The sequence below is a fragment of the Cicer arietinum genome, chromosome 7, assembly GCF_000331145.2.
Source record: "Cicer arietinum cultivar CDC Frontier isolate Library 1 chromosome 7, Cicar.CDCFrontier_v2.0, whole genome shotgun sequence".
NCBI lineage: Eukaryota > Viridiplantae > Streptophyta > Magnoliopsida > Fabales > Fabaceae > Cicer > Cicer arietinum.
Window position 1 is genome coordinate 35,876,691 of NC_021166.2, and position 72,089 is coordinate 35,948,779.

A 72,089-nucleotide genomic window follows, 5' to 3' on the forward strand; every position below is an offset into this window, starting at 1 on the left:
CACTATTAATTTTCATAACTATTATGCTCTTTAGCCATAAACTATTATATATTATTTGACCCCTAGTTTATTGGCTAATTATATAATGACCCTAACACACTTTATTAATTAATTACATATGTGACCCATAAATCTTACACATCAAACCAAAGCTAAACATATAGAAGAATAACACAAAACCTATAAATGTAAAAACTTATAATTTAAAAGAAAAAAAAACATAAACCGATAAATTGTATAACAAAAACATATGCATAATGCATGCTCCTAAAACTATATGATCCGGATATAAATATGTCACTAAGGCAACTTCCACACACAAAAAAGCACTCATACCAATGGAGAAGATAAACATGCCACTAAGGCAACTTCCACGAAGATGCATATGCTATGACATGATGATATATTATCAAAGAAGAATATTCCCACACAGTCCACTAAGAATCATATCATATACATTCAAACAATCACTTTTTAAAATCATCATTTTATTCACATATCACTAAGATTATATACCACCCATCCTTATCATGAAAATTATATATTCATAGACAAATAATCATAAATATTTATAACTTCCACCACATACATATAAAAAAATCGGAACTTAATTTCATATACACCATAACAATTAAAACATTAACATATATAACAAAAAATTTCGAACTCCAACTCCTATACATCATCAAAGTTTAAACGTTATCACATATAACATAAAAATTCAAACTTCATTTCATATTAATCATAAAAATTAAAATTTTAATACATATAACATAAGAATTCATACTTTACTTTATATTCATCATAAAAATTAAAATCTTATCACCTATAACATAAAAATTCAATCTTTATTTCATATTCATCATTAAAATTAAAACTTTATAACATATAACATAAAAACTCATACTTTAGTTCATATTTATCATAAAAATTAAATCTTTATCACATATAACATAAAAATGTATACTTTACTTCATATTCGTCATAAAAATTAAAATTTTATCATATATAACATAAAAATTCATATTTTACTTCGTATTCATCATAAAATTTAAAATTTTAACACGTAAAACATAAAAATTCATACTTTACTTCATATTCGTCATAGAAATTAAAACTTTATCATATATAACATAAAAATTCATATTTTACTTTATATTCATCATAAAAATTAAAACTTTATCTCATATAATATAAAATTCATACTTTACTTCTTAAAATCGTATATTACATATCGAACTCAATGTAAAGGATTGGGGTGTTATTATTTTAATTAATTAGTCTACATTTATTCCTTTTAAAAAGCAAACAATCAAAAATATTAATTTTATGTCATCCAACCAACGGTCTAAATATAAATTGTGTGGGAAAAACCCTTACCTTGGTCGTTGTTCTTCCTAGCACAAAACTCTAAATTTTTTATGAAAGATGAGGTGTGAAGGTGATGGTGGCTAGAGTTTCAGTATTCCTTTTTGTTTACAGACTCTTGTCTGTAAAGGGTTTGTGAGTTAGGGTTTTTTGTTTTTTGTTTTTACTGAGTATGGAAAAAATTGTTGACTTGAAGGATAATTTGAATTGGAGATTATTGGATAGATAGTGTTGGGCCGGAATGAAGGATATGAAGGAGAAAATATCAATTTTTTTTTGTTAACCTTGATCATAGTTAAAACCAAAGTACAAACTCCTAACCCAAATTTCTACTCATTCATATGGGTTGGGTCACTCCAAGCCACAAGCCCTTACCCCAAATTCTTCTTGCACTAAAGATAAAAAAATAAATAAAAATAAATAAAAAAACCATATATATATATATATATATATCAAGCTCCTCAATTGATTAAATAATTCTTACTAATGACTTTTATCAACTACAATAAGTCAAACAAGACAAATAATAATCACACATAAATTCATATTAAAAAAAAATATTTATAGGTCCTCATTATTTTAAATAATAAATTTAGAGGATGTTACAAGATAGTTGAATTTCATATTCCTTACAAGACAAATACAATTCCACATCTCTCGTGTTTATTGAAAAGACAACATGTGTGTTGATAGACTTACTAATGATTCTTTTACACTCGTTCTTTTAGTTGGTGAGATTTGCCGCTACGTTTATCGCAATCGGCATAGTGTAGTGTGTCACTTAGGGAATGTGAATCATATTAACTTATGGTTCAACCAAAGGATACCTAGTGGGACTTCTCTCATTATGGTATCTACCCACGATATTATTGATACTACTCTCTCGGGGATGGATGTTCTCTCTCCCTTGGGAAAATAGGATTCAAATTTTCTTACAATTAATTTGCCTAATGGAATTGCTCAACATATTCTACCTCTCCCTACGTCCATTGAAACTAATTGTCTTGACGCTATCGGGTGGGGAGGCACTAATACTCGCCACTTCACGGTGAATAGCGCTTATACTATGTAGAAGATTAACCTCTAATCTATTGATTGACAATATATAGGGGGATTTGTGGGTGTGGAAGGGCCTTATTGAATTCAAACTTTTATGTGGATGGAAGCCCATGAGAGACTTCTTACTAATCATCGAATAAGTAAATGGGTGTTGGCGTAAATACGTTGTGTAATAGATGCAAAATTGGTGATGAAACGGTTATTCATGTTCTTAAGGACTGCCCAACAGCAACTCAAATTTGGCTCAGGTTAGTCCCAACTAGTCAGTTTACTAATTTCTTATCTTAAATTTGTAGGAAGTGGATCTTCAAAAACATCACCATCAAACATCAGGGAGCTCAAATGGACAATTGAACTTCTATTTTCATGGTGGCATGCTGGAACTTGTGGAAATGGAAAACCAAGTCTTTCTTTGAAGAGAACTTCTGAAGATTAGAGGATCCTTTCTTTGTGGTTGTCAAGATGGAAACAAACATTGTCAATAATAATCTCCATAATTGGGGTATCCACCAGAGCAACATTGTGTTTATTGGTTGGGAGTGGCCCCAAGAATGATGGCTTAAGTTTAATTGTGATTGAGCACACCGATCATAGATTGATGTCTTAGGATTTTTTATTTTTTTTTTCCCTTAAGTCACAAACATTAAACATTTTAGTTATTTAAATTTTTTTCATTTCATTTTAGTTTCTCAAGTTAGAAATATCATAAATGTATTCTTTAAAATTATATACTTTGGATATGTTTGCCCTTTAAGTTATAAACGTTAAACACAAATATATCAAACCAAATTGGCTATCGTTTATAGTTTAAAGGACCAAAGTGTTTAATGTTTGTAATTTAAGGGCCTAATAGGTTTAATGTTTCTATTTTAAAGGACTAAAATAAAATAAAAATAACTTAAGGGGCAAAAGTATGTGATTTTATAACTTAAGAGATCAAAATAAAACAACAACAAAATTAAGGGACCAAAGTGAAATCGAAAAATAAGATTGTTTAATATGGTCCTCTTCCAAAACTAGACCCCACTATTTTTAATAAATTTTTATAAAATACTACTCCGTCCCAAAATATAAGCATAAAATGGGTAAAAAAAGTGGATTATTTTTGTCCAAATTTTGAACAAAATAGGTAGACTTTCTTTGACTAGTTTTTGTTTATATTTTGTGACAAAGAGAGTATTATATTTGGTCTCTATCTTTTATTATCATAAAATTCTTTTTTTTTCTTCTTTTCTTATGTACATAAGAAAAGTCAGCACTTATACTATTTTTTAGAGGTCCATATTATATACATTCATCTAAAAATAAATATAAGGGACCCTAAATATTATTGCATCCATAATAAGAGCATATTTGACACTTTGTACTACAAAATATTTACAATTTTTTTTAAACTTTTTGAAATTTACATTTTGTTTATTTAATCTTTATTAAGTTGATTGTTATATCTTATTGTACATTATTTGATTTTCAAACAACAAAATATGTTTTAAATAAGCATTTGACCGTGCATAGATTACAAAAATATGTATTATATGTGTATGAGCGTATGATCATATATATATTGCCCAAGTGATACAAACAATATTAGTCACTACTCTTAAGCTCCATCGGAGGATGTAAAAGTTTCATTTGTAGAATAGGTGTTAGGAACATTTGAAGTTGTTGCACCGTCTAGAATGTCTCTTTCTACATAGAATGCTGGTCTTCTTGGTAAAGTAAAATGTGCACTTTTGTTTGTTAACATAGTTACAACATCAGACATGGGAGGTCGGTCATTTGCATATTGTTCAACACATAAGAGACCAACATGAATGCACCTTTGCACTTCATCAGAAATAAATGTGTCACTTAATGACGAATCCATTAACTTTAGACATTGACCATCATTCCATAGCTCCCATGCCTGAAAGTAATTTAACAAAATTAGACACAAAGGAATTATATTTGGTGAAAGAACGCAATAAGACTAATTTTACAGACATATCCTATAAGATTTAGTGGGCGGTCAGCATCATAGAAGCTATTGTTTCTTCTTCCACAAATAATTTCAAGTAACAACACTCCAAAGCTATATACATCTGACTTTGTAGAACAAATTCCTTCCATAACATATTCAGGTGACATGTATCCACTGCATAAAAAATATGTGCTAAGAAATTTAATCCCATATATAAAATGATAGTCACTTTTAATTTTAATTACTATATGAGATATATATTTGTAGTCCTTAACTAGAGATGGATGAGAACTAAAAATACACTATGTGTTGTTAATGTGGAAAATGAGTTAAAACATTTTAAGCATGAAAAATATTTTTTTCTCTTGTTTTATGTAGCTCTAAATTAATTTTAATTGTAAATATAATTTATATATTCATCAACATTACTATTGGAAGTGAAATAGTTTAGAAAACTTACCACGTCCCAACAATTCTGTTGGTGTTTGCAGTTGATTCATATTCTGCAAACATTCTAGCCATACCAAAATCAGAAATTTTTGGATTCATATTTTCATCAAGAAGTATGTTGCTAGCCTTCAAGTCTCTGTGAATGATTTTGAGTCTTGAGTACTTATGAAGATAGAGTAATCCTTGAGAAATTCCTTCTATTATGTGGAAGCACTTTTTCCAATCTAAGAGCATCCTTCTTGTGTAATCTTTTCAATGGAAACATAATAGTTTGTATTAAAATTTAAACTACACAACAAAAGTACATGATTTCCTATTTTCAATGGCTAATGAGTTACATAAATCATTTTATATTTCTTAGTTACAGGAAAATGCAAGTAATTTTATCAATGATCCAATACAATTACCGAAAAAGTTAGTTGGCAAAACTAATTTTATTCATATGCGCTCAAATGGTTGCATAAAATTGTAAAAAAAAAAAAATGCATTTCTAATTTAATAAATGCTAACATATGTCTCACCAAAGAGATAGAAATCCAAGCTTTTATTTGACATATATTCATAAATTAGAATCCTCTCGTCTTCATGAATGCAACAACCAAGTAGTTGTACAAGATTCTTGTGCTGAAGTTCACTTATCAATTTTAGTTCATTTTTGAATTCCACAATTCCTTTTCAACGTGTGGACTATAACAACAAGATTTTAAATACTCCATCTAATCTCAAATACAAGTAACTTACTCTACAACATTTAATGTTATTATTCCTACTCTTTCAAGATTTAATTTTTCAATAACTCTTTTTTTTTTTTTGCTACTTTCAACAAATTAATTGAGTTCAACTAATATTTGTAATAGGTGTGAAGTAAATTTTTTTTCTCCTTATTTATGAGATTGGAGGGAGTATTTTTGCAATCATCACAATATTACTGCATTAGCAATGTTGTGTAATATAAAAAATGATATGATAATTGTAAATACTTTCATTAAAACAAACTCATTAAGTAATGAGTAAATTTTGATGGCTTCAACAAGTCACCTTATAAACAGGTCCATAGCCACCTTCTCCTAACTTGTTTTCAGGTGTAAAGTTCATCATTGCTGCTAAAACCGATGAGTAGTTGAATACTTTTATATCATGTTCCTTTAAATCATCTTCAAGATCTTTAATAGCATATGATTCATTAGTAGCTTCCATTCTTTTTCTGTTCTTCTCTGTTTAGATAAAAAAGAAAGATAAATATAGAAAATCAAGTGATTGTGTTTAGTATTATAGTTACTACATTTTAAAAATGTTCTAATACCTTTAAGCCTGTATTTTTTTGTCGTTATGGCTAAAAATAAAATGGATAGGAAAGTCACAAGTAAAGTTGCTGCTATTATTGCACATATCCATACCCACTTTATTTTACCTGCATAAAATTCAAAAATTTGATTATGAATAGCAATTTTGCAATTTGTTACAACAATTTACCTCTTTAAATTTGAAAGTTTATAAACATTAACAAGTATTCTCTATATTGTATAAGTAACATTCTCAAATGTAAATATTTAAATTAAAAGAATTTTTGTATAATACTTCAATCCATGAAAGAAAATTTTAATGATAATGTAAGTAAAGTGTTCTCGAACTTTCAGTTTTTTTTTAAATATCAAAATTTTATTTGATTGGAGTAGAAAAAGTTTAAGTGATTTTTCACAGTAAAAAATATAGCTGAACAAAATATAATCATTGCATATATAAAGGACTAATGGTTGGATGTCATAATATTTTAGTAGAATGATTACAAATTTTTATATTTTAAAGACTAAATTAGAGAGGAGTTTGATATGCCTTCCCTATGTTTTTCACGTTGTCAAATTTTTTAATTTTCTAATACTAGATTTTTTTTTCCTTCAGAATAGATTATAAATTTTATCATAATAATTCACACAATTATGAGTTTTTTATTCAAACTCGAGACAAAACGTTTAATTTAATAATATCGACATTTGTCAGTATATGATTCGAAAATTATTTATATGATATTTATGGGTAGTTAATTGTTAAAAATAACATCAAATGTTGGGTTTTCGTTCATTTTGAATTTTTTTGAATCTGAAAATTCTGTTTAATATTTTAGGGTTTAAATTTCATAAAAGTTTTTAAAATTATAAAGGAAATGTATTTATTTTTCTTTATGATTATGAGTTTAAATCTTGATTTCTAGTGTTATAAAGGCTAAAAAAATACAATTTTCTAATGTCGTGTGGGTTTTCAACTCAGTCGGATCGACCCATCTTGAGGAAGAAGAAACCAAACTTTGACAAACATAGGTAGGTATATGTTTAGCAACTCCAGACTTCTAAAGTTCTTGTGGAGTGAAGCTCTAAAGACAACAATGTAAATATTGAATCGTGTTCCAACCAATGTTGTTCCAAAGATGCCTTTCGAGTTATTCAAAATTTGGAAACCAAGTTTGTGTCATGCATGCATTTGGAGATGCTTGTCTAAAATAAGTGTTTACAACCCACATAAAAAAGAAACTATTGTCCATCTCATAGCCATAGGATTGTAGAATCAAGAAATGCAGAGTTTTTTAAAAATTGATTTTGCAATTTTATTTTTTAAATTACTTAGTAGAGGCCATCAATTTAAGGATATTGTTTCTAATTAAAATCATATGGATACTCAACCTTCCACATCAAGTAGCAAATTGATTGTCACTCAAATAATCGCTAAACTTCAAACAGGTATTAGACAATCAATCATTGAAGTTCTACAAACAACAGATGATAATCTTATAGATGATGTTCAAAAAAGTATAGAAACTATTGAACAACATGATCCTCTAGAAAATGTTGAGTCAACATTAAAGAGAAAAGTACTAGAGCAAGAAAATCACCTATACCTAATAATTATATGGTATATTTACCAAAAGCAAACGATAACATTGGTGCTGAAAATGATCATGAAATGTTTTCCCAAGCTATGAATTATAGGGAGTCAAATTTATAGCATTTTATGGAGTTTGGAATTTTGTTATGTTGCCTAGTCCTTTAAAAGTCATCGATTGTAAACGAGTTTTTAACACAAAGAATGACTTGTCAGGAAATATTGAAAGATATAAAGTTAGACTTATTGCTAAATGATTCACTTAAAGGAAAGGAATCGATTACAAGGAGACTTTCGCTCCTATATTTAAGAATGATTCTTTTCGTGTCATTTTTAACATTAGTTGTGTATTTTGACTTAAAACTACATCCAATGGGGGTGAAACATGCATTTTTAAATAAACATTTTGAAGAAAAGGTTTATATGGAACAACCAAAAGGATCTTCTTCAAGTGGTGATGAACATTTCGTATGCAAACTTAAGAAATTCATATATGGACTCAAACAAACTCAGGTAAATAATACTTGAAATTTCATAATGTATTCTCTTCTTTTGAATTCATGGAGAACATTATGAAGCAATGTATATCCTAAAAAGTTAGTCGGAGTAAAATTTTACTTAGTACCAACAAATATTTACTATATATATATGAGGTGAAACAATTTCTCTAACAATTTTGGATAGGGGTGATGAATCTTATATGATTGGTATTACGATTCAAAAAGATATAATTCCAGAAATTATGGTTTTCTTGGACTACTTTGCATACAAACCAAAGAAAAAGACGAAAAAACGTCAAAACCACTCTGCATACAACGCGCGGTTGACACAGTTCACGGGGTTGGACTATTGGGAGTACTGCGAAAGCTCAAAGTAGCTAGTGGAGTACTGCGCTTAAACTTTTGAGGATACCCATATACGTTTATAGCCTTTTACACATATACTAATCTTAAAAATTAAATATACTTTTACTTATTCTATGTTTAGTACGAGAATATATTTTCTTGGTAGCAAAATAGATTACAAATTAACTCTCTCGCGAAAAATATATTATATTTATATGTTAACTTAAGAGTAATGATACAGAGATTAAATTATTATTTTGTATTTATATTTACTATATTAAAAAAAAATTACACATATTTGGTATTGTATGGTCTGGTTGAACTTTTGAACTTTAAGTTGTCACTTTTGTTGGTTGAATGTCTAGTCAGGTTTTGATTATCTTGGTAGTTATTCATTAAGTACATATTGTAGTAAATGTGCATTAGGCAGATTAAGATATCCACATTCCAACATACTACATTAGTAATTGTCCACTCTACAGTGAGCTATTTTTTGTGATGAACAAAATCTATAAATAGAGTGTAGTATATATATTTTGGTTTCCTAAATTTGTAATCTCATTTATAAATATTATACCATCAAAATGAGATATAAAAGGTTTAGAAGAGTTTCAACATCTTCAAATAATTAACAATGACTAGAGGTATACACTAATTCATTTATCGCTCATGATATCTTAACATAATTTCATTTTAATTTTAAGAAATTCTAACAAAAGATGCATTTTTGAAGAAAAAGAAAAAAGGATAATCAGGATGATAAAAGAAACTGTGGACCAAAGATATAACAAGATATATGTTGTGGTAAAAATAAAAGTAGACATACCATGGGGGGCTATCTTTGCACGATCCAAGATGTAAAAGTGATCATCATCCTCTAAATTAACGTCAAGTGTCGAATTTCCAAAATAGAATTGACATCGAGTGTTATTGATATAAAATTCTCGAAATCCAGTGCAAGTACAATTTCTCCAACAAATAGTTCTGCAATTATTGTACTCATAACTAACATTCTCCTCATATGTTGTATTTACATAACGAGGACTACCACTTTTTTTCTGAAACACTTCACCAGGTACCCTACAAGTGTGTATATCCTCCCATTTTTGACACCCTTTATCACTATTATATACATAGCACATATGATCATAATGAATAGTATATGATCATCAACACAACTTTTTTCTCAATTTTAAAGCAAATCATTAGGGATGTTGTATATTGAAGAGTAATTCACATGCAAGAGAGAGGGGTTTTCACTTTGCACAAGAGATGAATTGTCTATCTATTACAAAATCGAACATTAACCTTTTAAAAATGAGACATACAATGAATTGAATTAGTTAGAAAAAAAAAATACTTACCAAATTTGAAGAAGGGCCGTTTCAGAACTTACAGTAACCTACAAGACATTGCACATCTTTGAACTTCATCTATAGGTAGGAAATTTGCTAACAAAGTAATTAATTGGAAGACATCATACTAGAGTTGATGTGTTCCACTATAAAAATATCTTTATTTTTCCACTATAAAATCTTGCATTGGATTACCTTTCTCCAAAACAACTACTTTTTTGCTTCTTATCAACAAAAGCAAAAGATCACTTTACTTTGACTCAATAATTGAAGGATGAGTAATGATAAGCTGATAACATCGCTGTGTACATTATTGATTCACACTTATTCCAATAATAAAGATGTAAAAACTTTATACGGGAATCAAGTATCTCTAACGAAGGCTTGTTGGAATCTTTGTAATAGATACCATAAGATTTTTAAAACTCCGATAGATGATTGGTGATTTACTGCGGCATTGGTCAAACTAGTGAGTCACTAATTAAATTGTACGGTTATTACTTCGATTTATATTAAAAAGTTAAATATTTGGGACATTAATTTAATAGTTGAAATTACTTTATATATATATATATATATATATATATATATATATATATATATATATATATATTAAACTCTCTCTATATATGTATATATTAAGTTGTAAGTTTTTAAATTATTTGAGATATTTTAGATAGATAATTATACCTTTTTATTATAATTTCATTAATGACAATGTATCATACTGAATTATTTATTTGTTATTTTTTTATATATATATATATATATATATATATATATATATATATATATATATATATTAAACTCTCTCTATATATGTATATATTAAGTTGTAAGTTTTTAAATTATTTGAGATATTTTAGATAGATAATTATACCTTTTTATTATAATTTCATTAATGACAATGTATCATACTGACCTAATTACAAAAAATATATTAGTTTAAGAAATATATTATAATTTTGTTAGTTTAAAAACTTATTTTTAAATCGTTAAGAAATATGCAGAATAATTAAACCTTTATTTTATTTTTTTTACAACTCTTGTAAAAATATTAAGATATCACAAATTTATTTTTTAAATGTTTATTGTTTTTTTGACGTCAGGTTTAATGTTAGTATTAATAGCCTATCATATTATCTGTATTATTCTTTATTTACAATTTGTATTTGAAATAGAAATTAAACGTAAAAGTAAATTGCTTGTATCCAATTTAATGTGAAAACCAAATACATTTCTTACTTTCAAATAAAAGCATTCAAGTGTCAATATGATAAAGATAAAATATCTCTTATCATCCTTTAACTTAATTTTACGTAACAATTCAATAAAAAAATTTTAAAATTAATTATTTACTTAATTTTAAATAACAATTTGATCATTTATGTCTTAAAATATCAACAATATTAATATAGTCATTTGCTACATAAACACATGAAATTCATAATATTAATTATCATCCTCAACAAAATCTAGATTTTCATCAAATTTATAACTCAAATATTCAAATAAATCTATATTTCCATCTCCACAAAAAACAACTACATCAAATAAAGAACTCACATTTTGATGTTGGTGAATGATAGAAAGAAGAAAAAGATATTCTCTTTGTGATTTGGAGGATCAAATCTTAAAGTGTGAGTTTTTTATTTGATGAAATTGATATTGTTCTTGTCGTTATTGGAGATGAATATATTAATTTATTTAAAGATTTCAGTTATGAATTTGTTGAATATATGAATTTTCTTCAAATTGATATTGAATTTTTTATGTTTTGTTTGAAGATGATGATGAATTTTCTGGATTTCTTTAAAAATGAAAATTATTGTTAATATTTTAAGATATAAATGATCAAATCATTATTTAAAATTAATTAGGAAAAAAAGAACATACAAGACAAAATTATTACCTAAAATTAAAGTTGAAAATCTCGGATGATATTTTGTCTATGACATATATGGTCGAATAGTAAATCATTTACCCTTATCAGTTTTGGTTTGGGAATTTGACTCTACTGGCATCTATGATGTATTTTTCGAAAATGAATAGCCTAACTAATTGAAGTATTGGGTTCTACCGGATCACATGTCTGACCACTAATCCAGTCAGATCTTACTAGTCTGCAGCGAGTCAATTACATTTATGGTCCCATATATATCTCAACCGGACTGCTCCCTCATCGAGTTCCAATCCGACCATGTTTGAAAACTTTGGATACAATGATATGTGGGTAAATATTATTGGTGCTAAGTGTGGTTATACTACAATAGTGATGAAAAGTGGCATCAATTCTATCGTCGGGGAAGCTAGTTGCAATCGTTGGGTGTTAGAATTTCACTTAAACATAAACAAAATTCTAAAACTACCGCTTAAGCAAAAAATAATTAGAGTGTGTACCTCTAACCATTTCTAATTACTTAAAGATGTTAAGCTCTTCTACACTTTCTAAGTCTCAATTTGATGGTGTAAATTTTACTAAATAAGATTATAGGCTTAGGGAACTACAACAACTAGACTACCACTATTAGAAAAATTGATTAGCGTTGGCAAGCCCACACTAATGAATTAATTTTTTCTTTCTTTTTTCCTTGCGTCAGTTAGTCCGACGCTATATAAAAATATGGCAAACACCTAATTATTTTTATATTTTTCACACTTGTAGTGTTAGTTGATCCGACACTATATTTTCTAATTTGTAAAATTAAATATTTTACTGTTTCTTTTTTTCAATAAAATGTCTTTATTTTTATTTTTACCTACTCTTTTGCCTCTCAATTCACATAACCCTTTAATTTTTTCCCTCAAACCTCACACCTTATTATGAATCATTTTCATTAGTTCAAAGCCCTATAATTGAAATGAAATGAAGCAATGGCCCATGGCCTCCGCTACAAAGAGAAAAAACATTTCTCTCTTCTCTCTTCTCTCTTCGCGCAACAATTTTCTATTATTTGATCTTCTCTATTCACGTTTCTGCGCCTTTCGTCGCCCTCTGTCGTCTACTGTATCCTCTCATGTATTCATCCACCTCCGTTTTCGCCGCTTCACCATTTTGGTTCATCTTCATTATTTTGCTTGTTTGATACCCTTTTGAGACGAGTTCATGCTTTTACCATCCAAAACTTTTGAAATGAAAAACTAGTTATGTGTTGAAAATTCGAGTTCATGCATTTTATTCTTATCATGATTGGTACTCTACTACTTTGATTGTTTTGCTGTATTTTTTGAAATTTTGTGTAATTTGACTTTGTTTATCTATGTATTTTTAAACTTATTAATTGATAATTGCTTAAACTTTTGTATTCATGCTTGCTGAGTTTTTTCTCTGTATTTGTATTCATGCTTCCTTATTTTGTTTCTCTATATTTGTGTAACCAGTAGCATTGATTTTGTTCTGCTATGAGTTAGGAATAGGTTCTTTGCAATACATTTGTACATTTTGTATTAAATCAAAGTAGGATACAAGGGCATATGCCATTTGCAGGAAACTCTACTGCTAGCTGCTTGTAACTTATGCTAATTGGTCAAATTTCAAAATTAACATGAATTGAACTGACAAGTTCAAGTGCAGCAACCTAAAATTGAATGATTTGTTTGTAGCTAATGATTGTAGTTAAATTGGTTAGCCATTTGAAAACCTCAACTAATAATTTCTCCCTTTACTTTTTTCTATTAGACTTTGATATTCATTTTATTATTGTGTGAAGAAAATCTATTAATATATACTTTATAACTATCATATCAATTTGGATATGATTGCAGGTTTTAACTTTTACATGATAATTATCAGTCATATGTATACAATTTTATTGCATCTAACTCATCAATTCTTATAACCATATTTAAAAAAAAAAAATTAAACTTAAATAATGTAAAATTAACTTACTGAGGGTTTATTTTGCGTTGCTCTACCTTTGTTCTCTTCTAGTGTTGTGACTAATTTTTTTTTAAGTAGTCAATTGTTTCAATGACTTGCTACAAATTGATGCCATGATATAAATTGGAACTTTTGTTCTCATTGTTACTAGGTAGAAAGTAATCAATATAAAGTTGAATGAGTTTGGAATTTATTCTATATGACTAAGATATATAGGATAAAATTGGTAGGCACACTTTTTTGAAAATGTTGTTAGTTTACTTGTTTCTTTCAAATCAATGTACAATTTGTTAATTTTGATTTATTTTCCTTTGGTAGTTGATTGTGTTTAATCTTTGGTTGTTTTTCGAAAAAAATCTAACAAAGTCACATACAAGATATGATTTTTGTTGTTGTGGTTGTTATGGGTTTGTGCATGATTAAACTTGACAAAGTCACACAAATTGAGTTTTTAGATTTTCATAATCTATGTTTCTAAGAAAGATTAATTATGTAACAAAAAATAATTTATATTAAGTTAAGTTTGTTAAAAATAAAAGAAAATAATTAAAAGAATAATAAATTAATAATGCTTATTGAGTTCTGTTGTTTAAAAATAAAGGGGTGATGTATTGTATTGTAGTAGCAATGATGTTAAAATAAAAGTGATGGGAATAATATAGAAAAGAGTTATTGTGGAATATACAGGTGAATATAGAAAATGGACCGTTCTTAATACATTCTATTATCTCTATATTTTTCAAACTTATTTAGTGGTTGACAAGTTAAGTGTTTTTATTATAATAAATGGATCTTGTAAGACCCATAATTTTAAAGTATACTTTATGTATTTTTGTGTATTTTGGATTTTGGGTCGGAGGCTTTTTAGCCAAAGTTAATAATATTTTGGAGTTTATATGATCAAAAAGATATTTTGATGCCGTCTAGAATTACTCGTCGATAAATAAATTAAATTAATTGCGGTGAATCTTTTACGAAGAATTTAATGCGTTATGGGTGAAATGGTAATTTTAATAAATATCTAGATATTTGGAGATATTTGTTAAAAGTAATTAATATATATAAATATATATATATAGAAAGAAAAGGAAAGGAAGGAAAAAGGAAAGAAATAGAAAGGAAGGAAAAAGGAAGAAAGGAAAATTGAAAGAAAACATAGAACATTTTCCTTCTTCTTCCTTTGCTCGCGTGACCTCCATCTCCCTCTTTTTTCTTCTTCTTGGTTTTGCTTTCTTTTCTTCCTTTGGCTTCAAAATAGAAACCCAAGGATTAGTGGGTAAGAAAGCAAGGATTTCTCAACTTCATACTTCCTCGTTGATTCGAAAACGAAGAAAAACGGTGTTAGGGATTTCAAAACCGTTAAACACAAACCTCCCCGTTTCATCTAGATCTAAGCTTCATTTCGCGAAGAGATAGAAGGGAAAGTTGTTCACCACCAACTAACGTTGGAAGCGACGTCGCGAGCGGAGATTTTACCGGATTTACTCGCGGTACCGGAAACGCACGTTAAAGCTAACGTTAATGTAAGGGCTCCTTCCAAACTTTTAGTTTGCATTTAGGGACTTATCTGTGGTTGTGTGGAAAAGAATTTTGTTAGGGTTTGAGTATTGATTTGGGGGAAAATGAATCTAAGGCTTTATGGGTAAAATCTTAGAGTTAGGTTTTGGTTATATTGATGAATATTTCGTGGAAAATGAATTTAAACTCATTATGTATGATTTTGAGTAAATAAAACTTGTTGTGTTTGAGTGGTGGATTGTGTTGATTTGTGTTCGTCGTATTTGACGTGTTCTTAATTAATACTGATGAAATTTGTTGTGTGTATGGTTGGATTATGTGGAGAAATGATTTGATGTGTTTTGGTATGAGTTGTGGATTGGATCTGATAATAGGTTCGAGTTGTTTTGTGTGGAATTTGAAAACCATTAGAGTTAAACGAGTATTAAGAATGGGGAATCTCTTAATGTCTACGTTTACTTAATGTTGGCGTGAAAACCATTAGAGTTAAACGATTATTAAAAATGGGAAATCTTTTAACATCTCGGTTTACTTAATGTGTGTTTGAGAAAATCGTTTAAGTTAAACGAGTATTAAGAATGGGGAATCTCTTAATATTTCTGTTTGCTTAATGTTTGTCGTGAAAAATCGTTTAAGTTAAATGAGTGTTAAAAACGAGGAATCTTTTAATATCTGCCTTTACTAAATTGTGTTTGTCCGTGAGAGACTGCACTGGTGTTTGTCCGTGAAAGACGGCCCTTCGAGGAGGGTTTTGGTTTGGAATTCCGAGACCATGCATTTTGGCATATACGCATTGCATTAGGGTGCTTGGCACGCGAGTCGTGTTTGATTCAAGTTTATGATTGAGTGTTCTGAATTTGAGTTGTCGTGGTAATTGTGTTGAAATTGCTAAGTGATATGAATTGTTTATTGTGTGTAAGTGTGATGGGTTGTAAAGCTATTTCGAAACTCCATTTGTCGTGGTAATCGTGTGGGATTTGCTAAGTGTTAAGATGTGGAATTATGTGTGAATGTGATTGAGTTAGTTTATGTATTTTTGGAAGAATAAGCAGGGAAATCAATTTCCCAATCGATTGGAAGAGTTACAGGGACTTTCCTAAATTGACATAATCGATTTGCCAATCGATTGTATAAATATGTTTTTCAAAACCTTTTAGGAAATCGATTGGCAGAAAGACAGGAACTCAGCAAAACTGACAAAATCGATTTGGCAATCGATTTGGCCACACAGGAACTCAACAGAACTCACAAAATCGATTTGGCAATCGATTGGCTTAGTAGGAATTCTTATTTTGAGTTAGATAACAAATTGTTCATTGATTTATCAATGTCTTGGTTAGTTATGTATTACTTGATGGATTGAGAACTTTATTTTGATTTCATTTTTAATTGACAAGTATGATATAAACTTTTAGCATATGGAAAATCCTTTTAAGGTGCATGCTAGGTTGAAAGGTTATCTTGTGCAATTGAAAACTTAAATGTTATGTGGTAACTGTTAATTTCGGTTGGTGACCCTTTACAACTATTGTGGAAATCTGGGCTTTGCCCTCAGATGAGAGCCAGGACGATCCTACTGGTTCGTACCCTACGGATGGGAATGTAGATGGGAATGCTTGACTGGAGCTATGTAGGAGGATCTCACGGGGCGCGTGGAGATCACTCAGGGTGTATAGTTTTTTGGTAGAATGATCAGATTAGGTTGATGTATAGGGGCTAGACGTCTTTCTTTTTGGGTTGCGTTTATTTTAATTTGGAAAACTGTACCTATACTAATATTGTCTGTTTGACATTTTATTATGATGGGGTCCATGTACCACTCTTTGAAGTGTAAATACTTTGGATTCGTATTTCAAAAACTATTCCGCTGCTTGTAAATTCTGTTGACTTATTTGTCGTTGTGTTACGACTTCAATATTTATCCAAAAGTATTTTCTTCTTTATTTCTCTGTTTTTATGAATTTGTTTTAAAAAAAATATATACCCTCGTATTGAAAATCGGGGTGTTACAGATCTTACTTGGATGTACAATAGGGTAGATGCAAATAGACGCGAATTGAAAAATGAGTATGTTAGTGGTGTTTAATATTTTGAAAATGGAGTATGTTAGTGGTGTTAAATATTTTGTAATGTGCATCATGAAGACCAATCTAATGCAATGGATCAAATGGTATTTGATGCTTTTAGGCCTTATTGAGATGTCCTTGATATGAATACTAACATGGGAAATAAGGCATTTTTTGAGGATGAGTTGCCTAACCAAGATGCAAAACGGTTTTATGACAAGTTGATATCCACCAACAAGCCCATCTATGAGGGGGCTACCCAATCAATATTATCAATATATGTTCAACTTCTGGAAATTAGGTCTAATTGGCATGTTCCACATAAAGGTATAGATTTTGTTGCACAAATGCTTAAAATTGTATGTCTAGTGCAAAAATTCTTGTCCGATAACTATTATCAAGCAACACAATTGGTGTCGAAGTTAGGGCTGAAGGTTGAAAAGATTGATTGTTGTAAGAAATGATGTATGTTATATTACAAGGATGATAGCAAGTTATCCGAGTGAAAATTGTCATTCTCCTAGGTTCATTCCACATAGGACTGGTATGGGAAAGTACAAAGATATTCCAACAACAAAAAATGTTGTATTTCCCTATCATTCCTAGATTACAAAGTTTGTATGCATCAACTGAGTCTGCAGCTGAAATGGGATGGCATCATGAGAATAAAGAGAGTTCAAACGTCTTTCGCCATCGTCTAATGGAAAATGGTGGAAACACTTCGATGATGTATATCCTGACTTTGCTAGTGACCCCAAAAATGTAATGTTGGGTCTATGTGCAGATGGATTTACTCCTTACATTCAAGCGTTTGCTTCTCTATACTCATGTTGGCCAGTTATAGTCACACCATACAATCTTCTCCTTGAAATGTGCATGATCAAACCATACTTATTTTTGACTTGTCTCATACCTGGAAATTCTAATCCCAAACAAAATATAGATGTCTACTTGCAACCATTGATTGATGATCTGCAATGATTGTGGTCCAATGATATTTTGTCCTATGATATATCCACAAAACAAAACTTCATCATGAAAGCATGCTTGATGTGGACAACTAATAATTTTCCAGCCTATGGTATGTTATTTGGATGGGGAACACAAGTTAAGTTGACATGTCCTCATTGTATGGAAGACACAAAAGCTTTCAACTTGAAATATCACGAGAATAATTTTTGGTTTGATTGTCATCGTCAATTCTTGCCAGTTGATCACTCTTTCAGAAGAAGTAAAAGAAGATTTAAAAAATAGGGATGAGAAACTACCTAGTGCAGTTACAAACATTAGAGGGTAAGAATGGAAGACAATATAAGGCAGTTACCATTACAATATAGTAGTGGATAATAACCACCATTTTCCAAATTGTTCACACGAGAGAAAAAATCGCCAACATTCTCCCACATGGTCTATACATTCTATCACTCACAATAATAAGAAACAAACCACATGGATTGTAGAGATATGTCTTCTATTACTGAATAGTATCTTCTATGTATTGCAATATACCATACATCTAAAACAAACATAAAGCTTAATGAATAAGCTTATAACATCTATGTTTATTCAAGTTCCAAACTTATAAGATATTTATCAATAATCAAATGTATACACAAAAGTAAATCAACATATAATAAAATATCATACATAGAGTTATTTAAACTGAACTTGATCTCTGAACGAAAATCAGATAGAGGAACCAAGTCATATCATATCTACATGATCCTTAAATTTTCACGGAGGCATGTCTTTAGTTAATAGATCAACAATCATTAATTTAGTGCAAATATGCTCAATAAAAATCGTTTAATCTTTGACACGCTCTCTCATGGCTAAGTACTTAATGTTTATATGCTTGCTCCAACTTCCACTTTTATTTTTCCTTAGTCATAAATGTTGTACCTAAACTGTCACAATACATCTTTAGTGGTCTTGAATTGAATTCACAGTTTTCAACCCATAAATGAAACTTTTCATCCTTACACCATGTGATATAGCCTCAAAACAAGATATAAACTCAACTTCCATTGTGGAAGTAGCGATCAAGGTTTGCTTTGGATTTTCCGAAGAAACAGCTCTACCGACTAACATGAAAAATGTAACTGAAATGTTAATTTTCTTGAATCAATGCAACCAGCAAAGTCTGAATCAGATAAACCATTGACCTCCAAATTTTTAGCTCGTCTATACATAAGCTTGTAATATTTGGTTCCTTATAGGTACCTTATCACTTTATTTGCAATATTCCAGTGTTCTACACCTGAATTACTTTGAATTCTACCTTGGATCCCAATTGCAAATGCAAAGTCTAGTCTTGTGCATACTTGAGCATACACTAGGCTTCCAACAATAAAATCATATGGAATGTAAAACATTTGTTCCCTTTCAAAAACATTCTTTGGGTATTGGTTCAAATTGAACATATCACCCTTCACAATGGGTGCTACACTTGGTGAACAATTTTTCATTCGAAACCTTTCTAAGACAATTTTTCATCTGAAATCTTTCTAAGACAAACCCCTTATTTATTATTATTCTAGTGAAACCCTTCATCTTCCTTGCTCATCAGCTAAAAACAAGATAAATAGAAAAACACAAACCACCACCAAAAACGCAAATATGCAAACCTCCACCGTGAAACGCAAATGCAAACGAAAAACACAGAAACTGACAATTAGCACATTCTCATGATTGTAAGTCTTCATAGCCTTTATAAAAAAATATGTTTCATTATTTACATTGGTTAATCTTGACTACTTTTACTACTTTGAAGTAAGATAACAACTCTACTTTCATCACAATTTAGACATTAAACATCTCATCTTAATTTTGTAAGTCTGTAAAAAATTTATTAGAACAAATATTTGGATTGTTGTTTGCACGTCAACTCTACTATAATAATTATTTTTATGTTATTGTTTGTCATTGCATGTCAACTCTACTATAAAATTTTTATCAAAACAAATATTTGGATATGTTGTCAGAGGATAATGTTCTTCCTAATCAAACTTACGAGGCCAAATGAATAATGTGCTCTATTGGCATGAGTTATGATATGATTCATGTTTGTCCTAACGATTGCATTTTGTTTCGAAATAAATATGCATCATTAAAGGAGTGTCCTAAATGTAACACCTATCGTTATAAGAAACAATTGATTCTTGCATAATTCGTATGGTATTTTCTAGAATACCTAGGTTTAGGCGCATGTTTCGTAGTGAATAAGATGCAAAACATTTCACATGGCATGCTTCTGCAACCTGCAGATTCTCCAAAGTGGACGAAAGTTAATCATGATTATCTTGATTTTGGGAAAGAAACAAGAAATCTATCCTTGGTACTGTCTACTTATAGAATAAACCTACATGGTCTTCAAAGTATCTCACACAACACATGACTTGTGATTTTAGCAATTTATAACCTATCTCCATGGCTACGTATGAAGCCCAAGTTCATGATGTTGTCTGTGTTAATTTATGGGCCCAAACAACCAGGGAATGATATAGACGTACATTTGGCACCTTTAATTGATTATTTAAAGCATATGTGGGAGACAAGTGTGGATATATATGATGGACATAGGAAAGAACATTTTAACTTTAGGGCAATGTAGTTTGGCACTATTAATCATTTTTCAACATACGACAATCTATCAAGATATAACATTAAACGTCAGAAGAAATAAGAGCTCTTCTGTCATTGACGGGTCATCCAATATTTGTAAAATGAAGGTGAAGAAGAAGAAGTCATTTTTTTTTTTGAAATCATATTAGAAATCATTATATGTAAGACATTTTGTAGAAGTGATGCATATTGAAAAAAATGCATTTGATAGTGTTATTAGTACATCACTGAATGTACCTAGAAAGTCTAAGGACAACATAAATTAAAGATTTCACTTGATAAGAATGGGAATAAGAAGTGAATTAAGACCTGTGAAAAAAGGAAAACGAACATATCTGCCACCAATGGCTCATACTCTATCTCGAGTGGAGAAAATATTTTTCTGTAAGTTTCTTCATGAAGTTAGAATTCCAAAATGGTACTCTTCAAATATTAGAAACTTGGTATCAATTAAAGACCTTAAAGTAAGGAGTTTAAAGTCTCATGGTTGTCATGTTGTGATGGACATTGACTACCAATAGATATACGTTCCATTATGTTTCTTCTTTATGGTGATTTGCAGTAAAGTGAAAATATTGAATGGCTATGTGGTAAGTCGAAGTCGACCAGTTGGTTGCATTGTTGAACGATACATTGTAGAAGAAACTGATGAATTTTATATTGAATATATGTCTAGTGTTGAACCTATTGGACTTTCGAAGTCTCATAATTTGGAAAGAATAACAGGGAAATGGATAATTGAAAATGTAATAGTGACCATATCAAGGAGAGAATGGGAACAAGCACATTTATATGTTTATTAGTATATGGAAATACACAAGGAGTATCTAAGGAGTTTGAACCCGAATAAAAATAAAAATTTGATAGCACGAGAACATAATCGAAGTTTTATAAAATGGTTCAAAAATGAAAATTTTTCAATGGTGTCTATAGATGTTTCTTCAATTTCTAAAATATTGAAATGGTTAGCATATGATCCAAGTTTACAAGTATTTTCTTACCTCGGGTATGCAAATAACGGCTACACATTTTATACAAAAAAGCAAGATGATAGAAGTATTATGCAAGTTCCAAGGATAGAGACCCCAAATATGAAAATTTATCATAATTTGGGGTCATCTAAAAAATTTGGGAGTTAGATTATACAATGTTTCAAGTTGGTGTCTTTGGGTGCAAGTGGATTCAAAATAAAAATGATGTTCAAACTGATGAGTGATATTTTTTGCAGATGGATCTTAATAGAGTCGAGGTATAATGATGACCCTTTTATTTAAGCATCTTAAGCTAAACAAGTGGTGTATGTCAATGATCGTGCTAATATAAATTGGTCAATATAATAAGTGATGATAACAATAAATATGAAGATGATATTGATAGTGACCATGTTGATATTGAGGATGATCTTATTTTAACAACATCACAATCACTTAAAACTGGTCAAACTACATAAGATGATTTATATGTTAGAGAAAATCATGATGAGGGAATTTAGATCAATTCATCATTCCACATAATTAAGGGACAAACAAATCGTATTTTGATAGAGGAAACAAATATACCAACCTAAACATTGGTCGCGGTCATCTATACTTGCTTTGTAATTTTTGAACATATCAGTTATTTGTGACCCATTTTATTTTCACTTTTGTTGATTTTATTGAACAATATTTTTAGTTTAATAGTTGTATTTTTAGTTTCATATTATTTTAACATATATTTTTTGTTGTTGTAGATAAATGGTGTATTCTGATGCTGATGGTAATGAGTCTTCTTCTAATCAACTAAATGAATTTATACAAAAAGAGGAAAATGAGATTAAATGAGAGTTAACTATCATGCAAAAAATTGTTCGTGCAAGAGATAAAGGAATACAATTTGAGGTAGTTCAATAGTTTATTTAAAAGTCGATTATGTTGTCTGTTTTATACACACCTACTTACTTTAAGATTATAATAAGGTTGCTTGGAATGCACATGGTCAACTGATTCAGCCTAATGGTTTAATGCTAGTAAGCTACATTGGTGTCATGACTCATCAACATATTACAATTACTTATGATAATTGGAGGAATAAAGCATTGGAAGCCGTTTAAAATCTTATTTAAGAAGATATACAAGTATTAATTTTGTTTGTTGTAATTATTTGTTGTTTTCTGTTGTTGGCTTTATTCAAACATTTTGTATTTGTTATTTTTTTGCAGAGATCTTTCATAGTTGACAATATACGAAAAAACATATACTTATATGGTTGTTGAAAAATTGCATAGAGGTTTTCGAACTCTATTGACAAAAAAGTATCTTAATGATGCCGAAATAAATTTTAATGATCTTCCAAAACTTTATGAAAATCTGATATGGTTGGACGAATGGACAAATTTTAGAGAAAAACGGAAAAGCAAAGCTTTTCAAGTAAGATTAATTTTTATACAAGTGTGTCTTATGATATATTTATTCGTACAATATATAGTTTGGTATGACTGTTACTTATTTATACATAACTTATTAATTAGTTGATATGATTGTTGTTGACATATACTTATTAATTAGTTTGATATGAATGTTATTTTTTATCTTTATGAGCAACTTTCCACAATATATAAAGATAATGCTCTCTCATGATTCATATTTCTTACGTTCTATATAAATAAATAACATTCATATCAAACTAATTAATAAGTATATGTCAAGAACAATCATATCAACTAATTAATAAGTTATGTATAAATAAGTAACAGTCATACCAAACTATATATTGTACGAATAAATATATCATAAGACACACTTGTATAAAAATTAATCTTACTGGAAAAGCTTTATAAAAAATGTGTTCTTCAAGTATATGAACAATGTGTAAGCATATAATAACCCCAACTATAACACTATTTATTTATTTGTTAATGTCTTGTGAAAATGTTCATGATAAACTTATCTTTTTCATATTAATATATGTTAATTTGGAGACTTTATCTCATGGAATGACACAAGACACTGTTCATTGTAGGGACATAATCAATAAAGCATTAAATGTTCTTGAGTATTCTGGTCGTGTGAAGGGTAATGCCTTTGGAGCCAGTCCAAAAGATTATTACAGCCCTAAGCTGTTTATATAGGAAAAGAAATTACAATAGTAAAACTGAGTAATAATGACAGAATAAAAATAAACATAATAATATAAAATAAAAGAGAATAAAATCTAATTTCTCTCGATTCTTCAACACCCCCCCTCAAGTTGGTGCATAGATATCTATCATGCCCAACTTGGCTCTAAGTCGCTCAAAATTGGGTCTTGCCAAACTTTTTGTCAAGATATCAGCAGTTTGCTGATTGGAAGTCACAAATGGCAGACATATAACTTCAGCATCAATTTTTTCTTTTATGAAATGGCAGTCAATCTCAATATGCTTAGTTCTATCATGTTGTACAGGGTTGTGAGCTATACTTATTGTTGCTTTGCTATCACATAACAATTTTAAGGGTGGGGTAACTTTCATTTTCAGTTCGTCCAAGAGTTTACGAATCCATAAAAGTTCACAGATTCCTTGAGCCATTGCTCTGAATTCAGCTTCTGCATTGCTTCGAGCAACAACCCCTTGTTTCTTACTTCTCCAAGTAACTAAATTTCCCCAAACATAGGCACAATATCCAGTGGTGGATTTTCTATCAGTAATTGATCATGCCCAATCAGCATCTGTAAATATAGAGACTTCTCTGTCATTAGTTTTCTTGAAGCACAAACCCTTTCCAGGATTGGATTTCAAGTACCTTAAGATTCGATAAACTGCCTCCAAGTGTTCTTCATAGGGAGAATGCATGAATTGACTTACAACACTCACAGAGAAAGCGATGTTAGGTCTAGTGTGGGCTAGATAAATAAGTTTGCCGACTAACCTCTGGTATCTTTCAATCTCAACAGGAACACTGCCTTTCTCCCAAAGTTTAGTATTTAATTCCATAGGAGTATCTGCTGGTCTACACCCACTCATCCCAGTTTCTTCTACGAGATCTAGGATGTATTTTCTTTGAGAAACAACAATTCCCTTCTTTGAGCGAGCAACTTCCATACCAAGAAAATATTTAAGCGCGCCTAAATCTTTGATCTCAAATTCTTTAGTCAAATTTTTCTTCAATCTTTCCATCTCAACAATGTCATCTCCTGTGAGAATAATATCATCTACATATACAATTAAAATTGAAATTTTACCAACATTAGAGAACTTCATGAACATAGTATGGTCTGATTGTCCCTGCATATATCCTTGCCTTTTGACCAACTGAGTGAATTTTTCAAACCAAGCCCTTGGAGATTGCTTGAGACCATAAAGGGATTTTTGAAGTTTGCACACATTTGAACCAAATTTATCTTCAAAGCCAGGTGGGCTATCCATGTATACTTCCTCCTCCAAATCACCATTCAGAAAAGCATTCTTTACATCAAGTTGGTTAAGAGACCAATCTAAATTCACTGCTAAGGACAAGAGAACTCTAATAGTGTTTAATTTGGCAACGGGAGCAAAAGTCTCTGAGTAATCAATGCCATCTGTCTGAGTAAACTCTTTAGCAACCAAGCGTGCCTTGTATCTTTCAACTGTGTTATCAGAATTATATTTCACAGTAAATATCCATTTACAGCCAACAGTATTCTTTCCGGTAGGTAATGTCATGACTCTCCAAGTTTGACTCTTCTTAAGAGCTCTCATCTCCTCAAGAACAGCTTCCTTCCACTTTGGAATTTTTAGAGCCTCGTGTATATTTTTTGGAATTTCTACAGTAGAGGTAAATGCAGCAAATGAAGAAGACAATTTTGAGTATGACACATAATTAGACGAAGGATATTTAGTGCATGATCTAATAGGTTTTCTAATTGCAATAGGAAGGTCTAAATCAGGATACTCGACATGACTCTTAAGAATAGAAGAAAACTTACCTGTATCAAGATGATGTGTTGGCTTATCTATTGGTTCAGAATCTTGGAAGGGTCGGAGAATGGGTCCTTCATTTCTCTGTTTTTTGGTTTCTTCTTTCAAAGACATTTCCCTTCCAAGTAGGGTCAATTGTAGTAAACTTGCTTTGTGTCTCTTTATCTGAGTCAGTATGTTGTGGCATTTCAGGTGGTCCTTTATTATTATTGTGATCAAGAATTTGATCATTGTGATTTTCATTTGAAATTGTCGCCCCCGAATCTGTCGAAACCTCATTCATAAGTGGATTAAGTTTCAATATGGATTCTTGGGCATTTTCTTTTGGTGCATCAATATAAGTCTCAGAATTTTGTGAAAACACTATATCACTTAAAGTAATGATGTTTTCAAAAGTAAAAGATGAATCTTCCTTAAAATTTCCCCCCTGGAGATGAATGTCACTAAAAAATGGTTGATTTTCAACAAAAGTAACATCCATGGTTACAAAAATTCTTTTTGATTTTGGTTCAAAACACTGATACCCCTTATGAGTTGGAGAGTAACCGATAAACACACATTTTATTGCTCGTGGATCGAGTTTGTCAAGGTGTTTATGTTCATGAACAAAAGCAGTGCAACCAAAAACTTTTAGTGGCAAATCAGCAGAGACACTAGTCAATGGAAAATAATTTCGAAAAACATCAAGAGGTGTATGAAAATCTAAAACTTTAGATGGCATTCGATTGATTAAATATGATGCAGTTAAAACAGCTTCACCCCACAAATATTTTGGAACCTTATTTGCAAATAGTAAAGCTCTAGCAACCTCAAGAAGATGCCTATTCTTTCTCTCTGCAATTCCATTTTGTTGGGGTGTATTAACACAAGAACTTTGATGAACAACCCCATTTGCAAGAAAAAAATCGGACAAAAGTATATTAAAATATTCTTTACCATTATCACTTCTGAAGACTTGAATATTTGTTTGGTATTGAGTGTGCACCATTTTAAAGAAATTTTTGACAACCTGTCCAACTTCCGATTTTTCTTTCAATAAATAAACCCAACAAATTCTAGTATGATCATCAATAAAAGTTATAAACCATTTTTTATTAGAAAATGTGTTTATTCTATTAGGACCCCAAACATCACTATGAATAACTGCAAACGGTTTTGATTGTTTATATGGTTGTGTAGAAAAAGAAGAACGGTGATGTTTAGCAAATTCACAAGTTTCACAATGAAATAAAGATGGATCCTTCTTAGAAAATAATTTAGGAAACACATGTTTCAAATACGGAAAACTAGGATGTCCTAACCGTAAATGCCATAACATAATATCATCATTATTAGAAGAAACAAAAATAGATTCAAAGCAGGTACTTGTTTTTTGTTGGTCTTTAAAGTCGAGTCCATTGTCAAGATAATAGAGTCCTCCACTCTCCTTAGCATTGCCAATCATCTTCCCCTTGCTCAAATCCTTAAAAGTGCAATGAGAATGAAAGAAGTTAGCTTGACAATTTATATCATTTGTTAATTTAGTAATGGATAATAGATTACATGATTAATTAGGAACATGTAAGACATCTTTTAAGGTTAACTTAGGTGACAGAATAACAGAACCTTTCCCTGCAATGGCTGAAATAGAGCCATCTGCAATTTTAATTTTGTGGTTACCTGCACAAGGGCTATAAGAAGAAAATAGACTCGACTCCCCAATCATATGATCAGTAGCACCAGAATCAATAATCCAAGTATGGCTGGGAGTGACACTAAGTAGAGCAGTATTTGGAAAATTACCTCTCTAAGCTATAGAGCAAGAAGAAGTTTGAGACTCAAGAAGTTTGTACAATTGATCTAACTGTTCCTTGGTGAAAGGAGATGGGCTTGAAGGAGACTGCTTATCTTGATCAGATGTACCAGCTTGGAGCGCATGACCTTCGTTTCATTCTTTTTTCTTCCAATTTAGAGGTTTTCCATGGAGCTTCCAACATGTATCACGTGTGTTCCCTGGACGTTTGCAATGTTCGCACCATGGTTTCTGCCAGCGCTCTTCCCGTCTTCATTTTTTGTGACTAGGGCTGAGCTTTCAACCTCACCAACAGAAGGCGACTTACCCATCATAACACCTTGTCTCGCCTCTTCTCTTCTAACTTCTGAGAATGCTTCCCGAAGTGATGACAATGGGATCTTTCCCAATATTCTGCCTCGGACTTCATCAAGCCGCTTATTAAGCCCAACCAAAAACATGAATACACGGTCGTTCTCATGCTCTTAAGAAATAGAACACTGTCCTCACAACACTTCCAATGATCATCATAGCAGAGATCCAATTTTTGACATAGTGTCATCAACTCATTGTAATAGGTAGTGACATCTCTATCTCCTTGTTTGGTATGCCACAATCGTGATTTGAGATCGAAAATTTGAGAAGAATTCTGAATATTAGAATATGTTTCTTTGACAGCCTCCCAAACTTCCTTGGCAGTAGGCAAAAACATAAAAGGTTTTTTTATTGTTGACTCCATATTACTAAGCAACCAAGCAATAATAACAGAGTTCTCAGATTTCCAAAACCTGTATTTTGGATCAGTTGTGGCAGGCATTTGCACCTCTCCTGTTAGGAAACCATATATTCCCTTACCGTCTAAAATCAATTTCCATTTAGTTTATGGATTTTAACCTTGAGGGTATTAGAAGTTCCCTCATGGCCAAAAAAGTTGGAAGAACCATTCTGGCTGCTTAGGCCGTTGCCGCTGCCACTTATGGCGTTGTCTAAATTGTTAGGGTTGTTGACTACGTCTGATTTTTTTGCCAAACCATCGTCGTTGTCGCCGCTACCCATAAGGGCTACCTTCCATGGGGTATTGTGTGCCATTAGCTTTAGCTCAGTTGGTTAGAGCGCCAAACCCTAATGGTTGTGGAAAGGTTTACAGAACCCTAACCAGAGCTCTTGATACCATGAAGAAAGTAAAAGACAAAATACTTTCATATTTTATTATTACAGTCTTAAGCTGTTTATATAGGAAAAGAAATTACAATAGTAAAACTGAGTAATAATGACAGAATAAAAATAAACATAATAATATAAAATAAAAGAGAATAAAATCTAATTTCTCTCGATTCTTCAACAATTAACATCAAAAGGACAAATATCCAAGTAATGCGGAATAATTGGTTATGATACAAGATCTAATGGTCGAACTTCGTTACTTGTGAAAGAAGGATAACGATACAAATTTGTCAAAAAGTTGTCCTTAAAATATGCATACCCCTAGCGACAAAGTTAGCTCCACTCTTATTATTTTGAATAACCTTCCTGAGGTAATTAATTAATGAATTAATGTATTGCATTCTATTTATCTAGTTGATGATCATGTAACGAAAAAGTTCATTAATAGCTTTATATTAATTATTGATTTATGGGTATCTCGTCTTGTGTACTCTATTTGTCGTCTCTTACTTATTGTGTGGTTGGTAAAGGAAATATGTACAACATTTTGGGTACTACACCATAAAACCAGTCTCTGTTGGCTATGCAAGAGTCTCGATTGAAGTTGCTTTAGAATTGGATGCTCCATTGCCTATATCCGATGAAGTTGGAGATGCAAGGTTGGTGAGAGAGGCCATAGGATCTTATGTGGCATGGCCAATATAAAGATGCTAGAAAACACAAGAATGGATGGGTCACAACATTCAACTTACTATTAGAAGAGAATTATAAGAGGTAAGATTGAATCACAAAGACCTAACATTTGAGAGGTACAATGGGAATAAAGGAAACACATATATTTTATGCTAGTTCACAACAAACTGTTGCTACCTCTAGTCCTCCCCTTACAGAGATATTTTGCCTCAGTACAGTCGATGGCTTAATTCACTATTATCAATAAATAATTTTACACGTATTCTTAACTCTGCCTCTTCAGGCTTTTAGTAATTTTCTCTCGCCTCTCTAGGTTATCATTCTCATAACCTTTCTACAACATATTGGCATCATATTATTGAGATTCATGAGGGTCGTTGTACCTTTTCAGGTATCTCTTTGAGGATGACAGGGTTGTGCCACTATGGTGCTGATTTACATCAATCCTAGTTTATGTCTAATTTGACACTAAGTATGTTTCGAAGATTCTGACTCTGATTGAGAGGATGTTACATATTTAATCCTAGCGTGAGAAAATAAAGTTGCAGTTCAAGAGGAATCCCGAAAGCTGGCAAAAGCACGATTCATTAAATAAATCACATACTCAATGTGGCTCGCAAACTTCTTATGAAAGGACAAGAATTAAAAGAAAAGAGGGATTTGAAATGTGTTATATGTTTTAAATCTTTTTCACGTGGCTGAACTAAAGCAAAGAGACCTAAGCAATTAAGTAAGAACATAATGTAAAGAACACAACGATTTATCTGGTTTATCACCAATGTGTTAGCTACGTTCAGTCCCTTCTACATAAAGCAATTAATTCATTACATCACCAATGAATTTGAACTTTAACTTGAACACATTCCTAGTCACAATGATTTGTGTTCCATCTTCTCACGTCTATCTTAGTACCGTATAGTTGTTGAGGAAAGGCAACCACTATCGGGCTAGGTTACAATGTTCAATCAATGTCTTCTCAACTTCCAACTTAGTATCGTCAAGCCATTGAGGAAAACAACCACTATCGGGCATGGTTATAAACGGGTTCTAAATAACTCTTCTCTAGAAGATGTTTACAAGTAATCTCATCATTTTAGCACTTAGAATAAATTAATTATGCAGAGCAGGTGGATTTTGCAGTAGTTGTTGTATTTTGTAGTTTGATGTCTTCTTCAAGGAGGAAGCACATCCTTATATAGATATTTTTAGGATTTTTGGCCATTTGACACGATTGCACAAATTTGTATTAGTGATTCTCCATATCTTGACATGAAAAGTAGCATATGATGAGTTAATAAGAGGATACATAATCAGAGCATGTCTCATAGACCTTCATTAGAAAAAAAAAAAAAAACATATTCAGTGTGATTAGTAGAGGATACGCAGAGCTTTGTCTTCTTGGAGCAATGACTTTATCATGCTATTGACTATTATTAGGGCATATGACTTCTTCATAGCGTTGACTTCTTCATAGTGTTGATTTTTCTTTAAAGCATTGACTTTTCTTCAGAGTGTTGACTTTATCTAGAGGATATATAATAAATCAAAGTCAGGCAATTCAAACGCTTGGTGTGATTGTCAAAGATAGAGGTGATTACTTGATGGTCACGCTTATCAGAGACAAAGATTGTCGACATAAAACATGGTTGTATCCAACAGAGGCAACTAAAACAGAATACATCACCATAGTCAACCAATGCTTTCTTGGATTTTCAGAGTCAACCGAAGCTTGGAACAATAGAGTCACCACCAAAGGCGCGCGTTACCAGAATTATAATATAGAGTAGAAACATTGTCTTGGTTTCATTTGTCTTGGTCCGATCAACAGGGGATATAGCCGATCAATATAGGATATAACATGATATTCTACAAATTCACTTGCTATAGGAACTGCACGTTTAATTGAAACAATAGTGCAATAAATTATTCACTTGTTGGTCATGCTTATCAGAGAAAAATATTGTCGACATAAAACATGGTTGTATCCAATAGAGGCAACCAAAATAGAATATCGCCTGCATCACCATAGTCAACCAATGCTTGCTTGGATTTTCAGAGTCAACCGAAGCTTGCAACAATAGAGTCACCACCAGAGGCGTGTGTTACCTGACTTATAATGTAGAGTAGAAGCATTGTCTTGGTTTCCTTTGTCTTGGTCCGATCAACAGGGGATATAGCCGATCACCAGAGGATATAACATAATATTCTACAAATTCACTTGCTATAGGAAATACACGTTTAATTGAAACAATAGTGCATTAAATTATTCACACAACCAGATTTTGGTATCGTCAAAACAAGTACGATTTTGGTTCTTCAAATAAACTTGGTTCCAACAACCTCCCAATTTTTTATGTTAACAAACATCCATTTTTTGAACAATTTTTTATTTTAAATAAACCATTTCAGCAAAGCTCCCTCTACTCCCCCTTTGAGTATGCATATTTAATTCATAAGATGAAGGATATTCTGATAGAGTAAAAAATAGTTCCCTCAAATATATTTCCTAAAAAAATACATTCTCCCCCTTTTGTCATGGTTGTTCATGGTTGCCCCATGGTGATTCTTTCTCAAAAGTTGAAGCTCATGAAAAATGCTTTTAAAATATGGAAAAATGAGATTTTTGGTGATGTACATAAAATGGTAGCTACCGCTTACTATGAATTGGATTCTCTTCAACAACATATAGACAAGGTCACTTACTCAGAAGATCTACATGAGCGTGAACTAATTGCTCTGAAAAATCTTTCAACGTGGCTTATTTTTTAGGAAGAATATTGCGGTGATAAGGCTAGAGTTGGTTTACGCAAGGCGATAGAAATGATGGTTTCATAATGTTTCCATAATTGTTATGCCACTAAGCAAATGTATGTTCTTAAATCGGGGGTCGATATTATTTCAATTCAAGCAGATATTAAAGCTTATTTTCTCCAATTTTATCAACAATTATATGTTCTAGATAATCTTTGTTCTAGTCCAGGGTTAGTTTCTTGAGTTATTTGTTAGTTGGTTTTTGATGACGATAACTCTCTACTATTTCCCATCCCTTATTTGGATGAGGTGAAGTCAATTGTCTTTTCTATGAATGTCTCAGGTGCTCCTGGTGCTAACAAATTCATTGGTTCTTTCTTTCAACAGTTTTAGGATACTATTAGTTATGATGCTTATGCCTTTGTCCAAACAAAATCATTGGTTCTATCTTTTGTAATTGAATTCATGCAATTTTAAAGTCAGTAATGCTTTTCATTTTGGTAAATAGATATCCTATCAGATACTTTGCTTATAAGTGTGGGGTACAACAAGGAGTTCCTTTGTCTCCTCTTTCGTTTAGCTTAGCAAAAGATGTTCTTAGTATGAGTATCACCTTGTTGGTTTATTCATGGACCTTGAAACGTATGGTTGGACCTTGGAAATTTATCACTCCTTCCCATATTCTATATGAAGATATTATTATGGTGCTTTTCAAGGGCACACAATGTAACTTAGAGTTCCTCACGTAGTTGTTTCGTGAATACGTCGCTGCTCCAACATTTTACCTTAAGCTAGTATAAATTATTTGCATGTTCAATATCTACTAGATGAATTGAGGATATTAGTTCTTTTATGGGCTTCTAATCTGGATCGCTTCTATTTACTTGTTTGGGTGTCCCATTATTCCGCAGGATACCTAAGACTAGTTATTTGCAGCATATGATTGATCGTATTAAAAGTAAACTTTCTACTTGGAAGATATATATTTTATCAATTACGGGCGTGTTCAACTACTTTAAATCTAGGGATGTACATGGGTCTGTTTGGGCCATATTTGATCAAAATCAATATTCAAACCGCATAGGGGATTTCAATTTGGGTCTCAAATATAAATTGTCATTTACCTTATTGGGTCTATTTGGATCAAAATGCTTATTTTTGTTTTGGGTTGGGTTGAATCCTGGTTTACCCAGATAATTTTTTGTTTTTAAATCTTTTCAAAAATCACATTCTTAGCAAAAAAAAAAAAAAAAACTACCTTACCATATTTTTTCAAAAAAATTGTCGCGTCCAATTTATCTGCAAAAAAGGAGTTGCCACCAAACATGATATACATCCTGAAGATTATCATTACACAGTCTCTAACTTATCTTAGGTTACACTCAGTCCGGGTATTAAGCCCACTCATAAGTGTGTGAATTGTGTTAGGGTGTATAGAAAAGTAAATAAAATAATTCATCACAATGAAAATAAATTAACAAGACACATATAATTATATTCACATTATAGCAAAATAAATAAAATAATAGGGGTAATATAAATAAAATAATAATATAATTAATTAGATTGGGCTTGACTCTCAAAAGTCCCCAGTGAAGTCGTCAGCTGTCGCGTCCCGTTTGTCTGCGAAAAAGGAGTTGACACCAATTTTATTTTATTTTAAAAGGAAAAATTTGATAAAACCAAAAATAAAATTATTACACAACAAAATGGATTTGGGGATTAATTACGAACACAGAGATTAATATTACCCTACATCGTTCGTTAAAACTGTTACACTATAATTAATTATACATAAATTATTTATTTATTTAGTTACTTATTTTACCCCTAAAAGAATAATAAAAAATTAAAATAAATTACTTACATTCATAAAAGAAGGAAAAAATATATTTTTTTATTCATTTTGTTTGACAAGGGAAAGACCTTGCTCCTACATATCCCTTAGTACAATAAGGAAATCAAAACAGACGTAGTTATTCGATGGAAAATATTTATGTGTTGGCCGATTTTTATTATTACTCTATTTTAATTATTTTTTATTTACATACGTATCCAAAAATAAAAAAACATAATAATAATAATAATAATAATAATAATAATAATAATAATAATAATAATAATAATAATAATAATAATAACAAAAAAAAGAGGTGAGATGTTTGTTCGCGGATCATATCTTTTATTTTTGTTTTAAAATAAAGAAAAATTGATTTTAGTTAGAAAACAACGTAACGTCAATGTGGTGGTGGTAGTAGTAGTAGTAGTAGTAGTAGTAATAATAATAATAATAATAATAATAATAGTAATAATAATAATAATAATAATAATAATAATAATAATAATAATAATAATAATAATAATAATAATAATAATAATAATAAGAACAACAACAACAACAACAATAACCATAAAAAGAGGTGAGATGTCTGTTCACAGATTGTATCTTTTTATTTATTTTTTTGTTTTAAATTAAAGACAAATTGATTTTTGTTAGAAAACAAAGTAACGCAGTGGTATGTGAACGAAACAGATGGATGCGATAGTAAAATAGTATATTAAAGGATTTGCTCGTGCGTTGTCAGATCTATTGTTACACAAAAGCCAGAAATGATTGGGAGTGAGTGATGTGGCGCAGCGAGCGTAGATGAATTTCATCTGGCGACAACGACCATTAATTCTAATCCTAATGGAAAAACTATTTATTCGTTGTTATGATTATTTTTTTGAGTTATTTGTTAAAGACGTGATATGAGTTTTCTGAAATTTGTTTTCTTGGTAATTGGTTTATAAACATCAATTAGTGATATTTTTTTTTAGTATTTTGTGTTGAAAAGAAAACATTTTAGGAACAGACAACTTTAGAGAAATGAAAGATTAACACATGAGTTTATTTTTGCAAAAACAGAAAAAGAAAAAAGAAAAAAAAGAATATTTTTTAAAACGATCAATAAGAAAGTGATACCTTACTACTGAATTGGTTTTTGCTAGATTAGATTTTCTCCTCTTCTTTTGCCTATTATTCTCTCTTCTTTCTTTTATTTTTTGTGCTCTTAACAGTGTTCTCAATAGTGCTCCCCCCATTATATTGATTATTATTACCATTGAGTCATTTCTTATCAGTTTCTTTTCATTCAATTGATCATCATTATACTGAATTTTATTACCATTGATTCATTTCTTTTCGGTTTCTTTTCATTCAAATGATGACCATTATAATAATTTTTATTACCATCAATCCATTTTTTTTCATTCAATTATATAAGTTTTTTTTTTATGTTTTAGAAAATAGTAAAAATTTCTAAAAACGAAACAGACAAACAGAAACCAAAGGCATCCATGATTTCCTTTAGAGTTAATAAAGTGTGGTTGTGAAAACTTACGTATGCATAATTTTTTCTCGTGACAGTGGCGCGAACCGGCGATACAAAAGTTAATTGCATAATGCGTGTAAAAACAGTAATTATTGAGCAAAATATAATGACAAAGTAATTATTGGAGTTTCAATTTTGTTTTTAATAAAGAATTATAATTCTACCTTATTAATCAGTTTCAAACAATTGTAAACTATAATTCTACTAGAATATAACCTGCGCATTGCGCGGGATATATAAACTTTAACATATTAGTATTATTGTGAATAAGATTTTAAAATTTCAAAAATTAGATAATTTATTCATTTTGTTTTTACAGTATTTTTTCCAATTGAGTTTATTTGAGTAATTATTATATATGAGTTAACAAACACACATTTAAGAATATGTAAAATATTTTGCAAAGCGTAATTGTAACTAATTCATATATTTAGTATTAGAAATCTATAGTGAAGATCATACTACAAACAAAATTCATAAATTAAATTTAGTGTTAAAAATCTTAATAGTATTTTAATAAATATTAAAATATGTAATTATCTACCATAAAATCAGATTAGTCATGCTCTTTTTTTGTGTTGTCAGATCAAAATTTATTGTCGAAATATTGTTAGAAAAATATAAAAATTATTTTGTTATTTAGTATTCATTTCATTCTAATCTTGTCAAAGAAATGACAAATCTAAATTCAAATATTTTGAGTATGAGACTTCTATTCAACATGACTTGAGAATTTTCACATGTATGGTTGGGTAAAGGTAAAACAAATGTAAAAACTTAAAATTGGTAGTACTTTTAAAAAATTTGACAACATAAAACATCTCCGTAAATAAACAACAAATTTTGAATCTAAATATTAAACATTATTCTTTTATCTATAAATGATAAATAGTTTTCACCCGAATACACAATAATAACACTCATATAAAGTTAAATATGGACTATCTTCTTTGTCTTTTGAGGAGCCAATATACTTTGATATCGTAGATGAGATCAAATATGTCTGCAAAAACAATACTCTAACTAAGAACAATCAAGGTTTTGAGAAAAATAAACAAATAAGTATAATATGTTACAAAATACCACTTACTCAAAAGCTATTTGTGCAAACAAAAAAAAAAAGAAAAGAATTTTCCAACTATATCTACTTCTTTAAAAATAATTTGGATGCAAAGAGATTTCCTTTTGATAATGTGGGGCTGTGAAAAACTTACGTATGCCGAATGTTTTCTCGTGGTAGTGGCGAAACTGCGATATAAAAGTTAATAGCATAAGGCTGTCAAATCAAAGTTAATTGCATAATTGACTATTTAAACTATTACAAATTATGAATTGGAGGAGCCACAATAGTGCAAGTCAATAATAAGAGTTATTAAGCAAAATACAACATTAAAATAAATATTGGAGTTTCAGTTTTGTTTTTAATAAAACACTAATTATAGAGATTGTTTGAAGATGTAGAATAGTATCCGTAAAAAAAAAAACCATAGTGAAAATCATACTACAAATAAAATTGCGGAAGGTAATTGCAACTAATTCATATATTTAGTATCAAAAATCCATAGTGAAGGTCATCCTACAAACAAAGTTCATAAATTATATTTATTGTTAAAAATCTTAAAATCATTTTAATACATATTAATATATGTTATTATCTACCGTAAAATCAGATTAGTCATACTCTTTTTTTATGTTGTTAGATCTCAATTTATTGTCAAAATATTGTTAGAAAAATAAAAAAATGATTTTGTTATTTGGTATTTTTTTCGTTCTAACTCTGTCATAGAAATGACAAATTTAAATTCCAATATTTTGAGTATAAGACTTCTATACAACATAACTTGAGAATTTTCACATGTACAGTTGAGTAAAGATAAAACAAATGTAGAAACTTAAAATTGGTAGTATTTTAAAAAAATATGACAACATAAAACATCTCAGTAAATAAACAACCAATTTTAACTTAAAACTTCTTGAAATCATTAAAATTGTTTATATTTATAAACCAATTTCAAACTGGTTCAGAACTGTATTGAACTTGATTGAATAAGTCCAACAGGGAGAGGGAGAGAATAAGTCCAACAGGGCACCTATCATCTTAGGCAAACCATTCAAGAAAAATGCTAAAACAAAAATTGATGTGCATGCTGGAACTCTATCCATGGAATTTGGCGATAGCATTGTAAAATTTAACATATTTGATGCTATGAAACACCCCATGGAAGAGCATTCTATTTTTCAAATTGAATTGCTTGCTGATTGGGTTGATGATCATAGCATTTGAGCACATGTTTCTAGCTTTTTAGTTTGGTATTTTAAAAGTTCTTTATAGCTTAGGATAATATTTTTAGCTTGTTTCTAAACTTTGAGACGAAATTGAATTATAATTTTATTATTTGCATTTTGAACCTTTCTCACTCTGTCGGCCATAACTTGAGATCTGGATATCGGATTGGTGCACACAAGCAGATGTTGGAAAGCTAAACATCAGAGCTACAAACTTTATGTTGGAATAAAAGCCCAATACCGAACTTTACTGGGCCTAAATTGCAAATTTTGTAATCTACACTATTGTAATAATTTTAAATAGCGAGCCCCTTGTTTTTAAACCCTAAAGCCCAAAATCAAGTACTATATATTGGGAGTTTTCTTTCTTTTCTAGGGATGAAATTTTAGGATTCAGATTACTACAAGCAATAAATAGTTTTTATTTTAATTTCATGGAAGGCTAATTTTATAAGATTGATCCACGAGTTCAAAATTTCATTAACACCATGAGATTCAGGTTACACTGTCAATTTCGGTTCATGATTCTATCTCTGTTTATTTGATTATATTGATATTCTGATTACTTTAATTAAATTTCAATAGGATTGATTAAATTCATTTGACATAATTTGGTTTCGGTTTCTAATTTAATTGAATTATAATTTTGTGACGCTTGATCGTTAATTGTATTATTTTGATGATTGTGATGCTTAATCATGTCAAAGAAACTGAATTCACAAAGGATTGATTACGCTTGTTTGATCAATTCTATAGTCAAATAAGAATAGAATCACGAATTATAAATTAAACTCATTGATAGAATTTGTGATAGGTCTAAAACTCGAATCAATGGATTAATCGTTTTGTTCATCTGTTAAAACAAATTTAAGAAAAAAAACCTTTCTATTTTCAACTTTCAATTCGGTTAATATTATTATATCAGAAGTCCTTGCGAAACGACTCAAGTTATTACCTCTTTTTACATTTTATCAATTGTATTTAATTCGTGTCGACAACGGATCAAATTGACGTTGTTGCCGATGACTCTCTGATTACAATATTAACCAGTTTTAGAGTATTACTAACCATTCTAACAATTGTTTCTTCGTGTTTTGTTGCTCTATAGGTCGGATAGGCTTGTGCTAGCTCGTAGGCACATTGCTAGTAAAAAAATTCAGGTTTTCAGGCGACTGCCGAGGATTGCCCCGAAATTTTGCCAGAAAATCAGAAAAAAAATCAAGGAATAGGAGTCCCATTTAAGGGACTTATTCTGGGACACAATGGTCAAAATCCTAAATTCCTTCGTTTAGACCATTTTTTGAATTATTTTGAATTTTTTATATTCTCCAAAAATTCCAAATAATTTGCGTTCCTTTTATTTGAATTTTAGAAATTTTTTGTGGTATTTTTATATTTTTTGGATTTTATTTGATATGGTATTTGATTTTTCACTTCAATTTTAGCAATAGGGACATTGTTGGAATTTTCAGAATTGTGATTTTGCATTGCATTGTTATGATGATGCATGACTAGGGCTAGTTTTGTAAATCTACATTCTCATGAACCTGAAATAAATAGGATATTTCATTTACGTCATAGACTTAATAGAGTTGCTAGTGCTAATGAGTCAGAGTCAGATAGTGAAAGTGACAACTTGCTACACGACATGGCTTATGCAAATAATAAAACCTTAAGACAACTTGCTGCATTTAAGGTCAAGTATAATGCATTGTGTATCACATATGTTGAAGTTACTGTACCATTTGAACTTAAATTTGGTTTAATACACTTGCTTCCAAAGTTTAATGGTCTTGCAGGTGAGGATCTCCACAAACACTTGAAGGAATTACATGTTGTGTGTCCCACCATGAAGCCTCAAGGAGTAACAAAAACCACATTAAGCTGAGAGCCTTCCCATTTTCACTCCAAGATATTGCCATGGAATGGTTATACTACCTCTAACCAGGTTCTATTACAAGTTGGAATGATCTCAAGATATTGTTTCTAGAAAATTATTCCCTGCCTAAATAGTTGTTTCAATCAGAAAAGAAATATGTGGCATTAGGTAGATTGACAGGGAATCAATACATAAGTATTGAGAGAGAATTAAAAAATTAGTGTCTAGCTGTCCCCAACACCAGATTTTTGAACAATTTCCCATCCAATATTTTTATGAAGGCTTGCTAGCTATGGATAGAAGCATTTTGGATGCTGCTAGTAGGGGAGCACTTGTCGATAAGACCCCAGAAGCTGCAAAGGTTTTGATTGAGAACAAGTCCATTAATTCTCAACAGTTTACATCTAGAAGTAATTCAGTAGTGTTGACAAGGGGTGTGAATGGAATTCAAGTTTCTTGCCACAAGAATTTAGAAGGCAGACTTGATGAGCTTACATCTTTAGTAAAAAAATTGGCAATAGGTAAAACCCAAGCAGTGGTCTGTGCTAATTGCCCTTCTCCAGAGCATCCTACATATTCATGTCCTACATTGCAAGAAGATCCAATTGTTGATGCTCCTCAAACATATGCAAAAAAATATATACAATCCTCAAGCCAACTATGATCTGTCATCTAACAGGTACAATCCTTGTTGGAGAAACCATCCCAACCTGAGATGGGGGAATTCATCTGCACAACAACAACCTAGGCAGCATCAGCAAAATATTCCTCCACAACAAAACAATGCACCTTAATTAGAGGACCTCGTTAAGCAGATGGCTGTCCAAAATATCCAATTTCAACAAAGAAAAGATTCCACCATTCAAAATTTGGAAACAAAGATTGGTCAGCTAGCCACTTCAATTAATCAATTGCAGACTCAAGGGTCAAACCATTTTCTTGCACAGTCAATAGTAAATCCAAATGCTCCCAATGTTAGTGTGATTACATTGAGGTCTGTGAAAGCTGTTGAAATACCAAAGGTACCTGAAACTGATGTGAACAATAACAAGGTTGCTGAGGACACTTTGATACCTGAAACTGTCGATGTTGAGCAAAATATACCACTTCCTTTTCCTCAAAAGAGTAGTGAAGACTAAGAAAATGGACGAGTCAGATAGGGACAAGGAGATCCTGGATACAGGAAGGTGGAAGTGAACATTCCCCTCCTTGAAGCAATTAAACAGATTCCAAGATATGAAAAATTTCTAAAAGATTTGTGCACACACAAGAGAAGGTTAAAAGGTAATGAAAGGGTAAACATGGGGCGAAATGTTTCAGTCCTCAATCAGCCCATTCCTCAGAAATGAAAAGATCCAGGAACTTTTTCCATTCCATGTACCATAAGCAATAGTCAATTTGAAAATGCTAAGTTAGATTTAGGAGCTTCCATTAATTTTATGCCTACATCTATTTTTAACTCTGTTGCTCTTGGACCTTTACAGAGTACATGTGTTATCATTTAATTGGCGAACATGAGCAACGCTCGTCCTACTGGACTTGTGGAGGATGTACTTGTTCAAGTCAATGAAGTGATATTTCGTGCAGATTTTTACATTCTGGACATGGAGGTAGAGAATAAGTCCAACAGGGCGCCTATCATCTTAGACAAACCATTCTTGAAAACTACTAGAACAAAAATTGATGTGCATGCTGGAACTCTATCCACGGAATTTGGTGATAACATTGTAATATTTAACATCTTTGATGCTATGAAACACCCCATGGAAGAGCATTCTATTTTCAAATTGAGTTGCTTGCTGATTTTGTTGATGACACTTACCCCGATATGTTTGCTACTGATTTTCCTTCATTGTCTAGTTTTGATGATACTTATACTTGTAAATTCATTACAGATACTCAATTGTGCTATGTGTGTCCTGAGATCGAAGCTGCCTTGTCGGTTGATCATTGCGCTAATATTTATATTTCTACTAACAAAATTGATTTTGCAGACTTAGCTTCGGCCACTGGTGTTGTACCTTCCATTGAACAACCACCGACTATAGAGCTTAAACCACTTCCTGAAAATTTGAAATATGCATATTTAGAAGGAAGTGGCAAGTTATCTGTGATTATTTCAGCCAAACAAGAAGATGAACATGAAGAGAAGTTGTTGCAGATTTTAAGAAAACACATGAAGACAATCAGATGGACCTTGGCTGATATTCTTGGTATTAGCCCATCCATGTGTATGCATAGGATACTACTAGAGGATGAAGTAAATCAGTCAGGCAACCCTAAATGTGACTTAACCCATTAATTCTGGATGTTGTAAAAAAAGAAGTGACCAAGATCTTGCAAGCAGGCATTATATACTCCATCTCTGATAGTGAATGGGTGAGTCCAAAGCAGATAGTCCCTAAGAAAACTGGACTCACGGTGGTTAAAAATGAAAATAATGAACTTATCCCCACACGAGTGCAGAACTACTAGAGGGTATGCATCAATTACAGGAGACTAAACCAGGCAACTAGAAAGGATCATTTTCCTTTACCATTCATTAATCAGATGCTTGAACGGTTGGTTGGTAAGTCACATTATTGTTTTCTTGATGGTTTTTCTGTTTATTTTCAGATCCATATTGCACCAGAGGACGAAAAAAAGACCACGTTCACTTGCCCTTTCAGCACATTTGCCTATAAGAGGATGCCCTTTGGCCTATGCAATGCTCCTGACACTTTCCAACACTGCATGATTAGTATTTTCGCTGATTTGATAGAAAGTTTCATAGAAGTTTTCATGGATGATTTTACTGTGTATGGTTCCTCATTTGATGCATGCTTGAACAATTTAGATAGAGTTTTGTATAGATATATTGAAACTAACCTTGTGCTGAATTATGAAAAATGTCATTTTATGGTTGAACAAGGCATAGTTTTGGGACATGTGATCTCTAAAAATGGGATAGAAGTGGATCCTGCCAAGATTGATGTGATTTCTCATTTTCCTTACCCATCTTGCATCCGCTAGATTCGCTCTTTTTATTGGCCATGCAGGTTTTTATAGGCGATTTATCAAGGATTTTAGCAAGATAGCTCTTCCGCTATCAAATTTGCTACAAAAAGATGTCAGTTTCACCTTTGATGACAAATGCAAGAAGGCGTTTGATTTCTTAAAGGCAACACTGACCACTACTCCCATAATTCAGCCACCCAATTGGACCCTCCCTTTTAAAATTATGTGTGATGCATCTAACTATGCAGTGGGTGCAGTCCTTAGCAAAGGGTTGGTAAGGTTGCCTATATTATTTATTATACTTCTATGACTTTAGACTCTACACATGATAATTATACTACCACTGAAAAGGAACTTTTAGCTATTGCTTTTGCACTTGATAAGTTTAGATCATATTTGCTAGTTTCAAAGGTAGTTGTTTTTACTAACCATGTAGCTTTGAAGTTCTTGCTAAAGAAACCACAGGCAAAAACTGAGATTGATCCAGTGGATCACTACTAGAAAATTGCATTTTAGCTGCCATATTTAGCGCCGGCCCTTGACCCCGATGCTAACTAGCGTCGGTCCAGCCGACGCTAAGGCAACAAAATTTATTGAACAATTAGCGTCAGAGGGACCGATGTTAAGTAAAATAAGGCTGATACTAGTTTGTTTATTTAATTCTTTATTTTTTATATTATTATGTAGCGTCGGAAATGCCGACGCTAAGTTTATGATATTTTAAAATTAAATTTTTTAATAAAATCAGATGAGCCCTTATCTCACACTAGTCATCTCACACTCGTCATTGTCACTAACCCTACATTTTGAATCCATAACCGATTCTCAATCCTCTCAACACCGTGAATATCACCGCTGCATCAACGGTTCCATCACGTCACCCACTTGGTACCCTAGCTATCAAACCCGTCCCCCTCTCGAACCCAAAACCCTCTCGAACCCTTGACCCTTTCGCCGTTCAGTGTCGCCGTCTCGCGCTCATCTGTGGTCCATTCTCAATGTAAGTTTTGTCATCTCACTCTCAGTGTAGCCGTTTAGGTTTTATGGGATTTCAGTTGTGTAATGTGAAGTAAAATTTGGTTATAGGGATAGCTGGTAGTGGTAATACAGGAACAGTGGTATAAAAAAAGGGTAAATGTTCATCTGGGTTTTGAAATTGAGTTCCTATGTCGTGTGGTAAATTTCGCCTTCTGTTCCTACATCTTGCAAGTTACTAAATCTGTGATTAGAACTGCTCTCGACCAGTTTGCAGCTGTGAAAAATGTCAAGTTTATCCCCAACTACCTAGGACCAAGCAATTTGCCGCAATGTGCATTGGTGGAATTGGATTCTGCCAAGAAGGTCAAGGAAGTGAGAGCAGTGATTGGGCAGTATCCTTTCATGATGTATGGGATGCCACGACCCGTAAGAGCTCGTCCTGCTGTAGCGGAAATGTTTGATGATCGACCAGTAAAGCCTAAGAGAAAGATGAAGTGTTGTTGGTTGGAGAAAAATGACCCTAATTTTGAGGTGGCAAGGGAGCAGAAGAATCTGACACGTAAACATGCTGCAGAAATAGCATTCATGCACAAAGTAAGTTCATTCCTTTCCTAGTAATCAAATTATTTTTCTCTTATTGCTATTACTTGTCCAGTAATTTATTTGATTTACCGAGTATGTCTGTAGTAGTAGATATAATATTTGTTTGTTTATTTTCCTTTAACTGAAGAATAGTTAGTAGTGACCTTTAGCATGTTTATATGATAATTACTAGTAAGTTTGTGGGAGCTGCCAACGGGAATGGTATGGTACCAAGTGATGAAGTTCTTATGCGCTGTTAGAGCATAATCTTTATCACTTAAAGTGATAATCAAATGGAAGTTAAGGAAAATTTTAATAATGAAATAATGGTTTTTTCATATTAAAATATCAGAAACTGTGGATTTCTAATTCTATGAGAAGTTGGAATTCAAAAAAACTGTTTGCAACATTGATTGATTTGTTAACAAGTATAAGGATTGGGCTTCCATGTTATTTTGTTTAATATATTACTTTAGTTTCATTGATTTTAGAGTTCGTGATTGGGATAATTTATTTGTTCTATTTCAAGGAACGAATTTATCACCACCTTATGTCATTTAATGCAATTTGCTTTTTATATTCCATAGTTCCCCGACATTGATCCCATGAGAGAAAATTGCAGGAAGGGAACATTCTTGTTTAAAGTGTGTGTTGTGGGAGAGTCTGGTAGTGTAAAAAACTGCCCTAAAGTGAGTCATGTTTTTCAAGTAAGCTTTACCCACATTTGAATTTTAGTGAGTTGGTAATGTGATGCATTTCAAATTAAATCAAATGCAATGCACTCTTACTTGCTCACTATAGAGACAAGCTCAATTCAGGGAAATCTTGTTTTGCCTTAATCGCAAAATGAAAGTAAATCCTTTTTCTTCTTCTGGCTGAAGAACTCACATTTTTAGCTCTATGATAGCGGCCATCCCACTCTCCACAATACTGGTATAGCGGTTTGGGGGTTCAGCACTCCGTGCTGCTATCCAATGTTAACAACATAGTATGGAAGACTATGCTCAAGTAAAATCTAGTCCCTGTTCTAGTGTCAAAATAACGTCTGAATTGGCTTACCAATTGTAATCCTTTAAAAGTATGTTTTAAGTATACTATGATGAGAGATTTGGGGTTATTCTAAGTGTGTTTTCTTTAGGTTCATTTAAAAGAAGAAGAAGCTCAGCAGGCAAAAACACTTAAGGTGCATTACAAAAAGTTTAAGTTGATAGAAGGCATTATGACTGACATAACTGCCCTTACTTTGACGCGAAAGTATAATCTGGCAGTTGCAGATGAGTGAAAGATTATTTTCGATTAACAATTTATGTAAATAGATTTTTCTGTGATTAGGATCAAGCTTAGTTTCATCCTGCTGTTGCTGCTAAAGAAATTCCATTTATACATGGTATGTAATATGCTATTCAATCCTTGTCTGAGATTTGATGCTAATGTTGTTTTCCTATGATCAGATTCATGGCAGTGTGTTGGTGGAAAAATTAGAAATTAGAAATTTCTAATATCTTCCAAATATCTTACCTATTTTGCGGAAAAATTAGAAATTTGTCCTGTAGTAAGTTTTTGTTTCTGATGTAAAAAATATTTTGTTCGCATAAAGTGGGCTCCTTGTCATTCAGTCATAGCAACACCATTGCTTGTGGCATTTGAGCTTCTTCTATATATACATCTTGGGAGCAGTTATGGTAAGCGACATTTCTTATGTCACAACCATCATGGATATTATTGACCACTATCACTTCACATCAAGATGAACTGTGGTACTTTTTATAATTCATTGATTTAGATGTTATCAATTTAAGTAATTACTCATTGTAATGATGCAGTGGTGAATTTAAAGATTGTCTTCATACCTCTTATAACTTTCGAATTGATGATTTTGATTGATAACATCAGGTAATTATCTTGTTCCATTTGTGGCTTACCAAAATTTATATTCAGCAAATCATTTTGATTGTTGAAAAGCGTCGTGACTTATAAGTTGGTAGTTGTTAATTGTATGGCTACACATTGTTAGACTCAATCTTAATCAATTATACAACTGCAAGGTTCAATACTATTACATACTCTTCAATCAAACTGGTGCTTTATTGACAAAAATGTATGTTAATAGGATGTGTAGAGCTTTAATGCCTGGAGATGAGGAAAATATGACTGATGAAGTAGTGTGGGAAACTCTTCCTGTAAGATACCATTCATTAGTTCATTAATTAATTGATCAGTATATGCTTTGATATTCAATAAAGTAAGGCCCGTCTGTGACACTCCCGATATAGGCACCTAATGCCCTGTAAAATATTCGACTTTGATGGTTTTTCAGTAACTTATGTTCAAATCTCTTGTGAATTTTAGACTGATTATTACAAAAAGCTATAAGATTAGAAGTATCTATAATTTAAAAGCTGTTGATGTGTATGGCTCTAGACAATACTTAATCTTCGTTGAAAATTGAGATGCATTAGTGATTAGAGTTTAAGGCCCTGTTTGGTTTTGAAAAAATGTTTTCTTGTTTTGATTTTACTAATTATTACAAAAATCATCTTATTTTCACTTTAGTTCTTGTTTTAAATAAATTCGTACATGACAACGTGAAAATCCAAAATAGTATTTTATTGTTTTCACCATTTCCTGTACAAATCTTTGGATATGACAAATAAAGTAAAACATGATGTCATTTTTGTAGTTAATATTAGTGAAAAACTGGAAATAAAACAAATATTCTTTTCGATTCAAACAGTCTTAATTCTCTCTGTTTTATATAATGTTGTGCCATTAGGAAAAGGAGGATTAATCATGCTTATTATCAGAGCCATTTGTTCACATCTTAATAATTAACTTAACATTACCTAATTATTCAATACTTGCTTTTTATTTTCCCAATGCTCATACTTGAATTGTATAATTATGTTTTCCAGCACTTCTGGATTTCAATAGCCATGATTTTCTTCATTGCTGCCACAGTGTTTGTCACCCAGATCCGAAAGGTGTACATATAGAGTACAATATGCTAAAAATTATAAAGGTGTACATGCTGAATTTGTATGACCCTTAATTTTTAAATCCCAAATTATACTATTTAAGGGTATTTTGTGTTGAATTTCTTAGGCTTCTAGCCTAGTTTTTGGTATTTAGTAAGTTAAATGCCAAAAATATATTTTTGGAAATTGGATTAAAATTATTTGTTGGAGAATAATTTATTTACGTTACGAAAAATTTAATACCGGACAATTTTGTTAAAAATATCCCTATTTGCAAAAACTTTTATCTGTCAATTGAGTTGCGACGAGAGTAGACATTTTTATCAAATGGTTTGAGAGGAGGTTATGGGTGAAATGGTAATTTTAATAAATATCTAGATATTTTTAGATATTGGATTGGTTTAATTAAGATATATATATATATATATATATATATATATATATATATCTGTGTGTGTGTGTGTGTGAGAGAGAGAGAGAAGAAAGAAAAGGAAAGGAAAGAAAATAGAAGAAACAAAAAACAAAGGAAAAGGAAAAAGGAAAGAAAGCGTTTCCTCTCCCTGTTGCTCGCAAAACTCATTCTCGTTCTTTCTTCTTCTTCATCTTCTTTGCTTCCTTTTGCTTCAAGATAGGAAACCCAAGACTTGGTGGGTTAGAAAACAAAGATTTCTCAGCTTCATTCTTCTTGTTTGATTCGAAAACGAAGAAAAACGGTGTTAGCGATTTCAAAACCGTCAAACACAAACCCTCACGTTTCTTCTAAATCTAAGTTTTATTTCGCGAAGAGATAGAAGGGAAAGTTGCTCACCTCTCTACTACGGTACTAGTGAGCCAACTTTGGAAGCGACGACCCGAGCGGAGATTTTATCGGAATTAATTACAGTGTCGTAATCGCGTGTTAGAGCTATCGTTAAGGTAAGGGCTCCTTCCAAACTTTTAGTTTGCATTTAGGGACTTATTTGTGGCTGTGTGGAAAATAAAGTTGTTGGGTTTGAAGTGTAGATTCAGAGAATATGAATTTATTGCTTTTATGGGTAAAATTTTAGAGTTGGATTTTGGTGATATTGATGAGTGTTTCGTGGAAAATGAATTTAACTCATTTATGTGTGGTTTTGAGGAAACGAAATTTGATGTGTTTGAGTGGTGGGTTGTGATAATTTTGTGGTTGTCGTGTTTGACGTGTTCATAATTAATATTTATAAATTTGAGATGTGTTTGTGTGGATTTTGTGGAAAAATGAATTGATGTGATTTGGTGTGAATTGTGGATTGAATTTGAGAATATGTTTGAGTATGTTCTGTGTGGAATTTGAAAATCATTAGAGTTAAACGAATATTAAAAATGGAGAATATTTTAATATCTATGTTTACTTAATGTTTCTCGTCAAAATTGTTAGAGTTAAACGATTATAAAAAATGGGGAATCTTTTAATATCTCTGTTTAATTAATGTTTGTAGTGAAAATCGTTAGAGTTAAATGAGTATTAAGAATGTGGAATCTCTTAATATATGCATTTACTTAATGATTGTCGTCAAAATTGTTAGAGTTAAATGAGTATTAAGAATGAGGAATCACTTAATATCTACATTTACTTAATGATTGTCGTCAAAGTTGTTAGAGTTAAATGGGTATTAAAAATGGGGAATCTTTTAATATCTACATTTACTTAATAATTGTCGTCAAAATTGTTAGAGTTAAATGAGTATTAAAAATGGGGAATCTTTTAATATCTACATTTACTTAATAATTGTCGTCAAAATTGTTAGAGTTAAATGAGTATTAAAAATGGGGAATCTTTTAATATCTACATTTACTTAATGATTGTTGTCAAAATTGTTAGAGTTAAATGGGTATTAAAAATGGTAAATCTTTTAATATCTGCATTTACTTAATGACTGTCGTCAAAATTGTTAAAGTTAAACGAGTATTAAAAATGGAGAATCTTTCAATATCTATGTTTACTTAATGACTGTCTTGAAAATTGTTAGAGTTAAATGAGTATTAAAAAATGGGGAATCTTTTAATATCTGCATTTACTCAACGATTGTCGTGGATAGAGTCAGAGTATGCTCATGCATTTCATAGTACATGGCGACTGGATGGACCATGATGATAGTGGTGACCGAGTGGGCCACGAGATGATTCCATGTGATTTGTTGGTTCATCTTATCCTTGCGGGGATTGTTGCGTCAGGTAAGGTCTGCGATTGACTGCACGTGTTTAGTAAATCGTGCTGACCCGTGATAGGTAGCACCTCGATAGATAATTATTTCTTACTGCAAAGTTTATAGATATTTTACTGCAAAGTTATGAGGATGAAGTTTATAGATAATTATTTCTTAGGAAATGCTTTTGAGGAACATTTGAGAAATAATTCTTTAGGACGTTCGATTGTTAGGATTCTTTCAGTTTGTATCTCGGTGAAGGTTGAGAAGGAATAAGAATCTAGCGAGTGAACCAAATATTGGAAAATGTACCAAGAAATTTGTTGGAGCAGCACATAGAGATGTAGCTTATGACAATTAAAGATTCAGGAAAGGAATTATCTCACCTATAATTCAGACATTATTATTATAAAGGTATACCAATGATATAAAGGCATTACTTGATTGCATGTCATGGGGTTGTTATTGTATTCGTCAATCAAATGAGTTAAATGTTTGTTTGATAGGAAACAATTGAACATGAAATGGAAAAGTTTGGTGGAAATTAGTGATGCTTGATTTATTGAAATCACTATAATGAAGATGTATCAAGGTTCAAGGTAGAAATATAAGGTTTGTATAAATGGAAAAATGATGGAGTGTGAATACAATGTGTTTGACATGTTGTAATGAAAATATAATCATCGACCTGCAAAGAAAGGACGGGGCGAAGTTGAGAACCATCAGAATGAATGTTGGCAGTGGATGTAGGAACATTATTTTCGGGTTTGTCCAGAATTGCGAAGTGTGTAGGAAATTGATTAGCGAAGCGTTAATTGGAGGTGTTAGGCATGAGACCAGTGTAGGTCTTAATCAGTGAATGGAATTCAGGTTGAATTTTGTTGGAAACGTGACTCTTGAAATGAAGTACTAAACTGAAAGGAAGTTTGTGTGTCCTAAGTAGTATAGACTTTGGCATGATTTTGAAAATATTTGAGGAAGCTTGGATCACCAAGCAGATGTGGGGATAGAATTATTAAAGTTATAATTGGAATAACATACTGGTAAGAACACTACGGTTTGAAGTAGTTGTACGACTAAAGAAAAATCGAGGATTGGTGGACAATGGAGAAATTTAGGAGTTCTCGGCTGTAGTGATTGTTTTGTGCTCAGTGTGTTGGTGTCATACTTAGTGTTTCGGTTTGGTACCAAATGGATGTTTTGTACCAAGTGGATGCAAATGAGGCTATGTGACATAGCTATGGGAAATTGTACTTCGTCGACAGGATCAAAGTTATAGGAAAATAAGGAAAACTCAGTAGACCTTGAGAAGATTTTTTGACCGCTTGTGCATTAGGATAACCTCAAGTGTAAGTCGCAAGAAGCGATATGACAGTTCAGTTAAGGTAGTCTAAGCCACCATCAAGGTTGTTGGCTATTTATTGACAAATTGAGGGACTGATCATCCTTAATCTCTTGTTGATAGTAAACAAAATCGTGTTGAACGGTACGGACGAGTCTTACCGACTATGGATGTGTGTAGAGTTATTAAGCACCCTATGAAAACAAGTAGACAACACTTTTTTCGAGTAGGCCGGGTTAAACAAGTTGTGACTTGTATCTTGAATTTGAGTACAAACCTAGTGTGGATTGTTACTAATACTTTAAGTTTCGAGGACGAAACTAATTTTAGGGGGGTAGTAATGTAAGACCCTTAATTTTTAAATCCCAAATTATACTATTTAAGGGTATTTTGTGTTGAATTTCTTAGGCTTCTAGCCTAGTTTTTGGTATTTAGTGATTTAAACGCCAAAAATATATTTTTGGAAATTGGATTAAAATTATTTGTTGGAGAATAATTTATTTACGTTACGAAGAATTTAATACCAGACAATTTTGTTAAAAATATCCCTAGTTGCAAAAACTTTTATCTATCAATTGAGTTGCGACGAGAGTATACATTTTTATCAAATCGTTTGAGAGGTTATGGGTGAAATGGTAATTTTGATAAATATCTAGATATTTTTAGATATTGGATTGGTTTAACTAAGATTTATATATATATATATATATATATAAGTAATATATATAAGTAATATATATATAAATATATGTGTCTGTGTCTGTGTGTGTGTGTGTGTGTACCCAAGACTTGGTGGGTTAGAAAACAAAGATTTCTCAGCTTCATTCTTCTTGTTTGATTCGAAAACAAAGAAAACCGGTGTTAGGGATTTGAAAACCGTCAAACACAAACCCTCGCGTTTCTTCTAGATCTAAGTTTTATTTCGCGAAGAGATAGAAGGGAAAGTTGCTCACCTCTCCGCTACGGTACTAGTGAGCCAACTTTGGAAGCGACGACGCGAGCGAAGATTTTATCTGAATTAATTATGGTGTCGTAATCGCGTGTTAGGGCTATCGTTAAGGTAAAGGATCCTTCCAAACTTTTAGTTTGCATTTAGGGACTTATTTGTAGTTGTGTGGAAAATAAATTTGTTGGGTTTGAAGTGTAGATTCGGAGAAAATGAAATTAATGCTTTTATGGGTAAAATTTTAGAGTTGTGTTTTGGTGATATTGATGAGTGTTTCGTGGAAAATGAATTTAACTCATTTATGTGCGGTTTTGAGGAAATGAAATTTGATGTGTTTGAGTGGTGGGTTGTGATAATTTTGTGGTTGTCGTGTTTGACGTGTTCGTAATTAATATTTATAAATTTGAGATGTGTTTGTGTGGATTTTGTGGAAAAATGAATTGATGTGATTTGGTGTGAATTGTGGATTGAATTTGAGAATATGTCTGAGTATGTTCAGTGTGGAATTTGAAAATCATTAGAGTTAAACGAATATTAAAAATGAAGAATCTTTTAATATATATGTTTACTTAATGTTTCTCGTCAAAATTGTTAGAGTTAAACGATTATTAAAAATGGGGAATCTTTTAATATCTCTGTTTACTTAATGTTTGTAGTGAAAATCGTTAGAGTTAAATGAGTATTAAGAATGTGGAATCTCTTAATATCTGCATTTACTTAATGATTATCGTCAAAATTGTTAGAGTTAAATAAGTATTAAGAATGAGGAATCTCTTAATATCTACATTTACTTAATGATTGTCGTCAAAATTGTTAGAGTTAAATGGGTATTAAAAATGGGGAATCTTTTAATATCTACATTTACTTAATGATTGTCGTCAAAATTGTTAGAGTTAAATGGGTATTAAAAATGTGAAATCTTTTAATATCTGCATTTACTTAATGACTGTCGTCAAAATTGTTAGAGTTAAACGAGTATTAAAAATGGAGAATCTTTCAATATCTATGTTTACTTAATGATTGTCGTGAAAATTGTTAGAGATAAATGAGTATTAAAAAATGGGGAATCTTTTAATATCTGCATTTACTCAACGATTGTCGTGGATAGAGTCAGAGTATGCTCATGCATTTCATTGTACATGGCGACTGGATGGGCCATGATGATAGTGGTGACCGAGTGGGCCACGAGATGATTCCATGTGATTTGTTGGTTCATCTTATCCTTGCGGGGATTGTCGCGTCGGGTAAGGTCTGCGATAGACTACACGTGTTTAGTAAATCGTGCTGACCCGTGATAGGTAGCACCTCGGTAATTTAGTACTTCGGCATGTGATAGGCGGTACAATTATGATTAACGGCCCTTCGATGAGGGTTTTGGTTTGGAATTCCGAGTCCATGCATTTTGGCATATACGCATTGCATTAGGGTGCTTGGCACGCCAGTCGTGTTTGATTCAAGATTATGATTGAGTGTTTGAACTCAAGTTGTCATGGTGATTGCGTTATAATTGCCAAGTGCAAATGTTTTGGATTTGTGTGAAAGTGTGACTGATTGCAAAACCATTTCGAAATTCAAGTCGTCATGGTGATTGTGCTATAATTGCTAGGTGTGATTGTTTGGATTTGTGTGTAAGTGTTGATTGATTTCGAAACCCTTTAAAAAACTGAATTTTCCTGTTTTCTTGTTGTTGTCTGATGTGTATTTGAATACATAAAGTTGTATTCGAATACAGACATGTTGTTTTGCCACTGACTTACTGTGTAGTCGAATACAGACTGTTGTATTCGAATACAGATATGTTGTTTTGCTACTGACTTACTGTGTAGTCGAATACAGAAGGTTGTATTCGAATACATACATGTTGTTTTTGCTGCTGACTGGTTAAATGTTATGTGTTAATTGTTAGTTTCGGTTGGTGACCCTTTACAACTATTGTGGAAATCTGGGCTTTGCCCTCAGATGAGAACCAGGACCATCCTACCGGTTAGTACCCTGTAGATGGGAAGGTAGTTGGAACACCTAACTGGAGCTGTGTTAGGAGGATCTTGCGGGGCACGTGAAGATCATATGGGATGTATAGTTTTTTGTAGAATGATCAGATTAGGTTGACGTATAGGGACTAGATGTCTTTCTTTTTGGGTTGTGTTTATTTTAATTTGGAAGACTGTACCTATACCAATATTGTCAGCTTGACATTTCAATTTGAGATGAAATATATGTTGAGATGTGAGTGACTTGTAGTATTAAGTAGGGGTTAAAAAATTAAAAATAAAAAAAAAATAACTAAATTTGAACTTAGCGCCGGCCTGTCCGACACTACATTATACATAGAGTTGACTTTTACTTTGACTTTAGCGTCGGTCCACCGACGCTACATATTTGTTGACTATAGTTTGTTGACGTTAGCATCAACCATCCGACGCAACTATTTTCCCCCAACTGACGTGTCAACTGACATTTTTAGCGTCAGATGTTTCAATTTTATAGATAGCGTCGAGGTAACGTAGGCCTACTCGACGCTAATATAGCATCAGATGATGTTTGGTCGACGCTAGTCATTAGCTTCGACCGTTTTAGGCTAGGCCCGATTTTGACGCTAATCCGATGCTAAATCACCATTAGCGTCGACTTTTGGCCTATTAGCGTCGACTTTTAGCCGACGCTAAATCCTGTTTATCTAGTATTGGATGTTGGTACTCCAATAATTTGATTTAGAGATTAAAGATAAGAGTGGAGCTGAAAATTTGGTGGCAGATCATTTAAGCATAATAGAAATGGATGAGGACCCCATCACCATTCAAGATGACTTCCCTAATGAGCAACTGCTACATTTGCGTGAGGTAACTCATTGGTTTGCTGATTTAGTTAATTATCTAGTTGCTGGAGTCCTTCCTGCAGATGCATCTAGAACACAAATACACAAACTTAAAAGTGATGCTAAATACTATGTGTGGGATGATACATATATGTGGAAATTTTGTATAGACCAGGTGATTAGACGATGTGTTTCCCACCATGAGACTCAATCCATTCTTCATTTTTGTCATGCCTCTCAAGTTGGGGGACATTTTGGTCCTCAACGGACATCAAGAAAAGTCTTAGACTCAGGTTTCTTTTGTCCCACTTTGTTTAAAGATACTTTTGAGACTTACAAAACTTGTGAACAGTGCCAAATAACACGAACAACAATCACTCGTAGAAGTGAGATGCCTCAACAACCTATGTTTTTGTATGAAGTATTTGATGTGTGGGGCATTGACTTTATGGACCATTTTCCTGTATCTTTTGGTTTTACTAGTTGATTATGTTTCGAAGTGGGAGGAAGCAATACGCACTAGGACTGTAACACCCTGATTTTTAACAGTGCGAGTGCATTTTTTTTTAAAAACAACTCGTCGTAACGCAAATGACAAAAGTCCTGAATTATTACGTCCTAAATACAAACAAATTGAATTAGTTTTTGAGACGATAATCCAAAATATACAAATAGAAAATACGTTGGGGCTATGAGACCTATCAGACATCGCTTATACCCCTGGGGTATTCTCGGCAGACATCTACACAAAAGCACTACTCCAAGAATGTTGTTCCCCCATGGTCACGTCAAAAAAATGGAACATGGACCCACCGAATAAAAGTCAACTGACAATATAAGTTAAAGATATAGTCATCCCAAAATAAAATAAGTACGACCACCAAAGACACTAAGTCCCTATACAACGAAACTAATTTGATCATTCGCTAGCAACTAAAACAACATGGGTGACCTCCACACACTCTTCAAGTGCCTTCTGACGCAGTATCCATCTTCGAAGTAACCTCCTCATCATCAACATCCATAGAAGGATCGGTCTCCTCAGAAGTCAGTCTGCTATTTTAGCGAAAGTCGGTAAGGGATCATTCACAGGAAATGGAAGCTCTAACTCGACCTGCCTAGACGGTCCTGCTGTATCTCTTCATATTGGCATCGACCCTTATCCTTTCTGTCAGTCCCCGGCCCAACCACTGTATCTCCTGCTCCTACGGTGGCCTCCACCTTAACTCTAATTAAGGAATCCTCTGCATCGTCCCATGCTCCACTCATCCCAAGCACCAATCCTGAAGGTATTGGATAGTTGATCCTCTCACGAGTGAGCTCCACGAGGTATACTGCTCCAGCATTCCTACTTGTCCTCACTACCCTCCCCATATAAGGAGCCCTGCTTGAGATGGGGTCGTATACCCAAGCAGTTGGCAAGTCTCAATCAGGGAAGTCTAACGACGTTTCCGTCGTCAAGGTAACAATCGGTGGAATGAACTCGAGTTTCATCTGAGGGCAAAACCCAAATTTCCACAATAATTGTAAAGGGTCACCAACCGAAATTAACAAATAACACTTAACAAAATTCTTATATTTCAAATGCTCAAGAGAACCTTTCGTCTTAGCATACTCCTCAAAAGGGTTTCTATATGTCGAAAATGCATAACAAAGTTAAAAAAATGAAGTTTTTAACAAAACTGCACTGTCGTATTCGTATACAGCACTGTCGTAGCCGAATACAACTGACAAAAATGCAGATTTTCAGTTCTAAAATGGCTCTGAATCCATTAACACTTCCAACATTGATAATCTAAATTATGAACAGATAATTCACACCAAATTAATCTCCACAAATTCTCACCTCAATCACACATCAAACATTCATAACATCAATTATGAACACATAATTACATCAAAACTTAATCAACACAAATTCACACCTCAAAGCAATTATGACACAATAACAAACAACAACTGAGTGTGTATATACAATCATCATAGTATAACAACATTGACTCGCGTGCCAAGCACCCTTATGCAATGCGCATGATTCCAGAATTTCCAACAAAAACCTTCCTCGAAGGGGTGTAAATCATAATTGTACCGCCTATCACAAGCCTTAGTACTAATTGCTGAGGTGCAATCTCTCACAGGCTAGCACGATTTACTAGAGTGTAGCCTATCACAAGCCTTACACATAAGTTAAATCCTCGTAAGGATAAGATAGACCAACTATCACATGGAACCATCCCGTGGCCCATCACGGTCACCACTTAACTTCGTGGCCCATCATGATCACCACTCAACACTGTGGCCTATCGCGGTCACCACTAACACTGTGGCCCATTTCGATCACCACAAGTTATGAAATGAGCATACACTGACTCTTTTCACCACAACCATTAAGTAAATGCAGCTATTAAAAGATTCCCCATTTTTAATACTCATTTAACACTAACAATTTTTCAAACTTATCACAGAGTATACTCAAAACAGATTTTCCTCAATAAAATTCATAACGCACATATTATCAGTTATGAATACATAATCACATCAAAACTTAATCACCACAACAACATTAATATATCATAGTTCTCCCCACAGCTAACTCGGTGCCAGCGGTCTCGATTCCTTTTCGAGACTCAAGGAGCTAACTCTTAAATATAAATATTTATAACAATTTGTTCGCAATAAAATTAACCCAACCACAACAAAATTCCCAAAATTAAATCTTTTTCACACACCAAACTTTTAAAACCAAATAATCTACATTATTTAGTTAAAACTAAATAATCTGAGGGCAAAACCCAAATTTCCACAATAATTGTAAAGGGTCACCAACCGAAATTAACAAATAACACTTAACAAAATTCTTATATTTCAAATGCTCAAGAGAACCTTTCGTCTTAGCATACTCCTCAAAAGGGTTTCTATATGTCGAAAATGCATAACAAAGTTAAAAAAATGAAGTTTTTAACAAAACTGCACTGTCGTATTCGTATACAGCACTGTCGTAGCCGAATACAACTGACAAAAATGCAGATTTTCAGTTCTAAAATGGCTCTGAATCCATTAACACTTCCAACATTGATAATCTAAATTATGAACAGATAATTCACACCAAATTAATCTCCACAAATTCTCACCTCAATCACACATCAAACATTCATAACATCAATTATGAACACATAATTACATCAAAACTTAATCAACACAAATTCACACCTCAAAGCAATTATGACACAATAACAAACAACAACTGAGTGTGTATATACAATCATCATAGTATAACAACATTGACTCGCGTGCCAAGCACCCTTATGCAATGCGCATGATTCCAGAATTTCCAACAAAAACCTTCCTCGAAGGGGTGTAAATCATAATTGTACCGCCTATCACAAGCCTTAGTACTAATTGCTGAGGTGCAATCTCTCACAGGCTAGCACGATTTACTAGAGTGTAGCCTATCACAAGCCTTACACATAAGTTAAATCCTCGTAAGGATAAGATAGACCAACTATCACATGGAACCATCCCGTGGCCCATCACGGTCACCACTTAACTTCGTGGCCCATCATGATCACCACTCAACACTGTGGCCTATCGCGGTCACCACTAACACTGTGGCCCATTTCGATCACCACAAGTTATGAAATGAGCATACACTGACTCTTTTCACCACAACCATTAAGTAAATGCAGCTATTAAAAGATTCCCCATTTTTAATACTCATTTAACACTAACAATTTTTCAAACTTATCACAGAGTATACTCAAAACAGATTTTCCTCAATAAAATTCATAACGCACATATTATCAGTTATGAATACATAATCACATCAAAACTTAATCACCACAACAACATTAATATATCATAGTTCTCCCCACAGCTAACTCGGTGCCAGCGGTCTCGATTCCTTTTCGAGACTCAAGGAGCTAACTCTTAAATATAAATATTTATAACAATTTGTTCGCAATAAAATTAACCCAACCACAACAAAATTCCCAAAATTAAATCTTTTTCACACACCAAACTTTTAAAACCAAATAATCTACATTATTTAGTTAAAACTAAATAAAACAAACATTGTCCAAATCACACATACACAAACTAGACTATTAAAGTGTAACACCCTGATTTTTAACAGCATGAGTGTTTTTTTTTTTAAAACAAATTCAAATTCATGAATATCAAAGAAATAACGCAAGAAATACTTTTTGGATAAATATTTAAGTCGTAACGTAAACGACAAAAGTCAACAAATATTTACAAGCAGCGGAATAGTTTTTGAAATAAAAATCCAAAGTATTTAAACATCAAAATACACCGGAGCTATGAGACCTATCAGACGTAGCTCATACCCCTGGGGTATTCTTGACAGACACTGTACAAAAGCACTGCCCCAAGAATTTTAACTCCCCCACGTCACATCAAAAAGTGGTACATGGACCCATCAAAATAAAAGTCTAGCTGACAATATGAGGTATAGGTACATTCTTCCAAATTGAAATACATACATCCACGAAAGCAAGACATCTATCCCCTATACAACCATCTAATCTAATCATGATTCAAAAAAACTATACATCCCGGGTGATCTCCACGTGCCCCGCAAGATCCTTCTGACACAACACCGATCAGGTATGTCTAACTACGTGTCAATCTCTAGGGTACTACTCGATAGGACGATCCTGGTTCTCATCTGAGGGCAACCTCAGATTTCCACAATAATTGTAAAGGTCACCAACCGAAATTAACAAATAACACTTAGCATTTAAATTTTAAATGCACAAAATAACCTTTCATTTTAGCATACTCCTTGAAAGGGTTTTCATATGTCAAACATGCATAATCAAAGTAGAAAAATGAAGTTTTAAATAAAACTCCACTGTCGTATTCGAATACAACATCCTTGTATTCGAATACAAAGCTGTTTCAGAAGTCAGTAGCAAAAACAACACATCTGTAGTCGACTACCAGACATGATGTAGTCGAATATGAGACAAGATGTCAACAGCAAAAACAGCACCACTGTATTCGAATACAACATTCTTGTAGTCGAATACAGTGTTGTTCGTGAAGTCAGTAACCAAATCAGGACATCTGTATTCGAATACAACCTTCTTGTACTCGAATACACATCAGAAAAAGTGCAGAAATCAGTTTTGAAACATTTCGAAAAGGTTTCACAATCAATCACACTTACAACAAATCCAAAACAATCACACTTAGCAATTAAGGCACAATCACAACAACAACTGAGTATACACACGCAATCATAACATTAAATCAAACATGACTCGCGTGACACACATCCTAAATGCAGTGCGTATATGTCAAAATGCATGGACTCGGAATTCAAAACCAAACCCTCCTCAAAGGAGCATAAATCATAATTGTACCGCTTATCACAAGCCTTGTACTAAATTACCGTGGTGCCACCTATCACGGGTCAACATGATTTACTAAAAACGTAAATCGTAAATGTACTCCCTATCACATGCCATTAGTACTATTTACCGAGGTGCCACCTATCATGGCTCAGCATGTTTTACAAAAATGTGTAGTCTATCGCAGACCTTCATGACGCGATAATCCCCGCAAGGATAAGATGAACCAACATATCACATGGAATCGTCTCGTGGCCCATCCGGTCGCCATGTACTATAAAATGCATGAGCATACTCTAACTCTTTCCACAACAATAATTAAGTAAATGCAGCTATTAAAAGATTCTCCATTTTTAATACTCATTTAACACTAATGATTTTTCAAATGCCACACATAGCATACTCAAACATATTCTCAAATTCAATCGACAATTCACACCAAATCATATCAATTCATTTTTCCACAAAATCCACAAATAAAACACCTCTCAAAAATTCATAATATTAATTATGAACACATCAATCACAACAACATAAATCATCACAAACCACACTTCAAAACACACCGAAAACAAATTCCACTAATTCACACATAACCAAATTAAATTCACTTTCCACAAATTCACACCTCAAATACATCAAATTTCTTTTCCACAATCTCACATATAAGGCCCTAAATGCAAACTAAAAGTTTGCAAGGAGCCTTTACCTTAGCGGATGCTTTAACAAGCGATTACGGTACCGCAATTTATTTCGGTAAAAACTTCGCTCGCGTCATCGCTTCCAAAGTTGGCTCACAAGCACCGTAGCGTGGAGGTGAGCAATTTTCCCTTCTATCACTTCTCAAAAAGAAGTTTAGATCTAGAAGAGACGTGAGGGTTTGTGTTTGACGGTTTTGAAATCACCAACACCGTTTTCGAATTCGAGAAGAAGAATGAAGCTGAGAAATCCTTGCTTTCTTACACACAAGCCTTGGGTTTATTTTCTTGAAGCAAAAGGAAGCAAATGAAAATGAAGAAGAAGGAAGAAGATGGAGTTCTTCGCGAGGCAGAGAGGGAGAAATCATTTCTTCCCTTTTCTTTTCTTCTGTTTTCTTTCAGTTTTCCTTTCTTTCTTTTTCCGTCATTTCCTTTTCTTTCTTTTTCCTTTTTTTTCTTTATATATATATATAACAAATATCTAAAAAAATATCTATATATTTATCAAAATTACCATTTCACCCATAACTTCTCAAACAACTTTTTCAGAAAAATATCTTCTCTTGCTGCAATTCAATTGGCAGATGAATTTTTTCTGGAAAACACAGCATCTCAAAATATTTTCTTTTCGAAAAAAGATTCTCCGTAAACAAATAGAATTATTCCTCGACGAATAAATTTAATCATGGCTCCAAAAATAAATTTCTGACATTAAACTCACAAAATATTAATAACTTGGCTAAAAAAGCCTCAAAGTTCAACATAAAAGCACACCAAAATACAATAATTACAAATTAAAACCAAGGGTCTTACATTTTAACCGGCTAAAATTAGTTTCGTTCTCGAAACTACACATTGATAAACAACTCAGGGTGTTGTTTCCTCATCTTGCTCTCTAATTCCCAAGTCGCATCTCCCGTAGTTGGGTTCTAAATTACCTTGACCAAAGAAACATTGTTGTTCCTTAAGCGCTTAATCTTCCTGTCATCAATTCTTACATGTAATACTTCAAATGACAAGTTATCCTTTAGTTGAATTGTGTCTGGTTCGATCACATGAAACGAATCTGCAAGGTATGTCCTTAACTGCGACATATGAAACACGTAATGAATATTGGACAATATCGGAGGCAATGCAATCCGATAAGCAACAGGTCCAATTCGTGCAGAAATCTAATATATGGTCCAATGAATTTCGGAGTCAATTTGTTCGATTTCAAAGCTCTACCAACTCCAGTCGTAGGCGTGACTCTAAAAAACACATGGTCACCCTGTTCGAATTCTAGAAGTCTGCGACGCTTGTCCGCATAACTCTTCTGACGATCTTGTGAAGTCTTCATTTTCTTTTTTATCTTCTTTACCTTATCAGTAGTCTGTTGTACCATCTCCGGTCCTACAATCATACTTTGGTAGTCCTTATACTAACACAAAGGTGTTTGACACTTGCGCTCGTATAAAGCCGCATTTGATGCTATTCCAATACTTGCGTGGAAACTATTGTTCTAAGTAAACTCTACCAATGGAAGTACATCATTCCAACTTCCTATATCATCTAATACACATGCTCTCAATAGATCTTCCAAGGACTAATTTGTCATCTCAGTCTGTACGTCCGTTTCTAGATGGTAAGCTGAACTCAATCTTAGTTTCGTTCCCAACGCTTCATGCAATGCTCCCCAAAAATGTGATGTGAACTTTGGGTCACGGTCTGATACGATACTCGACGGTACTTCGTGTAATCTCACAATCTCAGCAATGCAGATCTCAGTTAGCTTATCTACCTTATGGATGGTCTTTATTGTAAAAAAGTGTGCGGATTTAGTCAATCAATCCACTATCACCCATATGGAATCATTCTTTCCCCTTGTTTTCGGTAATCAAGTTATAAAATCCATGGAAATGTTGTCCCACTTCCACTCAGGTATATCTAAAGGTTGCAACATTCCAACAAGTTACTGATGTTTCACTTTGGCTTTTTGACAAGTTAAACAAGTTGATACATACTCCGCTACATGTCTCTTCATTCTTGGCCACCAATAGTTATGCCTCAAATCCTGATACATCTTTGTTGCTCCAGGATGAATACTCAATTTACTCTTATGAGCCTCTTCTAAAATTGTTTTCCTCATATCTGCAATTTCTGGTACACAAATCCTACTATTACATCTCAAAAATATTATCAGGTCCAATCTTAAACTCAGTTGCCTTCCCTTGCATTATTAAGTTCCTCTTCTCTTGAATTAAGACGTCATCTTGAGAATTCCCAATGTCTTCAAGTAGTCCACTCGAAATCCTTATCATTCCGAATTTCAAAATTCCTGGTGCAAACTCTACGTTCAAGTGTAGGTCTCTAAAAGCTTCCCACAATTCTTGTTGTCTAGCCATCACTTTTGAAGATACTGACACACTTCTTCTACTCAACACATCATCCACTACATTGGCCTTCCTAGGGTGGTACTGCAATGTGAAATCAAAATCCTTGAGAGTCTCCATGCATCGTCTCTGACGTATGTTCAATTCCTTCTGATCAAACAAACATTTCAAACTTTTATGGTCACTGAACATTGTGAATATGCATCCATATAAATAGTGTCTCCAGATTTTCAATGCCAAAACTACAACATCAAGCTCCAAATCATGAGTAGGATAGTTTCTTTCATGAATCTTTAGTTTCCTTGAGGCGTAAGTTACAGCTTTCTTGTGTTGCATCAGTATACATCCCAAACCTTGGTGAGACGCATTACAGTAAACTTCATATGGTTCTTCTGATTGCGGTAATACCAATACTGGTGAGGTCGTCAACTTTCTCTTTAGTAACTGAAAATTTTCCTCACACTTCTCTGTCCATGCGAACGGTTGATCATTTCTAGTAAGTTGTGTCAATGGAGCTACAATCTTAGCAAAACCTTCAATGAACCTCCTATAGTACCCTATCAGTCCTACGAAACTTCGTATGTTAGTGGCAGTCTGAGGCTGTTTCCAAGCAAGAATTGTCTCAATCTTTTGTCGGATCCACAACGATTCCTTCCTTGGTTATCACATGTCCTAAGAAATTCACTTCTTCTAGCCAAAACTCACACTTCAATAGATTGACATACAATTGCTTCTCGCATAAGATTTCAAGAACTTGGCGTAAATGTTCTCCATGTTCTTCCTTAGCCCTTGAATAAATTAATATATCATCAATGAACACCACAACAAATTTATCTAGGAATGGACTAAAGATTATGTTCATGTAAACCATAAAAATTGCTGGTGCATTGGTGACTCCAAACGGCACAACAAGATATTCATAATGTCCATAACGGGTTCTGAAAGCAGTTTTCTGAATATCTCCTTCCCTTACTCGAATCTGATGGTAACCCGACTTCAAGTCAATATTCGAAAATACTGTGGCTCCTCTCATCTGATCCATCAAATCATTGATGTGTGGCAAAGGATAACTATTCTTAATAGTTGCCTTATTAAGCTGTCTATAATCCACACATAAGCGCGAGCTTCCGTCCTTCTTCTTAACTAGCAACACCGGAGCTCCCCATAAAGATACACTTGGTCTAGTAAATTTCTTCTCCAACAAAGCTTCTATTTGGCCTTTGAGCTCATTTAATTCCAATGACGACATTCGATACGACGCAATTGAAATAGGTCCGGTTCCTCGGTGAAAATCAATGAAAAATTCCACTTCCTTACTGGTGGCAATCCTGGAATATCTGCTGGAAATACGTCCTAGTACTCATTGACAAGCATCACATCCTCTATGTTCACATTTATCTTCGCCTCCACATTAGCCAAAGAAAAAAACTGATGAGTTCATTCTCTTAGTGACACTCCGAGTTTGTTAGTAGCTAAATACTTAACAACTTCTGGTTCGGGGAAAAGAACCAGTTTGCGAGCACAATCCAAGATCACATAATGATACGACATCCAATCCATACCGAGAATGACCTCGGGTGACTTTAGAGGTAAACAAATCAAATTAACCAAGAAATCCTTATTCTAAATAGTTATTTGACAATGTAAACATGCATAATTTACTATCAAAGTCTTAGCAGGTGTGGAAATAACCAAATCAAAAGGAGAAGCAGACACAGATAACTTCAAACGATTCACGCAATCCATAGCAATGAAGGAATGGGTTGCCCCTGAATCAAAAAGCGCATTTAAAGTTTTACCTGCAATCTCACAGTCATGTTGAATCAGATTGCTAGATGGATTTCCAGCTTCAGCACTCACGCAATAAACACGTCCTTTAGTAGTAGGATGGGTAGCCCTAGTTACATTCACAACTGGTTCCACCTTCGGAGCCGTGCAATCCCTTGTAATGTGCCCTGGCTTCTGGCAATTGTGGCAACTAAGTCCCTTAGAGGTACAAACATTAGTATAATGTCCCTCTTCCCCACATCGGAAACATCAATTCCCTTGTCCCAAATGTCTTTTGAAATTTGGGTTCCCTGGGCGATTATGCCCCCCGTTGTTATTCTGTGGTCGATTATAAGGTTTTGCAACTTGTTTTCCCTTGTTGTTCTGATAATTCACCCGACTAGGCCCTCCTGAATTAAAATTCCCTCCTCGGCTAGCCCTCTTATTTTTCATATCCTCCACTTCTCTACATTTCTCCACAAGAGCTTGAAAACATTGAATTCCCAAGGATAAGACAGAGACTTGAATCTCATACTTTAGTCCGTCATGGAAACGATGACACATGAATTGTTCATCAATCTTTTCAAGGAAAAACCTGAAATGCCTTGACAACGATTCAAACTTAGCGGCATATTCACCCACTATCATGTTCCCCTTATGAAGTTTCAGAAAATCATCACCCAGTTTAGTCTTGGTACTCACTGAGAAGTATTTTTCTAAAAACTTCCTTTTGAATGATTCCCAGTTCACCTCCTCGTGAGCTGATCCCATTAACAACCTTGCACTCCTCCACCAATACTCAGCATCCCCTAATAGCATATAAGTGGCATAGTTGACCTTCACTCCTGCCTGACAATTAATCATCTTGAAGATCTTTTCCACTTCTTGGATTCACTGATCCGCTTTCTCTGAATTATCATCACCCTAAAACTTGGGGGGATTGTAATGGCAAAAATCTTTCAATCCTCTTGACTCAGCAGCACGAATCTCTCTTCCAATCCTCTTGTAACACAAGAAATACTTTTTGGATAAATATTTAAGTCGTAACGTAACGACAAAAGTCAACAAATATTTATGAGCAACAAAATAGTTTTTGAAATAAAAATCCAAAGTATTTAAACATCAAAATACACTGGGGATATGAGGCATATCAAACATAGCTCATGCCCCTTGGGTATTCTTGGCAGACACCTGTACAAAAGCACTGTCCCAAGAATTTTAACTCCACCATGTCACATCAAAAAGTGGTACATGGACCCATGAAAATAAAAGTCTAGCTGAAAATAAGAGGAATAGGTACAGTCTTCCAAATTGAAATAAATACATCCACGAAAGAAAGACATATATCCCTTATACAACCATCTAATCTGATCATGATTCAAAAAAACTATACAACCCGGATGATCTCCATGTGCCCCGCAAGATCCTTCTGACACAACATCGGCCAGGTATGTCTAACTACGTGTCCATCTCTAGGGTACTACTCGGTAGGACGATCCTGGTTCTCATCTGAGGGCAAAACCTAGATTTCCATAATAATTGTAAAGGTCACCAACCGAAATTAACAAATACACTTAGCATTTAAATTTTAAATGCACAAAATAACCATTCATCTTAGCATACTCCTTGAAAGGGTTTTCATATGCCAAACATGCATAATCAAAGTTGAAAATGAAGTTTTAAACAAAACTACACTGTCGTATTCGAATACATCATCCTTGTATTCGAATACAGTGTTGTTTCAGAAGTCAGTAGCAAAAATAGCACATATGTAGTCGACTACGAGACAAAATGTAGTTGAATACGAGACATGATGTTAGCAGTAAAAATAGCACCACTGTATTCGAATACAACATTCTTGTAGTCGAATACAATGTTGTTTCTGAAGTCAGTAGCCAAATCATGACATCTGTATTCGAATACACATCAGAAAAAGTGCAGAAATCAGTTTTGAAATGTTTTGAAACGTTTTGAAAAGGTTTTGCAATCAATCAACACTTACAACAAATCCAAAACAATCACACTTAACAATTAAGGCACAATCACAACAACATTTGAGTATACACACGCAATCATAACATTAAATCAAACATGACTTGTGTGCCACGCACCCTAAATGCAATGTGTATATGCCAAAATGCATGGACTCGGAATTCCAAACCAAACCCTTCTCGAAGGGGCGTAAATCGTAATTGTACCGCCGATAACAGGCCTTGTACTAAATTACAGATGTGCAATCTATCACGGGTCAGCACGATATACTAAAAATGTAAATTGTAAATATACCGCCTATCACAGACTAGTAGTACTATTTGCTGAGGTGCCACCTATCGCAAGGATAAGATGAACCAACATATCAAATTGAATCATCTCGTGGCCCATCCGGTCGCCATGTACTATGAAATGCATGAGCATACTTTGACTCTTTCCACAACAATCATTAAGTAAATGCAGCTATTAAAATATTCCCCATTTTTAATATTCATCTAACACTAATGATTTTTCAAATACCACACAGAGCATACTGAAACATATTCTCAAATTCAATCCACAATTCACACCAAATCATATCAATTCATTTTTCCACAAAATCCACACATAAAACACCTCTCAAAAATTAATAATATTAATTATGAACACATCAATCACAATAACATAAATCATCACAAACCACACTTCAAAACACACCGAAAACAAATTCCACTAATTCACACATAACCGAATTAAATTCATTTTCCGCAAATTCACACCTCAAATACATCAAATTTCTTTTCCACAATCTCACATATAAGGCCCTAAATGCAAACTAAAATTTTGGAAGGAGCCTTTACCTTAACGGATGCTTTAACAAGCGATTATGGTACCGCAATTTATTTCGGTAAAAACTTCGCTCGCGTCGTCGCTCCCAAAGTTGGGTCACTAGCACCGTAGCGTGGAGGTGAGCAACTTTCCCTTCTATCGCTTCTCGAAAAAAAGCTTAGATCTAGAAGAAATGTGAGGGTTTTTGTTTGACAGTTTTGAAATCACCAACACCGTTTTCGAATCCGAGAAGAAGAATGAAGCTGAGAAATCCTTGTTTTCTTACCCACCAAGCCTTGGGTTTCTTTTCTTGAAGTAAAAGGAAGCAAACGAAAATGAAGAAGAAGGAAGAAGATGGAGTTCTTCACGAGGCAAAGAGGGAGAAATTATTTCTTCCCTTTTCTTTTCTTCTATTTTCTTTCAGATTTCCTTTGTTTCTTTTTCATTCCTTTCATTTTCTTTCTTTTTCCTTTTCTTTCTTTATATATATATATATATATAACAAATATCTAAAAAAAATATCTAGTTATTTATCAAAATTACCATTTCACCCATAACTTCTCGAACCACTTTTTCAGAAAAATATCTTCTCTCGCCGCAATTCAATTGCCAGATGAATTTTTTCTGGAAAACGCTGCATCTTAGAAAATTTTCATTTTGGTAAAAGATTCTCCGTAAATAAATAGAAATATTCATCGACGAATAAATTTAATCAGGACTCCAAAAATATATTTCTGACATGAAACTCGCAAAATATTAATAACTTGGCAAAAAAAGCCTCAGAGTTCAACATAAAAGCACCGCAAAATTCAATAATTAAAAATTAAAACCAAGGGTCTTACATAAAGCACCGAAATTTTGAGTTAATAAAATACTATAAACTTTTTCTTTTTAAACTCAGTCCAAGAGTAATTAAAAGAGTAACATTTTAAACTCTAACCATTTTAATTTCAATCTAACTTTTTGGTCAAATTCTTTAACTTAGTTAAAATTTGAACTTTTTCATAACTTTAACACTCTAATTTTTTTTGTACAATTTCAACTTCAGTTCAAACTCATTTATTTGAAAATAACTCATTACGTAACTCAAACACATCAAAGTTAATTTTCTTTTAACCATTACTAACAAAATCAACAACATTAATCATACATCAATCACACATATAGAATTCCTATATGCAAACTAAAAATTTGGAAGGAGCCATTACCTTCGTTATTGCTTTCTCAACCGTTTTTGCTACTGCGATCAAATACGGTGAAAACTCTCGCTTGCGTCAACACCTCAAAAGTTTGCTCACAAACACCGAGTGTGGAGAGGAGCAACTTTTTCTCCTGACACTTCTCGAATGGAAACTTAGATCTAGTAGCTAAATGGAGATTTGTGTTTTACGGTTTTTTTTTTCACTAACACGTTTCTTTTTTAAAGAAAGGAAGAAGAAGAAGAAAGCAAGGAGGGAGAAAGGCAAGGTTGAAAGGAAAAAAAATGTTTATGTTCTCTGCTTCTCTGTTTTATTTCTTTCAACCATATATATATATATATATATATATATATTATAATTAAAATCAACAAAAACAAATAATCATTTCACACATCACCTCACACCACTTCTCAAACCACTTTTTCAAAAAAATATCTACTCTCGCTGAAACTCAATTCGACAGGTGCATTTTTCAGCAAAAAGTGACATTTTTAAAAATCTGTCCGATATTAAATTCTTCGTAACATAATTAAATTTTTCTTCGACAAATAATTTTAATCGAGTCTCAATATATATATATATATATATTTAAACATATTACAAACTCTAACAAAATATGTTTTTGGTATTTAATTCACAAAATGAATTAAAATTGGGCTAAATGCCTAAACAATTCAATACAAAATACACTAAAACTGCATAAATTAGAATTTAAAAATTAAGGGTCTTACAAGGACTAATGATTCTAAAGTTGTTGCAGGTTTTATCAAATCAATTTTATTTTTTGCAGGTCTGGAATTCCATGGGCCATCATAAGTGATCAAGGCACTTATTTTTGCAACCGTACCATGGATGCTGTGCTTCAGAAGTATGGGGTTGTGCACAGAGTTTCTACACCTTATCATCCCCAGACTAATGGGCAAGCTAAAATCTCAACTAGGAAAATCAAACAGATCTTAGAAAAGATGGTGTAGCCAACTTGAAGAAGCTCTTTGGTCTCATAGAACAACCTACAAACACATCAATATGGATGTCTCCTTATCAAATGGTGTTTGGTAAGGCATGCAACCTCCCAGTGGAAATATAGAAATCTTCAATTGCAACAACTTGAAGAACTTAGACTTGAAGCTTATGAGAACTCTCAGATCTATAAGGAGAAAACTAAGTACTTTCAAGATAAGATGATTTCTAGGAAGGAATTTTCCATTGGCCAAAAAGTTTTATTGTTCAACTCCCATTTAAAAATTATGATTGGCAAACTTCGATTGAAGTGGATTGGCTTTTTTGTTGTCACTAACATTTTTCCTCATGGTGCTGTGGAAATAAAAAGTGAAAACATCGAGAAAGTGTTCAAAGTAAATGTACAATGCCTCAAGCTATTCCATGAGAGCTCTTTGCTTGAAAAACTCTCCTTGGAAAATTCCACCTACACCGAAGTTTGAACATGGAGCTCCCTTTCCTTACTCTTATTTTATACTTGTTATTTTCATTGAGGACAATGTGTAGTTTTAGTGTAGGGGTATTATTTAGGACTTTATTGGTTATATTTCAATATATATATAAATAAATAAATAAATAAATAAATAAAAATGGACATTGCACTGCATGTTTTTTCATCAGATTTTGTGGTCGTAAATGTTGTGAATTTGTTTGGACAGCCATGATTGGATAGTATCTTTTCATTCTTGGTAAAATAAATTGGATTAAAATGCTAAATTGTGTATCATTTGTGATAGGTCATTAACCTTTGTGAGATTTTTGAGCCTTATTATGAATGAAATACATTTTTCCATCTTTTCTTTCTTGTGTGTTATCTTACTCATTATTGCTAGTTACTCTAGAACTTGACTTGACTCTTGTCTGCATGCATATATTGAAATGATCTAGGCATTTGTTTCTTGTTAAGCTACTAGCCAAATAAGCCTACCCTACAATTATCCATTTGTTTAAACCCCTTTGAGCCTAATTATCTCATTCTTTGTTATATAGCTCATTACAAGCCTAAAAGTGAAAAACAATTAATTGACCCAATCTTGGGGGACTTTCCTTAAATAAGTGTGGGGGTGCTCAACTTGTTTGTTTAAATTTGAGGGTTATTTAAAAAAAAAATAGAAAGAAAAAAAAAAGAGGAATAAAATGAGGAAAATGGTTGTGTTGTGAGCAAAGAGAGTGTGAGAATAAAAGTCAGTGATATTTTGTTGAGTTATTTCTTAATGTTGTTTTTCTCTCTTAATCATTACTCATTTATCCTCTTTGATTTTGAGCCCTAGTCTCCTTAGGATTATCTCACCCTTACCTTGGCTACGTTACAACATGAATAAAGACATTTTGACCATTATGTGCATGTGTTTAAATATAGATTATAGAGGCTTGTCAAGCCTATGGTAGTGCTAGCTTTCATGATGTGCTTTGAATATAAAGAGTAGCCCAAACACTTTGAGAGAATTTTATATCCTGTGAGAACTTTATCACTTATGATGCATTATTTAGTTAACTTGTGCTCTTGTTTTCCTTGGTTGTGATAAAAAAAAAACTATTTATGATTGCCTTAAGCTAGAAATAATTTTTTTTTCACCACTTTGCATTCATAAGAATATTTGGAATCGCATGCATTGCTTTGCTCGGAGTGCAAAAGCTTAAGTGTGGGGAATTTGATCAAAGCATTTGGGTACATGTTTCTATCTTTTTAGTTTGGTATTTTAAAAGCTCTTTATAGCTTAGAATAATTTTTTAGCTTGTTTCTAAACTTTGGGTCGAATTTGAATTACAATTTTATTATTTGCAGTTTGACCCTTGCTCGCTCTGTAGGACATAACTTGAGCTCTGTATATCGGATTGACGCATATGAGCAGCCGTTGGAAAGCTAAAGATCAAAGCTACAATGTTTGTGTTGGAATAAAATCCGAATAATGAATTTTACGGGGCCTAAATTACAGATTTCATAGTCTGGACTTTTGTAATAATATTTAATAGCGGGCCACTTGTTTTTAAACCCTAAAGCCCAAAGTCGAGTACTATATATTGGGAGTTTTCTTTCTTTTCTAAAAGAAGAAATTTTAAAATTCAGATTTCTACAAGAAATAAACAGTTTTTATTTTAATTTCATGGAAGGCTAATTTTATAAGATTAATCCACAGGTTCAGAGTTTCATCAACACCTTGAGATTCAGGTTACACTGTGAATTTCGATTCATGATTCTATTATTGTTTATTTGATTATATTGATATTCTGATTGCTTAAATTGAAT

At 32.6% G+C, this 72,089-nt stretch overlaps 3 protein-coding genes and 1 long non-coding RNA gene across 4 annotated transcripts; 2 read left to right on the top strand and 2 right to left on the bottom strand.

Moving 5' to 3' along the window:
• Positions 1 to 2,062: 2,062 nt before the first annotated feature.
• Positions 2,063 to 3,265, top strand: LOC113787688 (uncharacterized). The gene is made up of 2 exons (XR_003474205.2): positions 2,063 to 2,416; positions 2,724 to 3,265. It is a non-coding gene; the product is annotated as an uncharacterized lncRNA (long non-coding RNA).
• A 691-nt stretch (positions 3,266 to 3,956) lies between these two features.
• On the bottom strand, positions 3,957 to 10,244 carry LOC101506368 (G-type lectin S-receptor-like serine/threonine-protein kinase At1g11330). Its single transcript, XM_012718858.3, has 6 exons — positions 9,383 to 10,244; positions 6,141 to 6,248; positions 5,869 to 6,051; positions 4,848 to 5,085; positions 4,411 to 4,561; positions 3,957 to 4,333 (listed from the first exon to the last, which is right to left on the bottom strand). The coding sequence occupies exons 1-6, from the start codon at positions 9,696 to 9,698 to the stop codon at positions 4,028 to 4,030; spliced, it is 1,302 nt and encodes a 433-aa protein (XP_012574312.1). The 5' UTR covers positions 9,699 to 10,244; the 3' UTR covers positions 3,957 to 4,027.
• A 17,617-nt stretch (positions 10,245 to 27,861) lies between these two features.
• Positions 27,862 to 28,741, bottom strand: LOC140918766 (uncharacterized). The gene is made up of 3 exons (XM_073363562.1): positions 28,627 to 28,741; positions 28,272 to 28,513; positions 27,862 to 28,167 (listed from the first exon to the last, which is right to left on the bottom strand). Exons 1-3 carry the CDS (start codon positions 28,739 to 28,741, stop codon positions 27,862 to 27,864), a joined length of 663 nt encoding a protein of 220 aa, XP_073219663.1.
• A 14,635-nt stretch (positions 28,742 to 43,376) lies between these two features.
• Positions 43,377 to 45,671, top strand: LOC101508723 (ASI1-immunoprecipitated protein 1-like). The gene is made up of 3 exons (XM_027336921.1): positions 43,377 to 43,409; positions 43,940 to 44,401; positions 45,528 to 45,671. Exons 1-3 carry the CDS (start codon positions 43,377 to 43,379, stop codon positions 45,669 to 45,671), a joined length of 639 nt encoding a protein of 212 aa, XP_027192722.1.
• Positions 45,672 to 72,089: the final 26,418 nt, after the last annotated feature.

What these genes read in the sequence shown, in the direction of transcription:
- LOC101506368 (XM_012718858.3), bottom strand. Translation starts at nt 9,698, where the DNA reads ATGTGCTATGTATATAATAGTGATAAAGGGTGTCAAAAATGGGAGGAT. An exon ending in TGCAAAGATAGCCCCCCATG is followed by an intron (nt 6,249 to 9,382) that starts GTATGTCTACTT and finishes AATTTTATGCAG; the next exon opens with GTAAAATAAAGTGGGTATGG. An exon ending in ACCTGTTTATAAGGTGACTT is followed by an intron (nt 5,086 to 5,868) that starts GTTGAAGCCATC and finishes TCCATTGAAAAG; the next exon opens with ATTACACAAGAAGGATGCTC.
- LOC140918766 (XM_073363562.1), bottom strand. Translation starts at nt 28,741, where the DNA reads ATGGGTAGCGGCGACAACGACGATGGTTTGGCAAAAAAATCAGACGTA. An exon ending in CGGCCTAAGCAGCCAGAATG is followed by an intron (nt 28,514 to 28,626) that starts GTTCTTCCAACT and finishes GTTTCCTAACAG; the next exon opens with GAGAGGTGCAAATGCCTGCC. An exon ending in CCAAACAAGGAGATAGAGAT is followed by an intron (nt 28,168 to 28,271) that starts GTCACTACCTAT and finishes ATTTCTTAAGAG; the next exon opens with CATGAGAACGACCGTGTATT.
- LOC101508723 (XM_027336921.1), top strand. Translation starts at nt 43,377, where the DNA reads ATGCTAACTAGCGTCGGTCCAGCCGACGCTAAG. An exon ending in TCGGTCCAGCCGACGCTAAG is followed by an intron (nt 43,410 to 43,939) that starts GCAACAAAATTT and finishes GTGGTAATACAG; the next exon opens with GAACAGTGGTATAAAAAAAG. An exon ending in AAATAGCATTCATGCACAAA is followed by an intron (nt 44,402 to 45,527) that starts GTAAGTTCATTC and finishes TGTTTTCTTTAG; the next exon opens with GTTCATTTAAAAGAAGAAGA.